Source organism: Ursus maritimus, unplaced genomic scaffold (assembly GCF_017311325.1).
Source record: "Ursus maritimus isolate PB19 unplaced genomic scaffold, ASM1731132v1 scaffold_3, whole genome shotgun sequence".
Taxonomy (NCBI): domain Eukaryota; kingdom Metazoa; phylum Chordata; class Mammalia; order Carnivora; family Ursidae; genus Ursus; species Ursus maritimus.
Genome location: NW_024425563.1, coordinates 50,644,044 through 50,715,959, shown reverse-complemented (window position 1 = coordinate 50,715,959; position 71,916 = coordinate 50,644,044). Strand labels below are relative to the sequence as shown.

At 39.2% G+C, this 71,916-nt stretch overlaps 2 protein-coding genes and 1 long non-coding RNA gene across 8 annotated transcripts in view; all 3 read left to right on the top strand.

The window, feature by feature from the left end:
* CCDC126 (coiled-coil domain containing 126) overlaps positions 1 to 20,329 on the top strand; it is a 46,424-nt gene extending 26,095 nt beyond the window's left edge. For all 3 annotated transcript variants that reach the window (XM_008686396.2, XM_008686393.2, XM_008686391.2), the window contains one exon: positions 18,521 to 20,329. In XM_008686396.2, coding sequence (XP_008684618.1) covers positions 18,521 to 18,705 — 185 coding nt within the window. In that variant the 3' untranslated portion in view covers positions 18,706 to 20,329. The remainder of the gene's footprint in view (positions 1 to 18,520) is intronic.
* Positions 20,330 to 36,598: 16,269 nt separating this feature from the next.
* LOC103658889 lies at positions 36,599 to 45,986 on the top strand. The gene is made up of 5 exons (XR_567324.2): positions 36,599 to 36,661; positions 40,246 to 40,301; positions 40,966 to 41,050; positions 41,674 to 41,743; positions 45,288 to 45,986. It is a non-coding gene; the product is annotated as an uncharacterized LOC103658889 (long non-coding RNA).
* Positions 45,987 to 49,909: 3,923 nt separating this feature from the next.
* Positions 49,910 to 71,492, top strand: FAM221A (family with sequence similarity 221 member A). 4 transcript variants are annotated; one of them, XM_040644189.1, is made up of 7 exons: positions 49,910 to 50,022; positions 52,757 to 52,930; positions 55,841 to 56,031; positions 57,954 to 58,160; positions 61,941 to 62,048; positions 67,576 to 67,658; positions 71,387 to 71,492. In XM_040644189.1, the coding sequence occupies exons 1-7, from the start codon at positions 49,958 to 49,960 to the stop codon at positions 71,453 to 71,455; spliced, it is 897 nt and encodes a 298-aa protein (XP_040500123.1). In that variant the 5' UTR covers positions 49,910 to 49,957; the 3' UTR covers positions 71,456 to 71,492. The 4 variants fall into 4 exon arrangements, with proteins under 4 accessions (XP_040500123.1, XP_008684622.1, XP_008684619.1 ...); XM_008686397.2 differs by lacking the exon at positions 49,910 to 50,022 and adding an exon at positions 50,270 to 50,663; XM_008686400.2 differs by lacking the exons at positions 49,910 to 50,022; positions 52,757 to 52,930 and adding an exon at positions 50,269 to 50,663.
* Positions 71,493 to 71,916: the final 424 nt, after the last annotated feature.

Here is a 71,916-nt window from a genome sequence, read left to right as displayed (position 1 = left end):
AGGGAGAAGGAGAAGCAGAGCACGGAGCTCCACGTGGGGCTCGATCCCAGGACCCTGGGATCATGACCTGAGCCAAAGGCAGATGCCTGCTTAACTGACTGAGCTGCCCAGGCGCCCCTGATTATAGCTTTGTAATATAGCTCGAAGTCCAGGATTGTGATGCCACCAGCTTTGGTTTTCTTTTTCAACATTCCTTTGGCTATTTGGGGTCTTTTCTTTTTTTTTTTTTTTTTTTTTTTTAAAGATTTTATTTATTTATTTGACAGAGATAGAGACAGCCAGCAAGAGAGGGAACACAAGCAGGGGGAGTGGGAGAGGAAGAAGCAGGCTCATAGCAGAGGAGCCTGATGTGGGGCTCGATCCCAGAACGCCGGGATCACGCCCTGAGCCGAAGGCAGACGCTTAACCGCTGTGCCACCCAGGCGCCCCATGGGGTCTTTTCTGGTTCCATACAAATTTTAGGATTATTTGTTCCAGCTCTGTGAAAAAGGTTGATGGTATTTTGATAGGAATTGCATTGAATGTGTAGATTGCTCTAGATAGCATAGACATTTTAACAATATTTTTTCTTCCAATCTGTGAGCATGGAACGTTTTCCCCATTCTTTGTGTCTTTCTCAATTTCGTGAGTGTTCTGTAGTTTTCTGAGTACAGATCCTTTGTCTCTTATTCCTAGATATCTTAGAGTTTTTGGTACAATTGTAAATGGGATCCATTCCTTAATTTCTCTTTCTTCTCTCATTGTTGGTATATAGAAATGCAACTGATTTCTGTGCATTGATTTTATATCCTGCCACTCTACTGAATTCCTGTATGAGTTTTAGCAGTTTTGGGGTGGAGTCTTTTGGGTTTTCCACATAAAGTATCGTATCATCTGCAGAGTGAGAATTTAACTTCTTCTTTGCCGATTTGGATGCATTTTATTTCTTTTTGTTGTCTGATTGCTGAGGCTAGGACTTCTAGGACTATGTTGAACAGTGTTGGTGAGAGTGGACATCCCTGCCACGTTCCTGACCTTAGGGGAAAGCTCTCAATTTTTCCCCATTGAAAATTATATTTGCTGTGTGTTTTTCATAGATGGCTTTTATGATATTGAGGTATGTTCCCTCTGTCCCTGCACTGTGAAGAGTTGTAATCAAGAAAGGATGCTGTACTTTGTCAAATGATTTTTCTGCATCTATTGAGAGGCTCAGATGATTCTTGTCCTTTCTTTTATTAATGTAGTGTATCACATTGATTGATTTGTGGATGTTGAACACCCTGGCAGCCCAAGAATAAATCCCACCTCGTCCTGGTGAATAATCCTTTTAATGTACTGTTGGATCCTATTAGCTAATATCTTGGTGAGAGTTTTTGCATCCGTATTCATCAGAGATGTTGGTTTGTAATTCTCCTTTTTGATGTGGTCTTTGGTTTTGGGATCAAGGTAATGCTGGCCTCATAGAAAGAGTTTGGAAATTTTCCTTCCATTTCTGTTTTTTGAAGTAGCGTCAGAAGAATAGGTATTCATTCCTCTTTAAATGTTTGGTAGAATTCCCCTGGACCTGGGCTCTTGTTTGTTGGGAGATTTTTTTTTTTTTTTAAGATTTTATTTATTTATGTGACAGAGAGACAGCCAGCGAGAGAGGGAACACAGCAGGGGAGAGGGAGAGGAAGAAGCAGGCTCCTAGCTGAGGAGCCCGATGTGGGACTTGATCCCGGAACGCCGGGATCATGCCCTGAGCCGAAGGCAGACGCTTAACGACTGCGCTACCCAGGCACCCCTGTTGGGAGATTTTTGATTACTGCTTCAGTTTCCTTGCTGGTTATGCATCTGTTCTGGTTTTCTGTTTCTTACTGTTCAGTTTTGGTAGTTAATGTGTCTCTAGGAATGCATCCATTTTTTCCAGATTGCCTAACTTGTTGGCATATAGTTGCTCATAATATGTTCTTTTAATTGTTTGTATTTCTTCAGTGTTGGTTGTGATCGCTCCTCTTTCATTCATGATTTTATTTATTTGGGTCCTTTCTCTTTTCTTTTTGATAAGTCTCGTCAAGGGTTTAGTTTCATTGGTGTGTTCTGTTCTTTCGGTTTCTGCTTCATTGATTTCTGCTCTGATCTTTATTCTCTTTTCCTGCTGGTTTAGACTTTATTTGCTGTTCTTTCTCCAGCTCCTTTAGGTGTAAGGTTAGGTTCTATATTTGGGACCTTTCTTGTTTCTTGCAAAAGGCTTGTATTGCTATATACTTTCTTCTTAGGACTGCCTTTGCTGCATCCCAAAGGTTTTGAACAGTCGTGTTTTCATTTTCATTTGTTTCCATGAATTTTTAAAATTCTTCTTTAGTTTCCTAGTTGACTCATTCATTCTTTAGTAGGATGCTCTTTATCCTCCGTGTATTTGAGTTCTTTCCAACTTTCCTCTTGTGATTGAGTTCAAGTTTTAAAGCATTGCGGTCTGAAAATATGCAGAAAATATCCAATCTTTTGGTGCTGGTTGAGACCTTATTTGTGTGTCTATGTATGTGATCTATTCTGAAGAATGCTTCATGTGCACTTGAGAAGAATGTGTATTCTTTTGCTTTAGGATGGAATGCACTGTATGTATCTGTGAAGTCCATCTGGTCCAGTGTGTCATTCAAAGCCCTTATTTTCTTGTTGATCTTCTGCGTAGATGATCTGTCCATTGCAGTGAGTGGGGTGTTAAAGTTTACCCTACTATTATTGTATTACTGTCAATGTGTTTTTTTAATTTGTTATTAATTGGTTTATATAATTGGTTTCTCCCATGTTAGGGGCATAAATATTTATAGTTGTTAGATCTGCTTATTGGGTAGACCCTTTAATTATGATATAGTGTCCTTCCTCATCTTTTATTACAGTCTTTGGTTTAAAATCTAATTCGTCTGATATAAGGATTGCCACCCCAGCTTTCTTTTGATGTTCATTAGCATGATAAATCGTTTTCTACCCCCTCACTTTTAATCTAGAGGTGTCTTTGTGTCTAAAATGAGTTTTTTTTTAAGGTTCTTTATTTATTTATTTGACACAGAGAGAGAGGGAGAGAGCAAGCACAAGCAGGAGGAGCAGCAGCAGGGAACCTGATGTGGGGCTTGATCCCAGGACCCTGGGATCATGACCTGAGCCGAAGGCAGCCACTTAACTGACTGAGCCACCCAGGTGCTCCTAAAATGAGTCTCTTGCAGACAGCATAAAGGGAATTTATAGGTGATTCTAACATTGATAAAACAGGAGTGTTATGTAGATTCTGATTGGTAATTATTTCAGGTTGCAGCTTGAAAAACACCAGCACTTTATCTTTTGTGTCAGCAAAATCAATGTGTTGGAAAAGGAGTTTCCAGTGTTATATTGCTGTACCCTAGGGACCATTTGGTTCCTGTCATCCAAAAAGTTGATTTTAGTACAGCTGTATATCAGTGGCTAGTCCCAGGGTTCTGATACCAGTCCCAAGTGATCCTGGGTAGTAGTGGGAATATAACTAGGAAAGCTAACCTGGGTTTTGTGTCCAGAATTTTAATGGGGTTTTATTGTGTAGGTATGGTTTTGTTTTGTTTTGTTTTGTTTTGTTTTGTTTTGTTTTTTAAGGATTTCATTTAGGGATGCCTGGGTGGCTCAGTTGTTTAAATGTATGTCTTCAGCTCAGGTCATGATCCCAGGGTCCTGGGGTCAAGCCCTGTGTTGGGCTCCCTGCTCAGTGAGGAATGCTTCTCCCTCTCCTTCTGCCCCTCCCCCCCACTCGTACACACACTCTCTCTCAAATAAATTTAAAAAATATAGAGATTTTATTTGTTTATTTCAGAGAGAGAGAGAGAGAGAGAGTGTGTGCAGAGTGAGGGAGAGAGCACAAGCAGGGGGAGGGGCAGAGGGAGAAGAAGACTCCCTGTTGAGCGGGGAGTGGGACGGGCGGCATGATCCCAGAATGATCAGGACCTGAGCCAAAGGCAGACACTTAACCAGCTGAGTCACCCAGGCACCCCTGTGCGGGTGTGATTGATTGGATTATTGGCCAGATGGTTGAATTTGATTTCCAGCCCTTCTCTCTCTGACATTACTGAAAAGTCCTGACTTGTTAATCACATAGTTTGGTCTTTTTGGCATGCCCCGCCCCCATCCTGAGTCTCTCATTAGCACAAACTACCTAGGGGCCCAGTCTCAGTCACCTTGTTAATATAAACTATCAGGTGGGGTCCCAGGGGCCCACTGTGAATAACAGAAGCTCTTATCACTCAAGAATTTCCAAACATTTAGAGGCTACCTTCCAGGTACTAGGGACAAAGACCAGCCAAACTTTCTTATATAATATCAGTGTCTATTTCTTTGTGGTATCCCAAATATCAGTGTATTTCAGCCTTTCCTCTTGATCTGGTCAGATTCCCTAGAGAAGGACTTCTAGTCTCTTGCTGGAGAGTATAGGCCTCCAAGTGTTCTAGGATCTGAATGAGAGGAAAAGGGGTGGGGGAGGAGAGGTAGTCTCAGCCTCACTGAGTGAGTGAAATGTGAATGTAAATTTTCATTTACTCTCTGAGTTTTCAGTGTGGTACCCAGGCCCTCAACTATTTTACTGGCTTCAGAAAATGCATCTCAGGGGCTCCTGGGTGGTGCAGTCATTAAGCGTCTGCCTTCGGCTCAGGGCGTGATCCCAGCGTTCTGGGATCGAGCCCCACATCAGGCTTCTCTGCTAGGAGCCTACTTCTTCCTCTCTCACTCCCCCTGCTTGTGTTCCCTCTCTCGCTGGCTGTCTCTCTCTGTCAAATAAATAAATAAAATCTTAAAAAAAAAATAAAAAGAAAATGCATCTCAGATTTTCTGCAGTGGGTGAGGGGCTATTGCCCAGTGTGGGAGTGTCCTAGATAATTTAGGAATCAAATGTCAAAATACATAAGTTTTCACCCAGTTCTTCTGTTTTAGTCCTTTCTTTACCCCTATTTTCTTTTCTTTTTTAAAGTAGGCTCAATACCCAGTGTGGAGCCTAATGAGGGCCTTGAACTCATGACCCTGAGATTGAGACCTGATGTGAGATCAAGAGTCAGATGCTTAACCGACTGAGCCACCCAAGTGCTCCAACCCCTATTTTTTTTTTTTTTTAAAGATTTTGTTTATTTGACAGAGAGAGACACAGCGAGAGAGGGAACACAAGCAGGGGGAGTGGGAGAGGGAGAAGCAGGCTTCCCGCTGAGCAGGGAGCCCTATGTGGGGCTCAATCCCAGGACCCTGGGATCACGACCTGAGCCAAAGGCAGATGCTTAACGGCTGAGCCACCCAGGTGCACCTCCAACCTCTATTTTCATTGTACCCAGTATAACAATTCCCGGGTCTTTTAAGAACCTCACAGTTCCTCGGAGATAATTGAATTGCTTCTTGGTTTTTCTACTAAGATCCAACATCTTCAGGCCTGCTAAGTCAGCTAACACTCATCCCTCTGCTTTCCAGCTTCTGGAGTTGTCTTGCTATTGTCTCATCTTCTGCTATCTTTGGTCTCGTGGTTTTATGCTTTAAAAAGGAAAGAAAGAAAAGAAGATCAAAAAGCACCCTTACTGTTTTGGTGGAGTATCCATGTAGCCAAGATGCAGGGGTGTGAGAACATCTGGCTTTGGGGGGCTGAAACAGATCAGGTTCTGCCACTTGCCCTGACAAAATGCAGAGGCAGAGATATGAGAAATGGTGAAACAAGAAAGGAATTTATTTCAGTGAGGCCACCACTGGGAGACAGTGGACTACTGTCCCTAAGCCTGTCTTCCAAAATGCCAAAAATACTTCCAGGCTTATATAAAGAAAATGTGGGACATAGGTTGGTGGGTACGTGCAGGTAGGCAGTGAAGGTTCAGTTGATCACTGTCTTGGGGTCAGTCATGCAGGGTCTTGCTGGCTCAGGGCAGTCCTTATACTTGAGGGGGTAGTTTGGGTTCCCATCATGGGACGCTTTGTCCACAAGATCTTTTGCCTGAGTTAAGAGATAAGCTGGAAAGAAGAACTTAATTAGAAAGTACAGACTGAGGTCAAAATGGAGGTGGTTGAAGTCCTCTTTCATTCAGAGTCAACAGAGATTAGATGCCTTTTTTCAGTTTACCCTCTTTATCTGGGAGTGCCCTGGACACTTTCTGTTATTTCTTCTCCCTTTTAAGCCGATTCTTATGAATTGATGAGGGTTAGCCTGCATTTGCTCCTGAGGATCAAATTTAGATGACTTAGAGGTAAGGAGCGGTGTACACTGAGATGGAGGTACTTGGGGCAGATAGAGATGCGGGAATTACATTGTTCTGCATTCGGCTTACTCTGAGGATGCTGATAGAAACAACGAAGAAGCAAATCTTTTAGAACAAGAGAAATACTTGAAAATAAATTCCTTCTACTTGAGCAAAATAACTGTGATATTTTAAAGGGTAGCAGCCATTTGTGCTATGCTCCCCAGCTGTGCATAACGTCTTGGTTTTGAAAGCAACCATCAGACGTATCTATGTATGGTATTTGATAAACTGTGTTTTAAAATTTAATATATGGTGGAAATACTTCTATGTCAGTGAATATATACCTACATCATTGGTATTTAACCAGTCCCCTGAAATATTGCTTTTCTTATTTCTGAATATAAATGTTTATTGTAAACATTCAAATATTGCAGAAATATACAACATAGAGAAGTAGAAGTAGGGCAGAGAGAATGTCAGTTAATTTGGCCCGTATTGGGGTAGTATACTTTTCCTTTGAGGGCTAAATAGTAAATATTTTCAGATTTGTGGGTCATATGGTCTCCATTGCAATAAATGAGCATGGCTGTGTTCCAGCCATGGAACTTATTTACCAAGACAGTCACCCAACCAGCTGTAGTTTGCCTACACATGATCTAGCACATTGTTTGATTTTGAACAAAAATGAGATTGTACTGTGCATACTAGTTTGCAGCTTATCTGTTTTCACTTAATTACTGTGAATATCTTTCCATGTTATTACATATAGGTCTATTATCCTTTACAACGACTTAATATTGTTTCATTTTATAACTGTTCCTTAACCTGCCCCCACCCCTGCCCTTATGATGGATAATTTGTTGGCTGACCTTTTTTGTGTTTAATTCAGTGCTGCAATGTATGTATGTTTGTACAGTATGAAATATATGTGTGAGTGTAAGTGTGTGGGTATTTCATGTTTGTGTGAATGTTTCCAGGGGATAGATTTCCTAGAAGTGGAATTTTTTGGTCAAGGATATGCATGTTAAATTAGACATTTGTGAGATTGTCCTTCAGAATGACTCCACCAGTACATTCCTACTACCACTTTGCCACCAGTGTGAAAGTGCCAGTTTCTCCACACTATACCAACAGTGCTATAAACATTTTCAGGAAAAAAGCTGCTACAGAATATCTTTTTTTTTTTTTTTAAGATTTTATTTATTTGAGAGAGAGAGAGGACGCTTACAAACAGGGGTAGGGGCAGAGGGAGAGGGAGAAGTACAACAGAAAACTCTGGACATTTTATATAAAACAAACATAAGGATCTAGAAGAGAAAAAGTCAGACTGGCTAGGGACCTCAGGACAGAGTGGTATGATCTCAGTTTTTTAATTTTTGTTTTTTTTAAAGATTTTATTTATTTATTAGAGAAACAGAATGAGAGAGCACAAGAACGGGTGGGGGGAGGGGTAAAGGGAGAGGAAGAAGCAGGCTCCCCCCTGAGCAGGTAGCCCTGATGCAGGGTTTGATCCCAGGACCCCAGGATCATGACCTGAGCCAAAGGAAGATGCTTAACCAACTGAGCCACCCAGGTGCTCCTGTTTTGTTTTGTTTTAACCTCATATATTCCAGACTTAGAGCTGAAGAAGCTGGTAACCTCCCCAACAGAAACCTGTTCTTGTAGCCAAGAAAGGGGCAGCCTGGCAAGACAGAAAACTTTTAGACAATAACAATTCTCCAGCCCGACATCACAGAAAAATACCGTGGCTGCACCACCACCTGCATGATCAAAGGCCAAATGGGGAGGCTACATTTCCACCCCGGTGATGCTAGAATGAGGCATCCAACATCCCCCTCCCTCATGGTGCCAGTGAAGACTAGGACTTCATGCCCACCTGGCAGTAATGAGGTGCCCATCCCACACCCTCTGGGGTGATGTCGGAGGAGTCTTAATGGAGAGTCAGGACTTTCACTGTTGCTCAGGAGTAAGGAGGCCATCCCCATCACAGTATCAATGAAGAGTACTTGGGGACTTGAAGCTCCTACCTTCATTCAGCAGTGATGAAGAGCTCACCACCTTCAGGTGACAGTGGAGGCTAAACAGGGAACTTAGCCTTCTCGTTCCACCTGGCAAGAGTAAGGAGGCACTCCTCTGCCCTGCCACAGTGGTATCAGACAAAGCCATCTAACACAGGAGGTTTAAATAAGATCCAGGATCTCATAAACTAATATGTAAGCGTCCAGGTTTCAAATATAAATCACTTGTCATACCAAGAATTGGGAAAATCTCTAACTGAATGAGAGAAGACAATCATTGGCAGGTGCTAGAATTATCTGAAAAAGATTTTAAAGCAGTCATTAAAAATGCTTCAGTGAGGAATTAATGAACACAGAGCAAATGAAAATAATAGCCTCAACAAAGGAATAGAAAGTCTCAGCAGATAAATAGAACATATAAAGAAAAAACAAAACGGGAACTTATTTTTTTTTTAATGTTTTTTTTAGTATATTATGTTAGTCACCATACAGTACATCCCTGGTTTCCGATGTAAAGTTCGATGATTCATTAGTTGCGTATAACACCCAGTGCACCATGCAATACGTGCCCTCCTTACTACCCATCACTGGTCTATCCCATTCCCCCGACCCCTCCCCTCTGAGGCCCTCAGTTTAAAACGGGAGCTTTTTTTTTTTTTTAATGATTTTTTATTATATTATGTTAGTCACCATACAGTACATCCCCGGTTTCCGATGTAAAGTTCGATGATTCATTAGTTGTGTATAACACCCAGTGCACCATGCAACACGTGCCCTCCTTACTACCCATCACCGGTCTATCCCATTCCGCCGCCCCCCTCCCCTCTGAGGCCCTCAGTTTAAAACGGGAGCTTTTGAACTGAAAAGTACAGTAATTGAAATAAAAAGCTCAGCAGATTGACTTAAAAGAATGGAAATGAAAAAATCAGTGAACTGGAATGTAGAACAATATAATTACCCAATCTGAGCAAGAGACAAAATAGATTTAGAAACCCCCCCAGAGATTTAGAAACCTGTGGAACTATAACAAAAGATGTAACATTTGTGTCATTGGAGTTTTGGAAGGAGAGGAGAATAAGGGCAGAGCTGGAAAAGTACTCAAAAAGATAATGGTTGCAAACTTCCTAAATTTGGTGAGACATAGACTTCAGATTTAAGAAGCTGAGTGAACCCTAAGTAGAGTAAGCCCCCTAAAATCCATGTCAAGATTTATCGTAATTAAACTTCTGAAAACTTGAAGAGCAAGTAGAAAAAAAATCTTAAATGCAACTAGAGAAAAAAAAAATGTCACCTTATAGTAGAAAAATAATTCAAATAACAGTGTATTTCTCATTAGAAAGCACTGAGGCCTGAATGAAGTGACAAAATATTCTTCAGGTGCCGAAAGGAAAGAGCTATCAATACAAAATTCTAGGGGCGCCAGGCTGCCTCAGTCAGAAGAACACGCAGCTCTTGATTTTGGGGTCATGAGTTCGAGCCCCATGTTGGGTGTAAGGATTACTTAAATAAATAAATATTTTTTAAAAATACAGAATTTGATACTTAACCAACTGAGCCACCCAGTCCCTAAATATAAATGTTCTAAATATACCAGTTAAAAGACATTGGCAGACTGGATTAGGAAACGTGACCCAACTATGTGCTCTCTGCAAGAAACTCATTTCAAATTTAATATTAGCTGGCTGAAAGTAAAAGGATGGAAAAAGATATATCATGCAAACATTAATCAAAGGAAAGCAGTAGGGGCTCCATTAATATCAGATAAAGCAGACTTCAGAGCAAAGAAAACTAGCAAAGTCAGAGAAGGACATTGTATAATCATAAAAGGGTCAAACCACCAAGAAGAAATAACAATTCTAAATTTGTATCTACAAAGTGATAGAATTAAAAGGAGAAACAGGTAAATCCACAATTATAATTTGAGACCTTAACCACCCCCCTCTCAGGAACTGATAGAACTACTTAGAAAATCTGCAAAGGTATAGGAGAACTGAAGAATACAATCTAACCAATGGGATCTTATTTACACATATAGAAGCTCCATCAACAGCAGCAGAATATACCTGTTTTTTGAGTCCATCGAATAGTTACCAAAATAGATCATACAGGCCATAAAGCAAATCTCAATCCATTTAAAATAATTAAACTCATACAGTGTGTTCTCTGACCACAATGAACTCAAATTAGAAATCAGTAACGGAAAATCTCCAAGTATTTGGAAACTAAACAACACATTTCTAAATAATCTATGGGTCAAAGAAGTCTGAAGGGAAATTTAAAAAACAGTTTGAACTAAATGAAAATACGATATAAAAATTGTGGGAGTTCTATAACTATTAGGACAATTAATTTATAGTTTAAGAACTCCCCGCAAAGAAATCTCTAGGCCCAGATGGCTTCACTGGATAGTTCTCTCAGAAGTTTAAATAGGAATATCAATTCCACACAGTCTTTTCCAGACCATAGGAGAGAACATTTCTCAGTTCATTTTAGGAAGATAGTAATATCTTTATATCATAATCAGACAAAGATAGTTTAAGAACTAAAACTATAGACCAATATCTCTCAAGAATATAGATATGAAAATCCTTAGGAAAATATTAGCAAACAGAATTCAGCAACATATAAGATTTTTTAAGATTTTATTTACTTACTTGAGAGAGAGAGAGAGGAAGTAGGACAAGCAGACTCTGTGCTGAGCACAGAGTCGGATGCAGGGCTTGATCCCAGGACCCTGAGATCATGACCCGAGCTGAAATTAAAGAGGCCATCGCTTAATTGACTGAGCCACCCATGTGCCCAGAATTTAACACCAAGACTAAGTGGTTTTTATTCCAGGATTCAGGGCTGGTTCAGTTTTTACAATCAATCAAAGTAATTTATCATATTAACAGCCTAATGAGAAGGAAGTGGGTATTACTATGAAAGGGTAACAGAGATTTTTGAGGTGATGGAAATATTCTGCGTTTTGTCTGTATTAATGTCAGTATTCTGGTTGTAGTATTGTATATAGTTTATAAGATGTTAGTATTGGGGGAAACTGGGTAAGGGTACAGGAATTTCTGTATTTATTACTTCTTACAACTCTATGTAAATCTACAATTATCTCAAAGTCAGAAAGTTATTTACCATTTTAAAAAAAAGCAAACTAAACTATAAAATGAGTAGGTTTTATATTCTAAATATGTTAAAGGAAAGTTAATTTCAGAATTCCTATTAGAAGTGATTTTGATGTGGCTGTTTAAAATGTAGCTTTTCTTTACTCATTTAAGAAAAATTACGCTTATTTTACGTCCCTAGGCATTTAATTTGTATTTAAAATTTGACAGGAACATATCTGGATCCACTTATGAGGTCTACACAGTATATCTTGCGCTCTGAAGTAAAGAAGTAATAAATTCATTGAATGACACAATTTATTCAGTACTCAGTGGGAGAAGGTGGCTGTATTAGAAATGTAAAAGATTCAACAGTTAATGTACATTTAATTGTAGAGTTTATGAGGTTTTTGAAACCACTTTCACCCAACAATGCTGTCTTTGTTCAATTTAAATTAGTTCGTGTTTCTTAGGAAGCATTCTTTTTTTATTGCTCGCTTCATAATAAAACTTTATAGTAGGTAATTCACTTTGACAATTAAGAAGTGACTTCTAGGGGCGCCTGGGTTACACAGCGGTTGGGCGTCTGCCTTCGGCTCAGGGCGTGATCCCGGCATTGTGGGATCGAGCCCCACGTCAGGCTCCTCCACTGGGAGCCTGCTTCTTCCTCTTCCACTCCCCCTGCTTGTGTTCCCTCTCTCGCTGGCCGTCTCTCTGTCAAATAAATAAATAAAATCTTAAAAAAAAAAAAAAAAAAAAAGTGACTTCTAAGCTTTCTTCCTTGTACCATTAAGCTGATGTTAATGGTGGTAAAAGGTCAATTTGAATTTGAAAAATATTAATAAGGCAAAGTTTTTGACTTATATAATAAATACTTTTCATTAATCATTTTGCATTTTACTACATTTTATTTCTTTTTTTGTTACACCCGTGGTTATCTGTATTTATATCTGCCTCTCTTCTATATAGCAGATTTGAGGCAGCTCATAAGAATACTAACAGCAAAACCTATTGAGGTACAAACAAGAGATAAATCAAAGCAGAGAGACATAAGTACTGGGTTCGCGAAGGCATGTACACTTGCTGTTCATGCTGGTCCTGTGCCTGGTTGCCTTCAGATTTGTTACTTATCCTTTCTCTCTTCTGTTCTGTATCTCAAGGGAGGGTGATTTGAGTAGGTTGTGTTTCCCAAGTTCCCAAATCAGTGAGCTTCTGCCTGGGTTCAGCCAATGGGGAGCATTGTAAGGAGTTTAGAAAGGAGGAGGAAGGGAAAGGCTAGGGTATTTTTCTCCCTCCCTCTCTGCCTCAGGTTTTGTTTTCCCCTGGGTGGCCTTGGACTTGGGCTCTGGTTACATCACTGCTTTTTCCCTGTGTTCCATAGGCCTTAGTGTGATAGTTGCTCCCTGCTGTGCCTCACAGTCCCTGATTATGTTTAGTGTAGTTAAAATCTTTTTATATGCAATATTTTTAGTATATTTAATAGCGTTATATCCTCCTTTTGGTTTTTGTGCATAGCGAAATAATTGGGCTAGGTACAATTTTGACGGTATCTATGTCTTTGTTATAGCTCATGTTTTTTCTTTCTTTTCCTTTTTTCCCCCCTTTAAACTATTTGATTTCTTCCAGAAGAGGGAAGCTTAAAGCAGGAATAGAACAACCTTAAAAGGCTTTATTTCCAGGGTGGCTGGGTGGCTCAGTCGGTTAAGCGTCTGACTTTCAGGTCAATCTCAGGGTCCTGGGATCGAGTCCCACATAGGGCTCCATGCTCAGTGGGGAATCTGCTTCTCCATCGCCCTCTGCCCCTCCACTGCCCATGCTCTCTCTCTCTAATAAATAAATAAAAAGGGCTTTATTTCCTAAATCTGATCCTTTACATCAGTCTCAACAGTGATATCACCTATCAAACACATGAGTCAGACATTCAGCAAATTTTGTTTCTAACATTTGTTGAGTGTTCACTGTGTGGTAACTATCAAAATGGTGAGCTGAGAGTAAAAGGATGGGTAGGATATGGTGTCTGCTTTCAGGTAGCTTTTAGGAGTTCTGAAAAGGGACAGGAAAGGAGTTATTATTGCCAGCGCCTTCAACGATGGGCTTTGTGGAGAAGTACTGTGGGGTACCCATATAATATAAACATGTGATTCCCATAAATATGTAATCCCATTGGATGTAAACATAAAATTATATTGTGAATTTAGAGAAAGGGAATTTTGGTATATTCAAAAGAATCCCAAGTTGAGGAAACAGTAGTTTTATTTTTGTCAACTAACTGATTTTATGTCATGGAGCAAAATGGTTACAATCTGAGTTTTTTGTAATGTTTTATTAAAACAGTTGATTTTAGGGGTGCCTGGGTGGCTCAGTCGGTTAAGCTCTGACTCTTGATTTCAGCTCAGGTTATAATCTCAGGGTTGTGTGATTAAGCCCTGTGTCAGGCTCTGTGCTGGGCCTGGAGCCTGCCTGAGATTCTCCCTCTGACCTCCCTGCTCCCTCACGTGCTCTCTCTCTCTCTCTGTCTCGAACAAAACAAAACCAAACCAAATTGATTTTAGAATATTTGGAAGGGTACATTTAACAATTTAGGACATTATTAAAGTAAAATTACCATATAGTTGTTTCTCATTAGTTCCACCTTTTCCTTTAATTGCTGTTAAACCATAATTCTAATCAATGATTAGCCTGTACCTTTATAATTGGTGTCAAACATCCTAGCTTTAGCTTCATTTTATATTAACTTGCTGGTAGACAAATTCCGGTCTATTCTATCTAGACCTCTCTAGCCTATGTTGCTATGTCTTCAAATATACAGGAGGTAACCCCCAGGGAAAACAGATCCTTTAGTCTTGTTGCTAAAGGATTTTTTAAAAAAGATTGAATTCTCTCCTATTTACCTAATACTATTGTAACTCTTGATGAGAAGATCTTAATAAAGAAATGTCTCCTCTCCCTGATCTTTTATTTTGAAAATTTTCAATCTACAGAAAATTAGGGAAAATTGTATAATAAACATCCTATATCTTTCATGTCTGCTCAACATTTGCTAAAAACTTTTCTGCATTTATTTTTATCTTTCCTTCTCTATACAAATGTATATACTTTTGGGGGTACAATTTGACATTTCATCCCTAAATGCTTCTTGTCGCAGGATTTTTCTTATACTTTTTTTTCTTATACATTTCCACCAAATTAGAATATGTAAGTTCTCATGATGAATGATGCCAGAAGATACATTTCTTGGAAAGTCTCATTCTTCCATGCCTAGTCTTCCTCCAAATAAAGTTTTGCCCTCATTTTATATTACATTGATTTTTTGTTTTATTTTTTAGTATTTTCTAATTTTTTATTTTATTTTTAATAAGCATTTTCTAATTACCCTTTACCACCACCCACTACCACTACTCTCACTACTCCTTTCTGATATTTTTTTTCACTTTTTAAACATTGTGATAAATATATATAACATAAAATTTGCAATTTTAGCCATTTTTAAAGTATCCAGTTCAGTGGCGTTATAGTCACAGTGTTGTATAGCCATTACTATTAACTTTCTAAAACTTGCATCACTCTAAACAAGAAACTAACCATTAAGCAAGAACTTGTCATTTCCCCATTTCCCTGGCCTTTGGTAACCTAATCTACTTTTTGTCTTTATTAATTTGTCTATTCTAGATAGTCCACATAAGTGGAACCATATGATATTCATCCCCTTTTTTGTCTGGCTTATTTTACTTTGTATAATGTCTTTAAATCCATCCATGTTGTAATGTAGCATGTCTCAGAACATCAGCCCTTTTGGGGCACCTGGGTGGCTCAGTCAGTTAAGTGTCCGACTCTTAATTTTGGCTTAGGTCATGATCTCAGGGTCGTGAGATGGAGCCCTGCGTGGGGCTCCAAGCTGGGTTTGGAGCCTGCTTAAGATTCTCCCTCTTCCTCTGACCCCCCACCCTAAAAAAAAAAAAAAAAAAGAACATCATCCCTTTTATGGCTAAGTAATATTCCATTGCATGTATATACCACATTTTGTCAATTTCTTCATCTATTCATGGACACTTGGGTTGCTTCCACCTTGTACACCAGTATTCCACCTTATGAATATTGGTGAGTCTCTTTTCAATTTGGGAGAATATATACAAGCCTAGGAGTGGAATTCCAGGGTCATGTGGTAATTTTATATTTAGCTTTTTGAGGAATTGCCAAACTGGTTTCTACAATGGCTGTACCATTGGGTATTCACACCAGCAGTGTATGAGAGTTCCAGTTTCTTCATATGCTTACCAATGCTTATTTTCTTCTAAAAATTTTTTTTTATTGAAGTATAATTAACATGCAGTGTTATTAGTAGTTTCAAGTGTACGATATAATGAATGATTCAGACTGTATGTTACTTAGCACTCATCAAGATAAGTGTACTCTTAATCCTCTTTTATCTATTTTACCCGTCTCCCCTACACACCTCCCCTCTGGCAACCACCAGTTCTCTGTATTTGCAAATCTGTTTTTTTCTTTGTTTGTTCACTTGTTTTTTTTCTTAAATTCTACATATGAATGAAATCATACAGTATTTGTCTTTTTCCGTTTGACTTATTTCACTTAGCATTATACTCTCTAGCTCCATCCATGTTGTTGCAGATGGCAAGATTTCATTCTTCTTATGGCTGAATAATATTCCATTGTATGTATAATACATCTTCTTTATCCATTCATTTATGGATGGACACTTGAGTTGCTTCCGTATCTTGGCTGTTGTAAATAATGTTGCAGTAAACATAGGGGTGCTTGTATCTTTTCAAATTAATGTTTTTGTTTTCTTTGGATAAATACCCAGTAGTGGAATTACTGAATTATATGGTAATTCTATTTTTAATGTTTTGAGGAATCTCCATACTATTTTCCACAGTGGTTGCACCAATTTGCATTCCCACTAATAGTGTACGAGGGTTCCTTTTTCTCCACATCCTCACTAACACTTGTTATTTCTTATTTTGATTTTAGCTATCCTGATGGCGTAAGGTGATATCTCATTGTGGGTGTTTTTTTAATTTAAATTTAAATTTTTTAAGACTTTATTTATTTGAAGGAAAGAGAGAGAGAGATAGCATGAGCAGTGGGGAGAGGGAGAAGCAGGTTCCCCGCTGAGCAGGGTATCCTGACTTGGGGCTTAATCCCAGTTCCCCAGGATCATGACCTGAGCTGAAGGCAGATGCTAACTGACTGAGCCACCCAGGTACCCCTCTCATTGTGATTTTGATTTGCATTCATTTCCCTGATGATAAGTGATGTTGAGCATCTTTTCATGTATCTGTTGGCTATCTGTGTCTTCTTTGGAAAAAATGTCTATAATGGTCCTCTGCCCATTTTTAATCATATTATTTGTTTTTTTGGTGTTGCGTTGTATAAGTTCTTTATATATTTTGGATATTCACCCCTTCTGGGATAATTTGCACATATCTTTTCCCATTCAGTAGGTTGCCTTTTTTGTTTTGTTGATGGATTCCTTCCCTGTGCAAAAGCTTTTTATTTTGTAGTCCCAATACTTTAATTTTGCTTTTGTTTCCCTTGCCAGAGAAGACCTATCTAGAAAAATGTTTCTATGGCCAATGTCAAAGAAAGTACTGCTTATATTTTCTTGTAGGAATTTAGGTCTCACATTTAGGGTTTTTTTTTTTTTTTAAGATTTTTATTTATTTATTTGAGAGAGAGAGAGCACTGGGGGGGGGGAGCAGAGGGAGAGGGAGAAACAGGCTCCCCGCTGAGCAGGAAGCCTGATTCAGGGCTTGATCCCACGACCCTGGGATCATGACCTGAGCTGAAGACAGATGCTTAACTGGCTGAGCCTCCGAGGTGCCCCTCACATTTAGGTTTTTAATCCATGTTGAGTTTATTTTTGTGTATGATGTTAGAAAATGGTCCAATTTCATTCTTTTGCATGAAGCTGTCCAGTTTTCCTAGCACCGTTTGTTGAAGACACTGTCTTTTTCCTATTGTGTATTCTTGCCTTCTTTGTCATGGATTAATTGACAGTATAAGCACAGGTTTGTTTCTGGAGTCTCCATTCTGTTCCGTTGAGCATGTTTCTATTTTTGTTCCAGTACCCTGTACTGTTTTTCCCTTTCTTTGATTCTAGCCGTCCTAGTAGGTTGAAGTGGTATCGCATTGTGATGTTGGGTATCTCTTCTTGTGCTTATTATCCATTTGCATATCTTATTTGGGGAAATGTCTTTTCAAGTTCTTTGCTCACTTAAAAAATTGGGTTGCTCATCCTTTTGTTGTTTAATTTAGGGGTTCTTTATATGCGTTTGAGATTAAGCCCTTGTCAGATACATAATTTGCAAATATTGTCTTCCATTCTGCTTGTTATTTTCAGTTTCTGGATAATGTTCTTTGATGGCCAAAAGTTTTAAATTTTGATGAAGTCCAATTTATCTGTTTTTTATTTTGCTTGTGCTTTTTCTGATCTCTTTGTTACAGAACCGTCAGCAAACTTAACAATTGTTAGATGTTTGTTAGGGCTTGAGTTGCTTTTTTGGTTTGGGACCAGCAAAAAATAACAATATTAGTTGCCACTTATTGAGTACCTCATATGTACTAGGTATCTTTGGGAAGCTTGAAAAACATAATTCTAAGGAAGAGTCATAATTTCATTCTTTCCAGGTAAATCCTATTGAAACCCCTTAACCTCCCAAAAAGATAGAAACTCCCCTGTCATTTTGGAAGAAATTTAAGTCAGTACCACTGCTAGGATCTCTGTCGCACTAATCAGTTTCCTGGCATCTGCCCTGAATCCTAGGCTCCCGCACTCACACACACACTTCAGCCTCTGGGGGATCCAGGTTTCTTGTTTCGACATTTCATTGAATTTCTTACTTAGCTCACCTGGTTTTTACAGGTGTCTTTACAAACTGCTTCAGAAACTCAAGGTAAATGGGGTTCCTTACAAGGGAATACAGTTTTGAACCAGACTTTAAATGTGTTTTATTGCACTAGAAAAGTGAGTTTCATATTTATAACTCTGAAATTCCTTTGGGAAGCTCTATATGTGATGCTATTGATTAAAATACTTAGGTTTTTTCCTATGTGTAGTATGAGCACTTTGTCTCTAGTATATTTTCTCTCTGATGACTCAGTAATGTTTCACTTTCCCTCCCCTGCTCATACTAGGAAAATACAAATATGAAGTGCTCTATCAGTGTTTAACCCAGTTTATTCTGATTTTTTCCCCTAGCGGATCTAAAAAGAACAATTGCTGTCCTTTTAGATGACATTTTACAACGCTTGGTAAAGCTGGAGAACAAGGTCGACTATATTGTTGTGAACGGTTCGGCAACCAACACTACCAATGGCACTGGTGGAAACCTGGTGCCAGTCACCACAAATAAAAGGATCAACGCGTCGGGCAGCATTAGATAGCAGTTGAAGATCACCTGTGCGGCTACATCCACCGTGGGTCATGTCCTATGGCAGAAAGCTTTTCAGTTGCTGGCTAGGATAGAGTAATACTGTACAATAAAAGCCCCACGCATTTCTGAGGAATATGCTGGATTCACAGAACTCTAATTCTGTACATAATTTTAAAAGTTATTGTTTGCTTTCAGGCAAGTCTCCTCAATGCTGTACTATATCCTTAAAGGGAATTTGGTGACATGGTTGATGGTAGTAAGCAGGTAGGTGATCTTTATAAATCTTTTGTGTTTGAGATCAAGGTGGAACAAAAACACTGAAAGACATGGGTTCATTTCTATAAAATATTTATTTAAATATATCACATGTTTTTTAGACAAGTGGAGGATATTGTTATTGAGTCATTTTGTCATTTGTTCTCAGTAGGTTTAACTGTTAGACTAATGTTGTTAGTAAATGTGCTTACTTCCAGTACTATATTTTGTTACTCAGATTATGAGCAGGGAAAGGAAGTATGATGTTGAAAATAAGGTTTTGAAATCATGACCCAAAGAATGTCTTCATTTGCACTATCCTTCAGAATAACTGGAGGTTAATTATTGTATATTTTGAAAAATTACATTTGTAAGGGTGTAATCTTGAAATGGTTAATAGCCACTGTCCGTAACCTATTCTAAACATCGAGACAATTAAATAACATAAATAATAATCTCTAGTCTCATACATAACATTTTCTTACATATATCCTGAAGAATAGAAGATATTTTTATGATGAGGTTAAAAATAAGTAAAGTATTAATTCATGATTTTTCACATACATGAATATTAATTTGAAAGTTAAATCCTTTGAGTGTGTTAGGTGGAAAGCACATTATTTCCTTATTTGGGTAATTTTTGCTTTTGTTTTGTTGGCAGTGTAAGGGGAGACTAAGATGTTTGTGAGACTGGGTGCTTAAGGTCTTTAGCCAGGTGTATATAATAAAGGTATTTGTGCTGCATTAAATTGCTTGGAAAATATTGACATTGTGTGAGAGTATCTGGCTTTATGGAATTGTGGATTTGTGTAACAGATACATTAGGTATTCATTTTATATAATGACCAGTTAAAAACAATTAAGAACATTTAAAATATAATTTAAGTTATGAAGATTGACTCTCTTTTCAGGAAAACAGCTATTGTGTATAGCACAAGAAATCCTAATCATGGGTAATTCTAGGATAGAGCAAAGTACACCTTTATTTAAATTTCCTTTGTAGCAAATTTAATTGCCGTATGGTGCCCTATATTTCGTAGTATTTATTCTCTATAATAACTGCTGAAGTGCAGCTAGCTTCTAGATTTAGGCTATATTGAATTTAGTTTTGGATATTGTATTGTTCGTTATTATAATATGCTACCACACATAGTAGCAATAATTATAATGCTTTATTAAAATAAGTATGAGAAAATATTGTTTCATGAAAGGTAGCTTTCTAAACTCTTTTCTGTATACTCTATCTTTATGTGAAGAAATTAATTACATACCATTGCCAGGTGAAGTTTGGAATAATTGTTCAGTCTTATTAGATGTGGACATTTTTGTTTTTTGTTTTTGTTTTCAGGGATGAAATAAAATATATTATTTGTACTCACAAAGTGTTATAAGTTTTTCCCTTTAATAGTGGTTGTACATTTAATAAGTGGTAAATGACTGAAAGGAATCTTAGATAATTTGGGGTTTTGTTCTATCAACTGCAGATGCCTTTTTTGAAAGAACACAACGAAGGGATGCCTGGGTGTCTCAGTCTGTTAGGTGGCCAACTCTTGGTTTTGGCTTGGGTCATGATCTTGGGGTCCTGGGATCCTCAGGGTTGTGAAATTGGGCCCTGCATCTGGCTCCACGCTCAGCGTGGAGTCTGCTTGAGATTCTGTCTCTTCCTCTGTGCCTCCTACTTGTGCTGTCTTTCTCTCTAAAATAAATAAATAAATCTTTAAAAAGATAAAAAACTCAACAGTAAACTTCAACTTGAGGGTGTAAACGTGAGAACCACCTCTGATCATAATCCCCAGTCTTGGTTCCATCAATTCCTGAACTCAGACTCTCTTGTCATGAGCAAGGCAATTTTCCTTTTTTTTTTTTTTTTAAGATTTATTTGTTTATTTGAGGAGGGGAGGGGCAGAGGGAGAGGGGGAGAGCGAACCCTCAAGCAGACTCCCCACTGAGTACGGAGGCTGACGTGGGGCATGATCTCAGGACAAGAGTCAGACACTTAACCTGCTGAGCCACCCAGGTGCCCCTAATGTTGAGTTTTTAAGAGTCATATCATAGTATTTATATTTTCAGTTAATCTTAATTAATCAGGACCTCAGCACAGAGGGCATCACTAAACATACTAAAAACTTTCAAATTTATTTCAGAGTTCCTTTGGGTTATTTCAGAATATCTTTAAGCAGTATACTGGCAAAAAAAAAAAGTAATTTAAATATTATTTCACATAGTTAACGGTAACTTGAGTCTCATTTATCTTCAAGAAATAACTTAGGACCTTGACTGTGGAGTTGGGTAGAGTATAGAGGCTCAGGTCTGCCTTTTCTTTAAAAAGATTTATTTATTTATTTGAGAGAGAGAGAGAGAAAGAGAGAGTGTACATACATGCACGTGGGGAGGGAGAGGGGTGTGAGATAATGACCTGAGCCTAAACCAAGAGTTGGGCGCTCAGTGGTCTGCATCACCTAAGCGCCCCTCGGATCTGCCTTTTTAGTGACACCACGTTCTTCCTTCTTTTGAATTTATAGAATCTGCCTCATCTTACTTAATTCTGTCTCAAAAGGCTAAAGTGTTAATAGCTTACATAGGAACCTCTGACTTGTATGTTTGGTTTAATTACAAACAGTGTTATGTTTTTAACCGAACACTTTCAGCTGAATAGCTATTGATACAGTTATATTCCCCCCCCCCTTTTTTAGAGAAGTGTTTACTTGAAAAGGGACATGATGTAATGAAAGAGACATGAATGAATGAATGAATGAATGAGTGAATTGAAACCATTTTTTAAAAAAGATTTTATTTATTTATTTGACAGAGAGAGAGAGAGCACAGGCAGGAGGAGAGGTAGGCAGAGGCAGAGGGAGAAGCAGGCTCCCTGCCAAGCAGGGAGCCCTATGCAGGACTCGATCCAGGATCCTGAGATCATGACCTGAGCCGAAGGCAGATGCCTAACTGACTGAGCCACCCAGGCGCCCCAAGCCACCCAGGTGCCCCTGAAACCATTTTTTAAATAATGGAAGTCCCTGAATGATTCTTAACTTTTGGTTGGGGTAATGGTAGAGTTCATCTTTTGAGAGAGCTAATGAGCTAGAGAGGAGAGAAAGAAATGAATATGAAAATGAGAATAAATACAGAAAACCAAAGTGGGGGGACAAATCTGAAATTTTTCTGTCTACAGATAACTGCTGTTGACATTTTCGTATATAAATGTGAATCTCCTCTCTCCTGCCCACACTCTCTATTGTCTTACCATTTCTACTTAAAATAAAATCGAGCATTTTCACTGTGGCCTGAAAAACCCTAATTTGCTCCTGTCTGCCTCCTAACTTCATCTCTAACTACCCTCCTCCTTAATTCCTCTTCAGCCATATTGACTTTCTCTTCTCAGGACATACACACATGCTTTTGCCTCAGCAACTTGAAACTTGATATTCCTCTATTTGCAACTCTCATTCTCAGACATTTTCATGCCCCCCCCCCATATTCAGGTGTTACTTTTTAAGGGAAGTTGTCTCTGACCATCTACCTAAATTAGCATGTCTTTAGCACTCTTATTACTGTTGTACTTTTCTTCATAGTTGTGATATACCTAACATTAAATCGTATATTACTGTATTGTGTTTTTTCCGATGCGTCTTAGAATCTAGGCTGTGAAGATGGGGACTTCATTTTGTTCACTGATACAGTCTGGGCGTGTGCAACGGTGTCTGGCACATACTAAGTGCCTGAGAAGTATTTGTTAAAAGTAGTTACTAAGCCATTCTACACCTTTTGCTTTGTGCATCTATACCTTTATTTATATTTTTAAAAATTATACCAGACATTCTTTCTGTATAATGTAAGAACTTCTTTCCAAGTTAGTAAGTATATAACTTTCATGGCTCTTCTGCTGTGTGGCTCTATCACAGCTGATGCGTCTTTCCCTTAATTATTAGACATTTTGCTTGCAAGCGAAGGATTGAGACCTAGGTATGGGACACATCTAGAGGTTGTTCTCTTGCCATTATTCCATGCTGTCATTGTTTTAGGTGGTAGTGGGGGATCCAGTAAAGTGTGATTAATAGCCATTTGGGGGAGACAAAATAAAGTGGTGAAATAGCTCCACTTGTATAGAATTACAAGGATGGAAAACTAAAATGGCTGATCATCCTCAGACCTTGTTTTAGATCATACACAGCAGGCTAGAAGCGTTTTGCAGAGTAGGGAAAAGACGGGGAATAAAATGTAGAGTCACCAATCCATAATTTGGTAAGAGAGCTGGGAGGCGATTGGTCCGTTGACAGACTTGTGCTTAATCAGATCAAGTTTGTCATTTTGCACCTTTGGCTCAGTAATATTAGTCTGTATTTAAGTAAGGAAGATAGGCTATGAAGATTTTTCTAAAAATTAATGGTTTTTAGGTCTTACCAATGTCTGTATCTTCCAAATGTACTTCCAGAATGACTTTAGGACCTCCTTTGAGTCCTTCCTTAGGTCAAGGATAACTTCACATTGCTTCTAATTGTTGATAAGCAGCATTGTTCATTTGAGTAAATCGTTTTTCGTTTCACTTTCTCAGGTGCTTAATTCATCCACCTACCCACCCTTTCTTTACTATTTACCAATTTTTCAGGCAAAGAAATAAACTAAGGTTCTGAGGAGTCTTTTTAGGTGGGAGAGTATCATGGTAGAGATGGTATCAAGGCTTCAGGGAACAAAACATTTCGAGCCACTGGTGTTTGGGAATTTATACATAACATTAGGTTATGTTCAGTTTTGACATAAATGTTTTTGTTTGTTGGCTTATTTGTTTCTCATCTTCATGACTTTGAAAAGGAGAGAAAAAATTCCCTTTTACTCTTTTCTTTGAATCTCAATTGGGAGTTTCAGTCCAAAAGACTTGAGTGGATGATTGAAGCAGGAGAGCATAGAAAGGGGACCTCTGCCAGGTAAGGGGCCACTGGTCTGCCTCCTGGTGGAAGCTCTACACCTCTTATATTAAAACTATTCAAGGGGCGTCTGGGTGGCTCAGCCGGTTAAGTGTCTGCCTTCAGCTCAGATCATGATCCCAGGGTCCTGGGATCGAGCCCCATGTCCGGCTCCCTGCTCAGTGGGGAGCCTGCTTCTCCCTCTCTCTGTGCTTCTCCTGCCAGCTCATGCTCTCTCTCTCAAATAAATAAATAAAATCTTAAAAAAAAAAAAAGAAAACTATTCAAAACTGGAATGTGCTCTGGGAGGAAAGCTTTATAGCAGGAAGGATTTGGAGATCTGTTTTTAATAATGCCCCCATTTAATGGGATCATTATGGTCATAATTATTGAGCATCTACCAAGGACTGTGCCCTGTACAGTGCTTTTCATGTACAGTATCATGTTTGATCTTCAAAACAACTTTGTGAGGTTCTATTACCCTCGTTTTCTAGATAAGGGACTATGGTGCAGAGAAACTGGATATGGGGGCTCTGGTCACAGATCTTACAGACCATACAACAGAGATTCAAACCCAAAAGGGTCTGTCTCCAGAGATTGTGCTCTTGACCACCATGTCTTACCCTCTGTTCTTCTAATCTTGGCTTAAGTACACTCCATCTTGTTCCTAGCACGTAGGAATTCCTCTTCTTTGATTCAAAAGAGAGATCTGCTTCTCTCGCCACTCCTTACTTTGCTCCTAAAGGTCTGGGTGAGCAGCGAGCGCAGAGTCTGCAGGGCATCACACAATATGCATTTGGCGCCCTGGCCTTGATGGTAGCCCACCACCCAGGATCCTGATGCCCAGGTTGGCCAGGGCTTGGAATTCATAGGTGAATCCATTCCTGGGGAACTGGCTGGGAGTACCAGGCTATTGTATTTGGGAGTTTATAAATGAGCCTGCCACGATAGTGTCTCTCACATCCAATCTTGCAATAAAGGGAAGGGAAAGATTGGCTTATGCAGATTTTTCCAGGGCGAACAGAATCTTCTCAGTCTGCCCTCAGGGCCATTTCTTGAGCCCAGCGTGGGATTCAGGGCACCATCAACTCACCTACAGCAGTTCTCTGTCACCGTAAAATCTAGCGCTAAGATTTTATTCACAAGGCTTAGGTTAGGGATTTTTGTGGGGCCAAAATATTTCTATCATTTTCCAGTTCCTTAGAGGCCAGACAGAGTGGGATTCAACACCACTCTCTTGGTCTGTTTTCCTCTTTGTAAACTCCTTAGGTTTACAGATGGACCATTTGATGACTCTGGAGGAAGCCCAAGATTGTCTCAATAATGATAGTGTCTGATTTAAGAGTTTCACATAGTATCTCTTGAGTTTTCTAAAATATTAACAAAGCCTTAAAAACATCTGGCCATTTCTCCGAAGCTTGCCTGTTGCTTTGAGAGCATTTTATTTTATTTTAAAAATATTTATTTATTTATTTGGTGGGAATGGGGTCAAGGAAGAGGGAGAGAGAATCTTAAGCAAACTCGGTGCTGAGCACGGAGCCCACCGTGAAGCTTGATCTCAAGACCCTGAGGTCATGACCTGAGCCGAAACCAAGAGTCGGACACTCAATCTATTGCACACCCAGGCACCCCAAGATTTGAGAGCATTTTATTTTATTTTTTTTTTTATTTTTAAAGATTTTATTTATTTATTAGAGATAGAGACAGCCAGCGAGAGAGGGAACACAAGCAGGGGGAGTGGGAGAGGAAGAAGCAGGCTCATAGTGGAGGAGCCTGATGTGGGGCTCGATCCCGCAATGCCGGGATCACGCCCTGAGCCGAAGGCAGACGCTTAACCGCTGTGCCACCCAGGCGCCCCTTGAGAGCATTTTAAATTGCAGAAGCTCTGGATCCACCTCTTTTCTTTCTGGTCCACTCCACACACTGGTCATCAGACTGGAAACGACCTCTCTATAGACCAGTGAGGTAAAAAGTGACCTGGAAATCCTTGTTTTTAGCATTTACTTGCTCCATATAATAAAAGGGCAGCTGCTTGGTCTTCCCCGGAACCTGATGTATTTAAAAACGTAAAGAATGTAAAGACTGCTTATTGCTACCTGTTAAGAGTGCCTTTTAGCTACAAATATCCTTCTCCTTTTAGCTTCCAGGCAAAGAAACAGTTGCAGGAGGAAGGCAGGTATAAGTTGGCAGGGGGTGGGGGTGGGGGTGGTGGTGGGGTTGGGGAGGTGGTTTTGATATATTAATGTGGTTTGTTCTCTTTTTCTCCTCAGACAGGCTGCTGTCATTTTCTGCTTTGGAAAATAACTAAGTGGCATTTGGAATTAAAGTCTCCTAGGGAAAGTGGTATGATTCTTGAGAATTTTAAGATAAAATCACTTTCTGTCTCTCTGCATGACTTAGTTCTTTTTATCTTCTTCCCTAAAATCACGTACTAAAAACAATATTGGGTTTCAATACAGTGCTAAATAACCATGGTGAAGAGCAGATGAAAGGCAGCTCTTTCTCTGATTCAAATGAGTGACTTTTCTGACACAGTCTCAGCTCAGGGGCTGAGAGACCACAGGAGTAGCGGCTCTGCCCTGTTTCTAGAATGATAAAGTTTTCCTGAGGCTAAAAAGGAAGCCGAGGCCACAACTCTAAAAGGAGGCAATTGTTCTTATTGTTGATTAGGGCTCAGTTAACTTCACCAGGGAAATGACGGCCTTGGATCCTTCTTTTACCCCCAGGAAGATTTAAGCTACACCTTCCACCCCTGTCTTCCGGGAGTCTACGCTTGTGCCACTGGTGCCAAAGTGGGGAGAATTCGTTTCTTCACAACTCAGGCCAGAAGGAAAGTATTTTGCTTTGCTTCTGCAAAGCCAAAATAACTAGTATTTCTTGCCTGAGTGCTGGCCACATGGGAACGGTGTTCCCACTCTACGCGCAGCTGGAGCGCTCTTGCCATCTTAGAAGGTAATGTTGGAATTCCAAACTGATGAAGCCCAGCCCAGAACTGTTCACGGCCATGAAACAGTCCTATTGTTTCCTCTTGTCAGGTGTGACTGCCCTGTTTTCCATCACACAGTCCAGATTTGTTCCTTTCCATTTCCTTGCCTGGAATGCCTGGTCCTTTTCTCTGATGTGCTCTCTCGTTTTACCTCCTTAGGATTCCAGGTTTCTGGTTCCCAACCTCAAAGGATTGATCCTTCTTCTGTGGGATCTCATATCACCTGTGGGCTCTGTTTCAGCATTCGGTCAGTCATTTATGCTCTTGCCTCTGTCTGGAATGCTCGTCTCTCAGCTCTTTGCATGAGTGGCTGTCTTTAAGTCTAAGCTGAAACACCACCTCCACAGAAGCCTTCCCTCACCACTCCTTCTAAAGCAGGAGGCTTTTCTCTACGTTCAGAGACTGTCAGGTCCCCAGCACCTGGCTGCTCTGCCCCCTATTTCTAGAATGATAAGTTTTCATCTTCATGAGTTTGAAAAGGGGGGGAAACCTCCCTTTTTGCTCTTTTCTTCAAATCCGAACTGGGAGGTTCAGTCTAAAAGTGTTGAGTGGACAGTATCTGGCATGTAGTAAATATACAATATATTGTGATAGATGGGCGTAATTTAAGTAGGATGTTATCAAACCTTTTATCCTAGTTATTTCTGTGTAGAGAATCATTATGTATTTTAATAAAGAAAATATTATTTTGAAGTTGACTGTTTTAAAATACTTTAGACTTTTTTTTTAAAGATTTTATTTATTTATCTGACAGAGAGAGACAACACACGCAGGGGGAGTGGGAGAGGAAGAAGCAGGCTCCTAGCAGAGAAGCCTGATGTGGGGCTCGATCCCATAACGCCGGGATCATGCCCTGAGCCGAAGGCAGACGCTTAGCGACTGAGCCACCCAGGCGCCCCAAAATACTTTAGATTTTTTAAAGTCGAAGTTGAAAAAACTTGCTTCTTATCTTCCATTGCTTTGACAGTATGACTTTTGGCAAATATGTAATTTCTGATTCAGTGCATCTAACTCCAAAACATCGATGATGCTGTCCTATGTGACCCCATGGGCTTTGGTACAATAAATAGAGTGTGTCTCAAACCCTGTGAGTTCTTAAGAAGAAAATATATAAAAGCATGATTAGGTGGTTCATCTCAAGTTACTAGCCTGAGGCCTTGTACAAAATGGTGTTCAGTATGTATTTGTTAATTTAACATGAGAAGAGGAGTAGGTGGACTAGCACCCAGTAAGCAATAAAAAGATATTTCATATTTCTACAATTCCTAGGCTATATCACAATGCAGTCTCTATCCAGGACTTACTTTCCAAAAAACTGTAAGGACTACGTAGTGCAATGTTTCAAATGATAGGTTATGATTCATTAGGAAGATATGATATCAAATCAGTGGGTTGTGACCAGCATTTTGAAGTAATGGAATAAAAAAATTGAAATATCAGATTCTATAATAAGTAATAAGGGTAAATGTTCGTTGAAACTTTTGATTCGGATTTTTGTGAGTGTGTGTTTCCTGAATCAAGCTGTAAAATGTATTTCTTTTTTTTTTTTTTTTAAAGATTTTTATTTATTTATTCGACAGAGATAGAGACAGCCAGCGAGAGAGGAAACACAAGCAGGGGGAGTGGGAAAGGAAGAAGCAGGCTCATAGCGGAGGAGCCTGATGTGGGGCTCGATCCCACAACACCGGGATCACGCCCTGAGCCGAAGGCAGACGCTTACCCGCTGTGCCACCCAGGCGCCCCTGTAAAATGTATTTCTTAGGTAAGTTGAGGTTAAAAAAAATTTTAAAGCCACCAAAACAGCATAATCATGCAGATTATAATTTAAATGGTGCTGTTCTCATTTTGCTTGATTTAATAAGAAAAATAGTTAGTACAGAATTCTATGTTTGTTGCTAAGCAAGGAAAAATAAAACGCTATACTGGAAAAGCCATATAGGATTTTTTTTTTACCCCAGCTTAGAGAGATAATTAGAAGAAACTAAAATACACCTGCTTTACTGATAAATTCAAGTCATGTTCTAGGAGATCCTCCAAATTTCTCTTTATAGACCAGCTACTATGAAACTAATGATTTTCTCATTTTTATAGAAAACAAATGGCACTATCAAATTATGACTATCAACCAATGTTTTAAGCCATGCTAAGAACCGTACACATTATCCTGAGTTCTAATTATACGTACGCTTAAAAGGAATGAAACTTTATGTTAATTTCCTGTGACAGTCCCTTTCTTTCTACAAATGTTGCTTGCTTGCTCCTTAATATATGTACTTGGAGAAAGTGTCCTCACTGGACCTGCTTCAAAAAAGCAACAGAGTTTTAACTTTGTTTTTAACATTTTATTGTGAACATTTCAAACCTGCAGAAAGGTTGAAATAATATGTCCAGCGTCTAGATTTTATCATTTTTTGTTATACTTTACCACATCTGTTCATGAATCCATGTAGTTTATGCTTTTTGAAACGAATTACAGTTATCAGCACACTTCCCCGAGGTACTTTAACATGCATATCATTAGCTAGAGTTCAATATTTAAAGTTTTTCATTGGGTAAGATTTATATATAATATAATGCACAGATGTTAGGTGTACATTAGCTGAGTTTCAACAAATGCATTAACCGCCACCCAAACTCCTATTTTTTTAAAAGATTTTATTTGTTTAAGAGAGAGGGAGAGAGAGAGCATGAGCAGGGTTGGGGGGAGGAGCAGAGGGAGAGGGACAAGCAGACTCCCTGCTGAGTGGGGAGCCCAACGTGGGGCTCAATCCCAGGACCCTGAGATCATGTCCTGAGCCGAAGGCAGATGCTTAATTGACTGAGCCATCCAGGCGTTCCCCCCCCCCCAAAACTCCTATTAGAACATTATCATCACACCAAAGTCCTCACATACCTTTCCTTGTCAAATCTTCCCATATTGCTCCACCCCCAAGGGAAATTTTTCCACCATAGATTAATTTCACCTATTTGAGAATTTCATATAAATGATATGATGCGTTATGTACTCTTGTGTCTATCTGCTTTCGCTCATCATTTTGTTTTTGATTTTTATTTATGCTGTTGCATGTGTCAGTAATTTATTGTTGAGTAATATTTCATTGTGTGAATGTAACACAGTTTGTATATTCTTTCTCCTATTGATGAACATCTGGGATGTTTCTAGCTATTATAAATAAAGCTGCTATGAATGTTGTTTTTTTTTTTTTTTTTTTTTTGAACTTCCTTAATAGAAGTCTTTTTGTGAACATAAGTTTTCATTTCTTTTGGATATATACCTAGGAGTGAAATTACTGGATCATATGGTAAGTATATTAAGATACATTTTTTTTCCCCCAAAGTGGTTGTGCCATTTTACATGCTCACTGGTGATGGAGGTTTGATTGGATGTCTCCACATTGCCTCATGCTCAGGGTAGGTAATAGCTAATAGAAGGGTCATAGTACTTCATTCCTTTGAAACATTCATCCCATTGTGCTCCCCCCATTGTGCTCCTGGGAGAGCTTAACTGTAGATTGTGAGCAAACTTGTCAAAGAATACGAGTCCTGAACTGTTCATGCGTACACTATCTCAAAAGCGGAGGGGTGTAAAAGCATTGTCTTTGAGACAGAGAATAAAGAGACTCCTAGAATGATCCTTGACCAGTAGTCTCTGTCATTTGATGTCCCAAAAGTCATTTCATTGCTGCTTCTAAAGAAAGTAAGGCCTACTAGCCCAGAGGAGAGAGTTGTTCCTTGGCAGTATTCTAAACCAAGTTGCTAACTGGTTCCTTGGGAATAATTGTGTATTTTTTTGCTTGTATTGTGGATTTATTATACAACTCTCAGCCACCTGGTTAGAACTCGTTTTTAATTTCTTTTTCTTTTTTTTTTTTTTTAAAGATTTTATTTATTTATTTGACAGAGATAGAGACAGCCAGTGAGAGAGGGAACACAAGCAGGGGGAGTGGGAGAGGAAGAAGCAGGCTCATAGCAGAGGAGCCTGATGCGGGGCTCGATCCCACAACGCCAGGATCACGCCCTGAGCCGAAGGCAGACGCTTAACCGCTGTGCCACCCAGGCGCCCCATCGTTTTTAATTTCTACTTCATGTTCCTGTCTGTTTGTATGGTTTCCTTTTATTCTGTTAATGTGGTGAATTGCACTGACTGATTTTCAAATATTAACCAATTTTGCTTTCAAAGTTGTAATGTATTATTCTTTTTATGTGTTATTAGATTCAGTTTGCTACTATTTTGATTTAACGTTTTTTAAAACAATAGATTTATGAGATTTATGAGAAAAATTGGTCTGTAATTTTCCTCCTTTAGTTTTGGTATTGAGTTTATTCTGGTGTCATAAAATAAATTGAGACGTATTCTCTATAAGAGTGTGTAAGATTGATGTTATTTCTTTGTTAATTTTGAAGAAGTTGTTAGTGAAGGGTGTGGCCTTGAGATTTCTTTTGGGGAGGGTCTTTAAATATGGGTTCATTTTCTTTAATAGGTATAGAACTATTTAGATTTTATTTACTTTATTTAATTAATTTATTTTTTAAAAGATTTTATTTTTGAGTAATCTCTATGCCCAGTGTGGGGCTTGAACTTACAACCCACATGCTCTACCAACTGAGCCAGCCAGGTGCCCTATTTAGATTTTATTTTTGTGTTAGTTTTAGTAAGTTGGTCTTTCCTTTAATTTTTCTTGTTCATTTAAATTTTAAGTTTATTGACATAAAGTTGTTAATATCTTATTTTTTTTAATATCTACAGTATGATTTGTAATGATGTTGCCTTTTATTTTTGTTTTTGCTTTGCTCTTTTTTAATGCTTTGTTCTTTGATTATTTCTTAGTTAAAAGGTAGGATTCTATACACATTGTGACATTATTTATGCTTTTTTAAAAAAAGATTCTATTTAATTATTTGGCAGAGAGAGCACATACAAGCAGGCGGAGGGGCAGAGGGAGAAACAGACTCAACTGCTGAGCTGGGACCCTGACGCGGGGCTCGTTTCCAGGACCCTGGAATCATGACCTGAGCCAAAGGCAGACGCTTAACCTACTAAGCCACCCAGGTGCCCCTGATTTATGCATTTTAATGATATATTCTGATGACTTCATAGCAGTATTTAAGAGATTTTCCTAATTTTTTTCTTACTCTTTCTTTTCTTTTCTTCTTTCTTTCTTTCTTTCTTTCTTTCCTGCTACATAGGACTTCATAATATGGCTGTTCATGCAACTAGTCCCCTGTAGATGGATGTTTGGTTTGTTTCCAGTCTTTCTGCTGTAACAAGTAGTGCTGAAGGGAATAACTTTGTACATATGTATTAAAATTTTGTTGTTTTTGTTGGTTATGATCTCATTCACATGTGTAATTTAAAAAGCAAAACAAACAAAGAAAAAAACCACAAAACCAAGCTCATAAATATAGAGAACAGACTAGTGGTTGCCAGAGGCAGGGTTTAGGGGTGGGCAAAATGGGTAAAGGGAATCAAAAAGTACAAACTTCCAGTGATAGGGTAAATAAGTCATGGTGACTATAGTTAATGATACTATATTGCAGATATGAAAGTTGCTAAGAGAGTAAATCACAAGAAAAAAATTCTGTGACTATGAATGGTGATGGATGTTAACTAGACCTATTGTGATTATTTCAAAATATATACAAATATGGAATCATTTCATAATATATACAAATATGAAATCTTGAAACTAGTATAATGTATGTCAATTATACTTCAATTAAATAAATTAAGAACATTTTGCTGGTGTTATCTTTGGGGTAGATTCTTAGAAATGGGATTTCTTAAAAATGGAGGAGAGGTAATAGCTATAGATTAAAAGAAATTTAAGAGATATAACAATCAAATACAATAAACAATTTTGATTGAATCCTGCTATGAAAAAATGAGCTATGTGTAACATTTTGAGGACATTGGTAAACTTAAATATAGAATAGGTGTGGGATGAGTTTAGGGAATTATTTTTGTGTTATTGTGATAATACCTTTGTAGCTAGATAGAAGAATGTCTTTTTTTTTAGATGTGTAAAGTATTTTGGCATGACATGTCAGTGCGTGACACTTGGAAACAGTTCAACCATAATAATAAAAAATATAGATAGATAAAGCAATAAAGTTAATATGACAAAATGTAAATATTAACAATGGTTGAATCTAAGTAATGGATTTATAGGTGTTCGTTGTACCATTTTTTTCTACCTTTGTATATGTTTGAAAATTTCATAATAAAAAGTTAAAAATTAAAAAATTACGGGGGCACCTGGGTGGCTCAGTTGGTTGAGCATGCAACTCTTGATTTTGGCTCAGGTCAGTGTCTCATGGGGCATGAGATCAAGGCAGGAAGTCTGCTTGAAGATTCTCTCCCTCTGCCCCTCTGCCTACTCATGCATGTGTACACATGCACTCTCTCTCTCTCAAATAAAAGAAATCTTTAAAAAATATATATATAAAATTGTCTTACCTTTCTAATGAATTGTTGTTTTTATTCTTATGTTGTGACTTTCCTTATCCATAGTAAGAATTTTTTCTTGAAAGTGTATTTTGTCTGATACTAATGTAATTATCTCATTATACTAATATACTATCTCAGAATACTAGTATAATTTCTTTAGGTTAATATTTGTTTGGGAGTCGGTTCAGAGGCTGCAACTGGAGAGGAACCATCTAAGGAGAGCTCTAAAGATGCTATCTGGGGGTATGTGGCTGACTCAGTTGGAAGTCCAGGTGACTCTTGATCTTGGGGTTGTGAGCTTTAGCCCCACTAAAAAAAATAAACTTTAAGAAAAAAAAGATGTCTGTGCACGTGACCTTGGGCTGTGGCTTTCATCCTCTCTCAGAAGGCTGGTCTGTTCTCCAAAAATGCTTGGCAATCATCCTTTTTTTTTTTTTTTTTTTAAATGATTTTTTATTATATTATGTTAGTCACCATACAGTACATCCCCGGTTTCCGATGTAAGGCTCGATGATTCATTAGTTGTGTATAACACCCAGTGCACCATGCAATACGTGCCCTCCTTACTACCCATCACCGGTCTATCCCATTCCCCCACCCTCCTCCCCTCTGAAGTCCTCAGTTTGTTTCTCATAGTCCATAGTCTCTCATGTTTCATTCCCCCTTCTGATTACCCCCCCTTTCTTTATCCCTTTCTTCCCCTACCGATCATCCTAGTTCTTATGTTCCATAGATGAGAGAAATCATATGATAGTTGTCTTTCTCTGTTTGACTTATTTCACTTAGCATTATCTCCTCCAGTGCTGTCCATGTTGTAGCAAATGTTGAGAACTCGTTCTTTCTGATAGCTGAGTAATATTCCATTGTATATATGGACCACAACTTCTTAATCCAGTCATCTGTTGAAGGGCATCTCGGCTCCTTCCACGATTTAGCTATTGTGGACATTTGGCAATCATCCTTAATTGTCACAAGGAACCTCCATGCCTTTAGCACCTGTCCTCAGAGGACTGGCACTGCTGGGGTGTCCTCTGTTTTTGAAGAGTGTATTCTTGGAGCTAATACCTCTGCTGACCTTGAAGAGACTGGACGTGTCTTAAGTATTGGTGATGGTATTGCTCAAGTACATGGGCTGAGGAATGTTCAAGCAGAAGAAATGGTAGAATTTTCTTCCAAGCTTGAAGCATATGTGTCTGAACTTGGAACCTGATAATGCTGGTGGTGTTGTGTTTGGAAATGAAAACTAATTAAAGAAGGAGACATTGTGAAGAGGACAGGAGCCATTGTGGACATTTTAGTTGGTGAGAACCTGTTGTGTCATGTAGTAGGTGTCATTGGTAATTGGTTCCGAAACCATAGCCAAGTTGGCCTGAAAGCGCTTGGGATCATTCCTCCAATCTCTGTGCAGGAACCAATGCAGACTGGCATTAAGGCTAGTGGATAGCTTGGTGCCGATTGGTCCTGACCAACCCGAGCTGATTATTGGTAGCCAGTGGACTGGCAAAACATGATACTTTATCCTGATTACTTCATGATGCTTTAAAAGACAAAAAATGTTCTTATATAACCATAAAGCCATTTTTACATCTATCAAAACAAAATACCCATTTCTTAAGTTATAGTACAAGCTATTCAGATATACCTATCACCTCAAAAAATGTCTTTTTACAATTATTTTTTCAAGCCAGAATCCAAACAAGGTCCACATTTGATTCTTACAGTTTCATTTGCAGAAGTGCTCCATTTCCCCCTCCCTTATTTGATTTACTTCTTGAAGAAACTGGGTCAGTAGTCCTGTAAAATGTTTCTGTTGTATCCTGTGGTGTTTAATTTGCTTTTCCATCCTCTGTATTTCCTGCAGTCTAGAAGTCAGATCTAAAGACTTGATTAAATTGTATTTTAGATTCTTGACAAGAACAAGCTATAGGTGATGTTACAGACTCCATATTATTTCATCACCTGAAGAGCCACATAGGTCAGATGGCTTCACTCTTAGTAATGTCTAAGTTGGGGCACCTGGGTGGCTCAGTCAGTTGAATGTCTGCCTTCCGCTTGGGTCATGATCCCTGGGTCTTAGGATCGAGTCCTGCATTGGGCTCTCTGCTCAGCAGAGAATCTGCTTTTCCTCCCTCTGCTGCTCCCCCCTGCTTGTGCTCTCTCTCTCTCTCTCTCAAATAAATAAATAAATCTTAAAAAAAAAAAAAAGGTAATGCTTAAATTGTTTATGTGGTGACAGCCTGATTCCCTCACTAAAATTTTCCAACAATCTTTCACTTCATGATTTTGGTATCTATTGATGAACACTGTTTGATTCACTTAAAGGGGTTGCAAGATGGTGATTTTCTAATTCAATTCAATTAGCTAGAATTCTTCTGTATGAAGAACTTTCTTACATCCACAAGGGTTGTTTGGTTATCCTGAAATACTGTCATACCAGAAAGGCAGGACAGATCTTTAATCATTTCCTTTTAATTATCCAATTTTATAGTAATGTGTTGGTTACCTAGCAACCTCCATGAGGTCCACAGTCTTTCTCTTTTTCCTTTTTTGACTAGCAGTCTGGACTCCTGGCTTTACACATTCCGTGTGTTTCTGTCCATTGCAGTTGTGACACGCAAATTGTTCTATTTTGGGTACAAGCGGGAAACTTTTGAGGCTTCTGTGTTTGTTTGATATGACAATATTAGCTCTTGATAGCCTCTTTGTTTTCTGGTGAAATAAGATATTGTAAGCTCAGCTGGCATATTTCTTGGAAGTGACTGTCTGGAAAATCCCGAGTCCTTTGAGTGTGAAATGGTGTTTTGAGACCACAATACGGGATTCTTTTTGCTACTGAATTATTGTTGCTTCTTGGCTTTTTTCGGTGGACAGAATAAGTAACTATAGAAAATTTTTAAAAGTATGAGTTTATACTGATATTTATAACTGTAACTTAAAATTACAAGTTTTTTAAAAAAAGACTTTATTTGAGAGAGAGAGTGAGCGGGGTGGGGAGAGAGGGAGAGAGAATCTGAAGTGGACTCTGCACTGAGCGCAGAGCCCGATGTGGGGCTTGATTCCATGACGGGGAGGGGAGATCATGACTGAGCCAGAACCAAGAGTTGGATGCTTAACCGACTGAGCCACCCAGCTGCCCCAGGTTTTTTTTTTGTTTGTTTTGTTTTTGTTTTTAAAGATTTATTTGTTTACTTGAGAGAGAGACAGGGAGTACAGGGAGGAGGGGCAGAGGAAGAGGGAGATAAAGAATCTCAAGCAGACTTCTGGCTGAGCACAGAGCCCGAGGCGGGGCTGGATCCCAGGACCCTGAGATCATGGCCTGAGCCAAAAATCAAGATCTGGGCACTCAACTGACTGAGCCACCCAGGCGCCCAACAAGGTTCGTTTGTTTGTTTTGTTTGTTTTTTTCAACCGACCTTTCAATGCTGAACAGCTTTAGCATAAGTTTCTTAGTAGTAGTATATTAAAATATGCATATGTTGGCTTCCAAATAATAATATAATTGTTGCTATTAACAATAAAACTACTAAATGAAACTAGATAATTTAAGATTGTTTGCCTTTTTAATTTTTTTGCCCTAAGAATATATCCCACTCAGAGCTGTATAGTCAAACTATTTTGTTCAAAGGTCAGTTGGAATAATTCTTTTCTCTGTGTGATTTTTCACCAAACGGATACACCAGTAGGTTCATTTGCTTCCGTTTATTTTCGAATCCTCGGTATTGGTTTTTATTTTCTTTTTCAATTTAGTTTTGTGTTTTGCTTCCTACCTCCTTCTTGAAATACTTCTTTTACTTGTCTTTTTTTTTTTTTTTTTTAAAGATTTTATTTATTTATTTGACAGAGATAGCGACAGCCAGCGAGAGAGGGAACACAAGCAGGGGGAGTGGGAGAGGAAGAAACAGGCTCATAGCAGAGGAGCCTGATGTGGGGCTCGATCCCAGAACGCCGGGATCACGCCCTGAGCCGAAGGCAGACGCTCAACCACTGTGCCACCCAGGCGCCCCTTCTTTTACTTGTCTTCTGGGACAGTACTTTTTCTTTGGTTTTATTTATTTTTCCGACTCATTTGGGGCTTCTATGCAGGCTCCTTTCCTGGTTCGTCCTCCCCTTCCTGCTTTAAACCTTGGCGTGTACTAGGCCCTCTCCTCTACGTATATTCACTTCCTTGTGAACACATCTTTTAACATCATTTGTTCTCCGATCACTCTCAAATTTGTATCTCCTGCCTCGTCTTCTTTCCTGAGTTGCAGATCTAGACCTCCAGCTTCTCATTCACCATCTGTACTTGCAGGTCTAACAGGTAGTTTACATTTCACATGTCCAAAAATGAACTCTCGATATCCACCCAGCTGTTCCTCTGACAGCCTCCCATATTTCAGGAACTGACCGCTCTATCATGTTGGTCAGGCCAAATACCTAGAAGTCATCCTGACCCCTCTCTCTCATATTCCGTAACTGTTCTGTCCATAACTGTTCCATCACTATATCCTGTCGGCTTCTACCCTTGAAATATAGTAAGGGTCCAATCAATGCTCCATTCCTCACCATCTCCCCTGCCACCATCACCCCGACTCAGCTGCTATAAATTCACCAGGTTTATTATAATACTCTCATAACAGGTCTTCCCATTTCCACCCATGCCTCTCCTTCACGAACTCGTCTCAACTTGGCAGTCAGAGTGAGCTGTTAAAAGTCATCCCTGTGTTCAAAACTCTGCAATATATTCCTTCAAAAATACCTGGATTTGGGTACCAAAACATCTACTTAACTTGTTTCATTTGTACCATTCCTTCAAATAAAGTAACTTGGTATTCCTGTCCCCCCCTCTCCCCCGACCCCTCCCTGAATATCTGCGTTTGGGGAAAGTGGATGGACATTAGTGAAACAAGGCTGGCCATGTATTGCTAATTACTGAAAGTGGGTGATAACGACGTGAAATTCATTATACTCTTCTCTTTATTTCTGTATATATTTGATAAATAAAATTTGGTAGCCACTAGCCACGTGTGACTATTGAGCACTTGGAATGTGCTGGTCTGAATTTAGATGTGCTGTGAGTATACAATACACACTGGATTTTAAAAACTTAGAAAGAAAGAAAAAAAGTGTAAAATAACTCATGAGTATTTTCTTATATTAGTTACATGTTGAGATGGCAATATTTTGCATATATTGAGTCAAATAAAATATATTACTAAAATTAATTTTATTTGTTTCTTTTGCCTCTTAAAATATGGCTACTAGAAAATTTAAAATTACAGTTGTTGGTCATGTCATCTTTCCATTGAATCCATAAAGCCCTCTAAGATCTGGGTCCTATTTTCTCTATGATCTCATCTCCTGCTTTTTCTCCCTCTTCCTTGCTTGCACCACTCCACCCATATTGATCTCTTTGCTAAGAACAAGCAGAATACATTCTGCCCCAGGACATTTGCACTTGCTAATCTGTCTGCCTGGAGCACTCTTTCTCAGTTTCTCTGTGGCTCACTTTCTTATTTTTTTCAGGATTCTGATCAAGTCACCTAAGTTTTCAGAGATACTTATTTGCTCTATATAACATCTTATCCCCTTCACTCTATTCCTCTTAATCTGCTTGCTTTTTCTTTATAATACTTACCATTACTTACTTTTTGGGTTTTGTTCATTTGTCTTCCTGTATCCTGAGCATCCAGCATAATGCTTATACAGCATAGGTATTTGGTAGCATTTTCTGGAAGGAATGTCTATAGATTGTGCAAATAATTATGTCAAGTTCAATACTGTTTTCTGCAGTTCTGCAAAAACAAGGTTCAGGTTTCCTAAATGTATGAAGAATAAAAATTATTAAAATAAACTTTAATTATAACTACAAGATATTCCCTGCAAAAGAAAACAGATGCTTTATAAAATGATATATAAGATGGCTGTTTTATTCCTTTCAAAAGAATTAAGATAAAATAAATTACCTTATATGAATTAATTTTTTAAAATGTGGACATAAAATATTATATTCGTTTCAGGTGTATAGCATAGTGATTGGATATTGTATTCATTACTAAATACTACTGTAAGTGTGGTTACTATTTGTCACCATACAACATTATTACAATGTTATTGACTATATTCCCTGTGCTGTACTTTTCATCCCCATGACTTTTTATTTTATTTTATTTTTTAATTTTTATTTTTTTTAGAGAAGGGGGAGGGGCAGAGGGAAGGTGAGAGAAGGAATTTTAATCAGGCTCCATGCCCTGCACAAAGCCCCACTCGGGACTCAATCTCACAACTTTGGGATGATGACCTGAGCTGAAATCAAGTCGGACACTTAACTGACCGAGCCACCCAGGCGTCCTGACTTATTTTATTTTACAACTGGAAGTTTGTACCTCTTAATCCCCTTTACCTTTTTTGCCCATCCCCCCAACTCCCTCCCCTCTGTCAATCACCAGTTTGTTCTCAGAGCCAATACTAATCAATTTCTCTATATTTGTGTGATTAGTAACATAGGGATTTTAGAGATAGTTATGATGAATTCAATAAAGTAAATAAAAGACAGACCAAAACTTACCTAGTGTCAGAAATGGTTTTTATCCACTAGAGATCCCATTTCTCAAAGGCATTTTCCAAATTATTTTATTAGTCTGGAATTTTTACTGAATTAATGGTAATCCAATAAAGTAGGTCATGCCAAGGAGCTTAGAAATTTTTTTGGGTACATTGAAATTTTGTTGTGCTAGTAATTATAACAAAACTTGATCTGTTTATAAGATAACTTGAAGGCAGTCATTGTTCTTTATTTAAAGCTAAAACTATGTAGCAGAGAAAGGAACCAAAAAAGGAAAAATGCAAAAGGACTATTTTTAGCCTATTGTCTTTATCTTAAAATGTACGATGACTAAGTGTAGTAATGAAATAATTTAAAAGCAAGGGGATCTTTTCCTTATCTGAATATATTTGCTTCTCTATTTTAATTTCAAACAGTCTTGGTCACAGCATCCCTTCAACTATAACTGAAAAAGTGAAATGACACCAACAAGGTATATGACAATTTGGATTGTGAAATTTTCATAGGCAAAACTGGCAAATCAGGGCTAGCACTCTATTAAAGACCTTTAACTAAGACTTTAAAAGTATATCCTTAGTGATTTTTTGGATTGTTTTGTACTTGTTTAGCAAACATCTACTAAGGGTATATTGTGTGTCAACACTGTGCCAACTACCCAAGGTTACAAAACTGTATTTTCATAGTGGCTATCTTCCACTGAGAACTGCATGTCAAGTAAGTGCTTTGCAGAGATTATTTTAGTTAATTCCCATGGAGGGGGTGGTGGTTAATATTATACTCTCAGTATAAATGGGGAAATGGAGGCTTTCCAAAGAGTTCTGCTTTCAAAGAATTCACCATCTAGAGAGATGAGAATAAGGGTGGCCATAGTATGAAGTGCTGTCTGCTGCCATAATCAGCACAGGGGGGCTGTCTTGGTGGGGGGGTGGCAGTGTGGAAGGCCTTGTAGGGAACAGGGAGCTTGTTCTGAATTTGAGAGGCAGGGAGGAGCATGCATGGTGAGGAAGAGTGGGAAGTATTGCTAGTGTATTGAAAGACTCAAATCAGAAATGATTTGAGCATCAGTGAAAAATTTCTAATAAGCCTTTGATGCATTCATCATGTACCTCACATCCTGTATTTCCTTATTGAAACAGAGATCGGGCTTGGACAATGCAGGATCATCTGAGTTGTTATGAAGGCCTGGGAGTGGTGGCAGGGTTTGTCAGGACCAGCATGTTGGTGAGAACTCCACGTCCTCGGCTGGGGCTTTACTGTTGCCGGTGTCTCAGGGGCTCATTCCGCAGTGAATAGCAGAGTGGCTAAGAGAACTTCCAAGCTTTGTGCAAGACTGCCTGGGTTCAAATCTCAGCTCTGCCACTTCTTACCAACAGATCTGACCTTGGATCAGTTAGCTAACATTTTAATGCCTTGGTATCTTCATTCAGAAAATGAGAACAACAGCAATAAAACTTCATCATAGGATTGTCGTAAGGGTAAAAGGCGTTAATACATATAAAGGTCCAGTGCCTGGCACACAGAAAGGTATATGTAAGTATTATACTAGCATTACCTGAGACTGGTACTTACCCGGAAATGCTACTTTGTTCATTTAGAATAAACTCTGTTCCTATCTAATGAGGGTAGAGCTTCCTAGCTCCTACTTTTTCAGTGTTAAGATACTTGGGAAGCTAAATTTTGAATCAGAAGGTTGTTTGGTGGGAATTGGTATAGAGTTTTTATCCTAGGCACTGGTAAAGGCCAGTGAGATATGCCCACACCATAACCAAGAAAAATTCTCTATTCATTGGATTTCTTCTGTCTCCCTGAATCATTATCCTCCTCCTGTGTTTCTGTCTGCCCAGCCAGATACAGCTAGTGGGTTCAGAGTGGAATGGAAATAGAATTTGGAAGGAATCCCAGAAGTGCTAGATGGTAAGTGGGATCTTTTTGATTTTTTAAAAAGTAATCTCTACACCCAATGTGGGGCTCAGACTCACAACCCTGAGATCAAGAGTTGCACGCTTTACTGACTGCGCCAGCCAGGCACCCCAAGCCAGGATTTTTTTATTAAGACACCCCTGTTGACCTCTTTGAGGCATTCCTCTCTATTTTACCTCGTCCTCTGGGTAGAATATGGCTGGGGTTTCCTAACTTGGAAGAACTCCATAACAGTCAAGGAATTATAGGAAATGATATGTCCCTGATAGACTGGAGAGAGGAAAGCCTTTACTATAGAACTTAGAACCCTCAGCCGAGTAGAAGTGGCTCAGGAACTTTACTTGGAGCTCTCAAAGACATGTTTCTCCATAGTTGGTTTGGAAGTGATGCTGCCTTAGGCCAACAGAGACTCATGACATATCAGGTTGAAAACAGTGTAGTGTTCGGGTACCCAGTAACCATGTCAGTATGAAGTTCTCCAAATTGCAGGCCATAAAATGCTTAAAGTGAAGGTACTCTACAACCCAAATAACATTCCAATATGTTCATATTGATTGAAGCTTGTCTGGAGGCTATTTTCCACTTGTCTCCTTCCAGAATGAAGGTGAAGTTATAGGCACCCAGGAGTTTGTTTTTGTTTTTGTTTTTGTTTTTTTTTATTTTTTTGACTAGGTACCACACCCAATGTGGAGCCCAATGTGGGACTTGAACTCACAACCCTGATATCAAGACCTGAGCTGAGACCAAGAGTTGGACACTTAACTGACTAAGCCACCCAGGCACCCCACGGAGTTCTTTTTTTTTTTTTTTTTAAAGATTTTATTTATTTATTTGAGAGAGAGAGAATGCCTGTGAGCAGAGGGGAGGGGCAGACAGAGAAAGAATCTCAAACAGGTTCCATGCCATGCGCAGAGCCCAACATGGGGCTTGATCCCAGAACCCTGAGATCATGACCCGAGCAGAAACCAAGAGTTGGTCACTCAACCAACTGAGCCACCCAGGTGCCCCTGCAGTTCTTAGTTAGTAAAGACTCCTTGCTCCAGGGAGCTGGATCAGAAGATCCGACATCAGTGAGATCCAGTAACTCATGGGTGGACCAGTCTGAGACTTCTACTGTGGCCATGGATACAAAGCTCACCTTCTTGTGTTCTCATGAAGAACACCGGGGCTACCTATGAGATTCTGAAGGACTTTATCTGTCATCTAGAGGGAAGAGACAAGTCATACAGTTTAAGTGCTAAGTTCTGTAATAGAAAGTTCACAGAAAGGACAGTCTTTGGGAAGTGGGGGAATCAATGAAGACCTCATAGAAGACTAGATGCTCATCCTGAGTTTTAAAGGTGAGGAGTTTGCATAGCAGATAAGGGAGGTTATCAGTGGGTATTCCAGAAATATTGCCATCATAAGCAATAAGACCCAGAAATCTGAAATTATCTGAATATTCATGAAAAGTTTTCATACTATTAGCTATTTCAATGCTTTTAAAGGGTCTAATACTGTAGGGCTGGGAAACAGAGTTCCCTCCTTTTCAGAGCTGGGGAAATTTGAGCTGAGTTTTGGGGGCAGGAGTTTGATAACTAGAAATGTCCGGGAGGAGGGCTGATGCCGTGTAAGCCATTTTGTGAAGGCCAAGAACGCGGCAGAGATGTCAGCCATGACGTCATTTAGCTGCTGAACCAGCTAGATTTTGTTTAAGCCACTTAACTTTTCTATTATTTTTGGAAAAATGCATTCCTATCTCCAGAGAATTCAGTTCCATAAGTGGGGTGCTTAAAGTAAGAGATTCTAAAATACAGACTTGGCTGAGTAGAGGGGTTAGGACAGCAGGCAGTGAGGACCGAGGCTGGTGATAACAGTGGGAGGTTGGTCAAATTATTATCAGCTATGTCTTGGGACCAAGAATAATAACAATAACAAGGAGGAGAAATGTTTGGACAAATCTCAGCTTTTTGATATGTGTTGTCTGATTGTTACTGTCAAAAATAAGAGGATTGAAAAGATACACATTAATATAAAGTTGGTATAGTTTTATTAATTTCAAGTAAAATAGACTTTAAACCAAAAACAACACTAGAAATGGATTACTTCATATTGATATGTAGTTCAGTGCACCAAGAACATGTTACAGTGGTAGCAATTCCAATTCTAAACTTATATTGCCTAAGACAGGCTTAGTATTCAAAATGTATAAAACAAAAAGTGAAGGAAGTGATTTGATGGAAGTGGAAAGGGTACATTATGATCAGGCTGCCAACAACAGAACCCAGTGATCAATCTTAGCATTATGAAAAGAAACTAGCAAACCTTACATGTATATTCCTTATATGTATGGAAGTATCAACACCACCTATGACGTATTCTTGCCAAGAATTTGGACCTTAAACTGATCAAGGCTCTAGATAGTTCACAGGAAATACAGAGTACAGAGGAACAGATAAAGCATAACCAAAGGATTATAATCAGTGAAACTTTAAAAAAAAGATTTTATTTACTTGACAGAGTGAGAGAGCACAGCAGGAGAAGGAGAGGGAGAAGCAGGCTCCCCACTGAGTGGGGAGCCCCACTCAGGGCTCAATCCCAGGACCTCAGGATCGTAACCTGAGCTGAAGGCAGATGCTTAATCAACTGAGCCACCCAGGCTCCCCTTAGTGAAACTTAAGAAAGTGGGAACCGCTATAGGAAAACAGGCCTAGTGTCCTCATTTAAAGTGGGGAATTGGGGGGAAGGATAAATCTATAGATTCAAATAGATTGAGGACACTGTCTTAGCCTGGGTTCCCCTGAAAGTGCAACTATTTTATGTGAGATTGTGAATCCAGAGATACAGGATGTAAAACAGAGAAGGAAAAAGAGTGTAGGGCAGGTTATGGATCAGGAAACTGCTCGCTTCTGTGGGATTCTCCGAGAAGCCATAGGAAACGCATCTCGGAAACATCCATAGGGGAGAAAGAGAGACATATTTATTGGCTCACATTCCCCATGGGTCGAAGTTTGCCCCCAGGGCATTTACAAGACCATCTGGGTTTTTGCACATGTGTGAAGAGTAAGCAGTTTCCTGCGCTGTGAGCAGAGAACCCCAGGGACAGGCAGAGACAGGCATGAAGTGTGGGCTGAGGGCTGGCATGTTGTACTTATGTGAAGCAGGCTGAAGGCCCCACACAACTGGCCAGTGCAGCACTGTCTAAAATAACAAGATCTGAAACGGTACACAAGAGGTATCCAAAACAGGGACATGTATCAAAGTGTAATGTGTGGACCTTGTTTGGATTCTGATTGTAACCAATTATGAAACAATGTATTTGAGACAACTAGGGAAATTTAACACAGGATACTTGAGGACATTAGGCATTATTTTATTTTTTAAAATATTATAATGTTATAGTGGAATTTTAAGGAAGTATCTTTATTTTTTAGAGGTACATACTGAAGTATTATAAAAAACACAAATATTAAATATTAATGGAAAAAATTGATACAACTACAAGGAGAAATTGCCCAAATCATCAGAATGAAAGCTTTTAATATTTCTCTTTCAACAGCTGCTGAATCCGACAATCAGTGACACAGGAGATTTGAACCAGTAATCAGCTTATTTTAATGGACATATAAAAATACTTCCTAAACGACTTGAAGGACATGTATTCTTCTCAAGCACATATTGAACATATCCAAAAACTGACTATGTACTAAGCTCTGATGCATATCTCAACACATTTCAAACAGGAATCATTCAGACCACATTCTCTGACCACAGTGCAATTAAGTCAGTAACAAAAGATAAGTTTAAAAATATATATATTCGGAAAATTCCAAAACATCTACATAACTCATACATCAAAAAAATTCATAATGGGGGGCGCCTGGGTAGCGCAGTCGTTAAGCGTCTGCCTTCGGCTCAGGGCGTGATCCCGGCGCTTCGGGATCGAGTCCCACATCGGGCTACTCCCCTGGGAGCCTGCTTCTTCCACTCCCCTGCTGTGTTCCCTCTCTCGCTGGCTGTCTCTCTGTCACATTAAAAAAAAAAAAAAATCTTAAAAAAAAATTCATAATGGAAAGTACAAGTCAGAAATATATGATAATGGAAGTACTAGGTAACAAAACTTGTGAGATACGGATGAAACAATAATCATTTTTTAAACAGAAGCAGATATGAGAATCCATCTGTCTTCTTTTTTTCTTAAAGATTTATTTTGGGGGGAAGAGGCAAAGGGAGAGGGAGACAGAGTCTTAAGCAGACTCTGCACTGAGCACAGAGCCCAACATGAGGCTTGATCTCATGACACTGAGATCACAACCCTGAAGGGAAACCAAGAGTTGGACACTTAACCGACTGCAGCACCCAGGCATCCCCAGATGAAACGATAATTAGGTGGAAACTTGTAGCCTTCAGTGTATATATTGGACAAGAATCAATGCTGGAAACTATTGAGCTTAGCATTCAATGTAAGAGGTAAGAGAACAACAGAAAATCAAAATAAAAGAAACGTTCCATTTCTGGTAGTATGGCAGGTTGGTTATTTGGGGCAATCTTCCCACTTAAAAGAACAAAATGTTGGCTAAAATATTTTTAACAAATGAAACCACCTTCCCCAACGTGGGGCTCAATCCCGGGACTCCAGGATCATGACCTGAGCCGAAGGCAACCACTTAACCGATTGAGCCACCCACGTGTGCCATGGTATTGGTTATTTCTTAAGCTGAATGATGGCTATGTGGATCTTCATATTATTATCGAAAACTTAAACTGTGCATATATGTTGTATATGTGCTTTCGTATGTATAATAGAGTTCAAATAAAAAGGAGAAAAATTGATTTTGTCTAAGCAGTTATTTGGCTGTGGTCACTCATACATACCGTTGATCAAAAGAAAGAAAAACCGGGTGTCTGGGTGGCAAGTTGGTTGAGTGTCGGATTTGATTTCTGCTCAGGTTGTGATCTCCTAGTCACGGGATCGAGACCCGCTCTGGGCTCTGTGTGCGCAGTGCAGAGTCTGCTTGAGTCTCTCTCTCCCTCTGCCCCTACCCACCTGCTCTCTCTCTGTCTCTAAAATAAACAAATCTTAAAAAAAGAAAGAAAGAAAAATACTTGAAGCCTGCTTATTTTTGAGGAAACTATGTAGCCCTGAAAATCTCAAGCTTGTTTGGAAAACTCACGATTCTTCCACCTTTACCATACTCTGGATCCTGCATTTGCACCAGTGGGGAGTAGACTGTGAAAGTTCCCCTAGAAAAGTCACTTTCCCCAGTGCCCACATCAGATGCTGCCATAGATGGCTGTAGAATAAAAATATCTTCCAAAGAGGTACACTGGGGTTTGGGAGGGGATGGATAAGGGAAATCCTTCCAGAGAGCATAATCAGTCTGCCCGATCTGATGGGTCATGCAGGGAACTTTCTTCATTGCTGAACTTGGAGTCATTACTATTGCTGCCTGGTAGGATTTGGTATTTGCCATGGACTAGTGTTTTCTGTGTATTTCCCATTCTCCCCTTATCTGAGTGAGAGTTTTTATTGTAATTATCCTAGTCTACCCTTATTACTGTAATATTGGGTATTTGGGGAAGGTGAGGGGACAAACGGCTGTCTTGTCTTTCAGCTATCAATTGCCAAACCATTTAAGAGTGAATGGCAGAGCAGACTGCAGAGACTCCAAACTTCAAGGTGGATGTAATCGGTGGCTGAAACTTCGGGTTGCTTTCTTTTAGGGTCTGGTGAATGCATTCACTGCAAAATGCCTGCATGGGAAGAAAGGCGTGCTTGGATATGAAGCAATTCAAAGGGCGAGCTATGACAGATCTTATGGTCTGACTAACCAATACTTATGTTTTTAACGCTCTCCTTGACCTCCTCTCTCCTAAAGCCTGGGAAACTGAAGTACTGTACTCATTTTCCCAGCCTCTTTTGTATAACTAGGAGTGGCCATGTGACATAGTTCTGGTCAATGACACGTAAGTGAAAAGGCTTTGGAGGGGCTTCTAGGAAAACTCTTTCTTACTTGATAAAAAGGAATAGCTGGTGTTGGTTGCCCCCTTCTTTCTTTCTTGAATTTGGGTATGATTTCAGGATCTCTTGTAACCACGGGGAAAATGCCCTGAACCAATGCCTTCAACGGCCTATACCCAACATTTCTTTAGAGTAACAACAGCAAGAACGACAAAACCCCTGTTTAATTAGGCCACTGTCAGTTGGTTTATTTTATTATTTGCAGAAGAAAACATCCTTAACTTACACAGCACTGCAAAATGCTGATAATTCCTCTCTTATTTTATGAGGACTATATATGTAAAATATCTAATACTTACCAAGGCAATTGTCCCTATTTCATGTCCCTCTGTCCATTCCTATTTCCTAGATCAATTAAGACAGGGAGGAAATTATAGTCCTATGATACTTTTTTTTTTTTTTAAGCAGAGGTCAAAACCATCTATATTATTTTAATTAGCAAAGGTGTCAATTTCATAAAAGGTTAGAATAACATTTTCTATTTTGTTCCATAGTCTTATTTGTCGTGTCTCATATTTTCATTGACTTCTTTGGTCAGAGTTTACTGCTCCAGCATCTTCCTGGAAGAGTCCACAGGTGCACTAAGTCTATTTTAACGATTTCCCTCTGGACTCATTAACTTGTACTTGCCTACATAGACACTCCCTGCCACTTCTCTATAAGCTCACACAGTGTGGCACTTTCTGCTGTTTATATATGTTAGCTTAGCTGCTGCTTAAAAGCAGGGACTGCTGGGGTGCCTGGCTGGCTCAGTTGACAGAGCATGTGACTCTTCGTTTCCTGGTTGTGAGTTCCAGCCCCAGCTGGGGTAGAAAGATTACTTAAGTAAAGGGGGGGAAGCAGGGGTAGGAGCTCATAAAGAGAGAAAACTGGCAGCAGCAGCCCGCAAGATGTGATGGGAGAGTATGGCTCCTTCCCCTAAAATAACCCTACTTTAGGATCACTCCTTTATCCGACTGCTGAAAGCTCTTTGTCTCTATAAAATGCTAACGTGTTTGGGAGGCTTCAGTTTATTGGTTAAGCCAAGTTATGAGATAATATTCTGGCGGAGAGTAACAAAAAGTAGTGAGGATGTCAAAGTGGGACTGGGACCTCCTTGAGAAGGAGGACCGACTTTAGGAAGGAAAAAAAAAACACTGAAAAGAAAGAGGGGGCATGTAAACACTTTGTCTACATAATATCTTGTCTTTGGGACCTAAAGAACAGTGTTCAGGAAAGTACTTTTTGAAATTAAGTATTGTAGTTCAACGAATTATTTTTCTTACTGTTCGCCAATTATTACTCAGAGATAATTTGTAGAGAGCCCTCAAGGTGACCTGTAGGGAGCCTCAGAGTTTAAGGACTCCTTGAGTAGTGAGGGATTTCCTACTCCTTTTCCGGGTTGCTAAGCCAATCGCATAGTAATTCAGCTTTAAAAAAGATTTTATGTTGGGACACCTGGTTGGTACAGTCGGTTAAGCCTGCACTGTTGGTTTCGGGTCAAGTCCTGATCTCAGGGTCCTGAGATCCAGCGGGATGGGACTCCGCCTTTCAGCGCGGACCCTGCTTGAGACTCTCTCTCTCTCCTTCTGCCCCTTCCCCAGCACTATCTCTAAAATAAATAAATAAATCTTTTAAAAAAGATTTTGTGGCGAATACTTTCAAAGGTGTAAAAAAAAGAAATTGTTTCTTCTTGTTTCCTCTTAAACCCCCTGTTCACTTCCTTGGAAGAACACGGTGCTTCCATGCCACCCAAACTGGACGCAGACACCCCGGGCTATTGATTTTACATCGCAGTCTTTTAAACGCCGATACTGAAAACACTTCTGGGGAATTCGGGGAGTCCGGCCACAAAATCAGCGAAAAGCTCTGTACGAAGAAATAATCCATGTTCTGTGCGTCCGTGATATTCAAGGCATTGCACTCCCTTGTCACTTGTTACCTTTCAAGGAGACCTGCGAGGCCCGGGAAAGGCAAGAGGCATCAGGTTTGCGCCCGCGGTAAACAGCAACCGGAGTGGGGTGGGCTGCGCTGGGAGACGGAAGGTTTCTCCCGCCCAGAGCAGGTGGCCAGGTGGCAAAGCGCGCCCCGCGCCCCCGCCGCCGTCCCCGGGCCGGCCAATCGGGAGGCGGGCGGGAGGGGGCGCGGCCGGCCGCGGCGGGGCGGGTCTCGCTCCTCCGAGGTCGGGAGCCCCCGCGCGGGGCGGGCTCCTCTCGCCTCCCGCGGCCATGGAGCGGCTGACCTTGCCTTCCGGCGGCGCCGCGGCCGTGGACGAGTACCTGGAGTACCGGAGGTGAGGCTGCGGCTCGGCGGGGCCCGGAGAACCCAGGCCGGCCCCGTTCCCCTCGCCGGAGGAACGCGGGGGCGGGGGGGGGGGGCGCGGACAGGGGCCCGGCGCCCTCCCCCCGCGGCTCCCGGAATCCGTTCCCCGGCTGCTGAGGGAGGCTTACTTATCTTGATTTAAGTTTCGTCTTTTTGTAATTAAATATTGTAATGACGTGTAGTTCTAATACGTCTCTTCCGAGGCTGTTTAAGAGCTCTCCCAGTTCGACCCCTTCCAAGACGGATTATTAACTCTTAGATTTATGCAGAGGTCCAACTGTTTTTTCTAAATGGCCATTGAAGAGTTACACCTGGAGTCCTCGGGCCTTATAAGAAATAGCAGACGTCGTTTGCATGTTAGTTTAGTAATAGGGTGTGTCCTGAACTTCCAAACGTGCTCCAACCCCGAGGTGCTGGTTTTAGGAGAAAGACAGACTGATGTAGTTTCGGTGGTTCCGGAGAAAATCCTCTCACGGAAGTGGAAACATAGCTGCGCCTTTGGCTTGAGGACGCGGCTCGCTGCCCTGGGCCCTGACAAAGGCTGATGCACCTGCGAAGACGTGTTATTTCTTCCGGTCTCCCAGGAAAGGTTTTTGGCAGTTGGGAGATTGGGTGAGTGGGAATTGTTGAAGAGATTATAGTAGGAGGATGTGGGGTTGAGGGCGCCAAGGGTGGCGGGGTCCGGGAGGAGGTGGGGGGCCGGTTTGGCCGGAGGGAGGGGGCGGAGGGGGGGGGGGAAGAATGTGTGTATATCCACTGGAAGTGAGGCAGTCACTGCTTCGCCTGGGAAATCCCAGTGGCTTTGAGAGGGACCGCTCTGCTTAAAGGTGGTCGCCCCAAATCACCCGTTGTTAGGGCAAGCGGATTCCATCACTGACCTTCACTCCTTCTGATTGTCTCGGTGGTATAATTTTGGGTAACACCTAGAAATGGTTAGTAATTCTGAGCCAGACAAGTAAGAATGAGGAGCTTGATGGGTCGAGCCTCATCCCCGGGTCAGGTGGGTCCAGGTAAGGCCATGAGTCGTGGGCCTAGAACAGTTTCCACCCAGCGCTCACCAAGGGCTGGGCCGGCTTCTTTAGCCTACAGGTCCCCAGGGCTTTTCCCTGGGAGCAAGTTGCTGGGCCTTGGTGTTGATCGATAACTTAGATATTTAGATGTTAGATATGTGGATTGTGGGCCTCCAGCTGTGGTCTCTTGCCTGGTACAGAAAATGTTAGGATCTGGTGGAAAATTATTTTTGCGAACATAAATAACCTGGAACGGTTCACTGTAAAAGAGCCTTGCTACTCAAATTGTAGTAATCATGGACCTGCCGTGCAGGCATCACCTGGGATCTTGTTAGAAATGCAGGCTCTCAGTCCCACTCCAGACCTATTAACCTGAATCTGCATTTGAACTAGATCCCTTGCGGATTCTGTAACTACTGTAACTCTGAGCTGTACTGGTTTAGCAGTCAAATACAAATGATCGCTATCTTTAAAGATCTGTATTGATCTTCCCCCCCAGTACATGGTAGCTGTTATAATGTCATACAATGTGAAATGATCCAAAACTTTTCCCAGAATAAAATGCCCTTTGGGGGCGCCTGGGTGGCACAGCGGTTGAGCGTCTGCCTTCGGCTCAGGGCGTGATCCCGGCGTTGTGGGATCGAGCCCCGGCGTTGTGGGATCGAGCCCCATGTCAGGCTCCTCCACTGGGAGCCTGATTCTTCCTCTTCCACTCCCCCTGCTTGTGTTCCCTCTCTCGCTGGCTGTCTCTATCTCTGTCGAATAAATAAATAAAAAAATAAAATATTTAAAAAAAAAATGAATAAAATGCCCTTTGTTTTTTGTTTTCTTTTTTCTTTTTTTTACTATTGTGTATCTAAATTATTTAAGTAAGGAAGACAGTTGTGATAGTTTCATAGCTCCTCAGTTGGTTTTATTTATCTACCTCAGCTAAAGACTTGAAAGTGTGGAAAAAGGTATGGATTGCACAAAAAATTAAATAGCATTCTACAAACAACATCTTTCATGACTTTTAAGGGGCAATATTTTCAAGGAGAAATTTCTTAAATTCTGAACAAATTCTTTTACTTGTGTTTCCTTTTTCTCTAGGGAGGCTAACTCTTAATTTCTTCAGAAATTAAGAAATAGTGGTGGCTTAATTCTTCCCATAAAACTTTGAAGTCGAAGTTTTGGAATTGAATGATGAGTACTCAAGATAGATGTGGGTTTGAGCTTGTGCAGATCCAAGGGTATTTGTGGGTTTAAACTCCTGGCCAGGGTTGGGTTCGCATTACCCATGTTGTCTTCTGTGATGATGTTTTTTGTATTATTGTTTTTTGGGGGGAGTACTATTTTTAAAGGAGGAAAATATTAGAATTTTTAGCAGTTTAGACTCTTTTAAAGAATGAACATGTGTGCTTCAGAATCAGAGGTGAAACCGAGATTGAATTTGTGGTGATTGTCCGGTGGTAAACCTGGATCAGTAAAGTCAGATGTCATGCGTTCATTGACTTTTATTTATCATCCTCTTTTACTTGGGAAGCAAAAGCTTTATTGCTGTTGTGTGTAATTTTGCTATTAACGTAAGCCTGAGGGAAAAAATCAAATCTGAAGCAGCATTTCTTTTGGCTATGCAAGTATAGTTTAATTTTAGAGTTTAGTATTTTTGACCTGGAAAATAAATATTCAAGGCTTAAGAGAAGTTTTTTGTTGTAGAATTGTCGGTGAGGACGATGGAGGGAAACTTTTTACTCCTGAAGAATATGAAGAATACAAAAAAAAAGTATTACCTATGCGCTTACAGAACAGATTATTTGTGAGTTGGCGATCACCAGCTGGAATGGATTGTAAGCTTGTGGGTCCAGAGACACTGTGTTTTTGTACACATAGGTAAGATATTGCTAAGTTTTCTGGTGATTAGAAAATATAAAACTGTAGCAGAGCGTATCTTCCTTTTATAAAGAACATTTCTTGTGATAATTGAGAAATATTTAAAAGTGGGCTTTTATATAATACCCTAGAAATTGTCTAAAGTGGTTTTTTTTTTATTTTTTTGCTATAATTAAAAATGTCTCTTATATCCTATTAGAACTCATTATGGAGTCCATCACCCTAAGCATCTCTTCTTTTGCAGTTGGTAAAAAAGATGGGTGCCCCTGCCGCTTTGCCAGGGGTCTACTTCTCCCATGACTGGATAAGTTAGTAAAGGATGGGTCATCAGAATGCAAAATTGCTTTAAGAGTTGCTTGAGTTGACCCACACTGAACAGGTTACCGACCTACAAGTAGAAGCATTTCTCCTTCAATTTCCTAATGTCCCTTTGTACTTTAAGAAACGTGTTGTGTTGATACCTTTCTTTAGACACACAAAAATACAAGCACACAGCTTTTTATTACAAATGGTCCTTTTCCAAGTAAGGCACACGGAGGAAGGAAAATGCAGGAGGCTCCAGTCACTGGTGTGTATTGCCTGTACCCGAGGGGTGCATTTGGCTGTGTCTGTTGTGTTCTACTTTACATTTTACTGCTGTCACAGGTCACAGTTGTAAAGCTCAAAAGGACAAAGCTGCTTCTTGGAAAAATCACTGAACCTATTATGTGTTTTCAGGTAACAAACTTTTTAACTTTCTGTTCCAAGCAAAGCATGGAAGGAGAACTGGCCTGTTCTCATAGTTTCTGGGGGCTCTCGCACGAGAGACTTTGTATGGTTGCTATTTACATACAGACTTGCCATCTGCCAAAGGTTGTTAAGCAGTTGCTAGGATGAGTAATGTCGTGTATAGATTGACTTGAAACTTATTTAGCAATCCGAGCTGAAAACACTGTGGAGGAATGGAGGGTGAGGGTTATGTTGCTATCTTTCAGAGTTCAAGAGGAGTTTGGTAAATTTGTGTTGGTTTTATCATTTATTCTTGTACAACTTTAATGCCAGTCTCATATATGTGTAATTATGTAGCATGGAATTAACCTTCAAAATGAACCCAACGCATCTTCCGTGGAAAAGTTCTTCAGTACTGGTCATTCAGTGAGATCTCTGTCTGAACTATTATTTTTCCCTATTATAAATATTATAATTATTATTAAGGTAAGTGAAGAATATAGAGAAAAATAGAAAACTCACCCCCCCCAAAGCCAGCTGCTATCAATACATTTTTCTACATTCATGTATTTTTTCTTTACATAGTTCATTTGGTTGTTAATGATGTGTGCATATAAATATTGAACAAGGTTTTGACAGAGTCACAGAAATATGTTTCCACATTGTTATGTAGTTATCACAAATAAGATTTTTTAAAAAGATTTTATTTATTTGAGAGAGAGACAGAGCTAGAGAGAGAGAGAGAGAGAGAAAGCAAGTGTAAGCTGGGAGGAGAGGGAGGAGCAGGCTTCCTGCTGGGCAGGGAGCTGATGAAGGGCTCGGTCTTAGACTCTGGGATCATGACCTGAACCAGAGGCAGACACTCAACCGACTGAGCCACCCAGGCGCCCCCACAAATAAGATTTTTAAATATCTGTTCAATATTCTACCTAGTCCAGTGGTGCTCATTGTGTGTTCCCCAGAGCTGTGAGTGAGTCTCAGCATATCACGTGGAAGGGCAGGTTAGAGGAAGGACAGACTTTAATTCTGGCTCTTTCCCTTGCTTTAACCAATTCTGCTTTTATCTATTTTATATATTATGGTTCTGTAAGAGATTTTATTTAGAGGAGGGGTTTCACTGCTAAAAATTTTAAAAACTGTTGTCTACTGATTTACTTATTCATTCCCTTATTAGTATGTTGTGTATGTGTGTATGTGTGTGTATTGCTATTGTAAGTACTGTTGCTGGTACTATCTTTATGCACACGACTCTTTCTATACACAGAATTATTTTCTTGAGGTGTATCTTTGAACAATGAACTCTGACTTAAAGGATGGTTTTTTAAAAATATTAAATTTGATGATTTTATTTTTATTTTATTGAAGTATAGTTGATATATAATGTTAGTTTCAGGTGTGTAACAGTGATTTGACAATTAAATACATTAGGAAATGCTGTATGTGAAATTATACAAACCATGGAAAGGATAGATCTTTTTAAGTTTCTTGACACATTAAATGAAAAAGGTTCTCCTATAATACTCTTGACAGCATTGTGAATTATGTATAGTTTAAAAAAACATTGGTTCTCTTTGCTAAGTGAAAAATGGTATCTCATTGCTATTTTAACTTGTACTACCTAGATTAACATTAAGAATAATAAATTTAATATTATTTTATTGGGTAGAGCAGGAAGTGAGTGGCCTATTTAAGAAAATTACAGTGTTTTAACAAAGAGCTTTGGCTTTAAAAATGTTGACAATTTATTTTGAAGTTAAAAGTTAAATATATTAAAATAAATTACATTCATATGTTTATTGAACTCATTTCAATTTTAAATAGCAAACCTCTGAAAATAAATTTAAGTAATGTGCTTTGATAAAAAGAATTTTTATAAAGAACTTTTTCCACACTCTCAGGTTGTTCGTCTATATTAAAGAATCTTTAGTGGTATTTTAAGGGAATTATATTTCTTTGTATATTGCTGTGAAAATTCTTCTTAAATAACTAAAAATAACAATCTAAAAGAATGAAGGTTTTTTTCCTACAAAGCAATTTGTGGGCCGGCTGACAGAAATACTGTAAGGGAGTTTATTTTTGCCTTACTAAGAAGAGCAGAAAAATAATACAAAAGAAGAATTTTGCGTTTAACAGAATAGAGATTGTAATTTCCAGCAATCCCTGCATTGTTTTTATTTCTTCCCTTTTTATTTTATTTTTTAGGTATAAACAACATAAAACTGACTTTGAAACGATTCCCCAGCAGCGCCCCATTAGTCTCCCTTGCCAAGTGAGCGGCTGCCGGTGCAGGGCTTACCTTTACGTCCCTCTGAGCGGCGCGCGGCCCGTTCGCTGCAGGTGCAAGCACTTTGCCGATCAGCACAGCACTGCGCCCGGCTTTCTATGCAATGCCTGTGAGTTACATTATTATAAACACACCGACAGAATGTTCGTCTTTCTCTATTGAATATTTAATGCGTCTTTGTGCCAGTTTTATTCAGCTGCATAGTTAATATTAAACAACTCAGAAAAGTTTGATGGACAATTACTCTAAAATGTTATTTTATGGAATAACTTTGAGTTATTTGTATGTTTTGCAATCATAAGCCCTAATCTCATGGAATTCAAATAAGTTAAATGATAGTTACAGATTTTAAAGAATACCTAGATGTGATTTGATTTAAATTTTAGTTTATTTATTTTTTAAATAGGCTCTATGCCCAACAGGGGGCTGGAACTCACAACCCTGAGATTTAGAGTTGTGTGCGCTACTGAGGGAGCCAGCCAGGTGCCCCAGATTTAAATTTTTTTTTTATAATGATTTTTTATTATATTATGTTAGTCACCATACAGTACATCCCCGGTTTCCGATGTAAGGCTCGATGATTCATTAGTTGTGTATAACACCCAGTGCACCATGCAATACATGCCCTCCTTACTACCCATCACCGGCCTATCCCATTCCCCCCCCCCCAGATTTAAATTTTTGAATGGGAATTTTATCAACTGAATTCTTTGGAGAGGTTAAAAAAGGATCTGATAAGTTGAAAAAAATTTTTATAATTTGCTGGTAGGTTATGTATGTTATTGCCTAAAACATAGGCTGATGGGACAAGCAAAAGGTGACATAACAATTTTAACTTTCTATGTGACAGCACCCCTTACCTCAATACCTGTACCCAAATCCCAGCCCCCATCCTATATTCCCTTTCACTTGACCGTCCTTTTAAAAACCCCTTGACATAGGTAGGACATTAGTTCAGTATTTTCTTCAGGAGATAGTTATTCTAATTTTCATAGTAATTGGAATTGAAATATGTTATAAAATATTTTTAATGACAGTGGCAGGAATAAATGTATTTCACTGGTTTAGTGTGGAAGTAGTTGGATAAAACTTATTTATTATGTGCCTTGGTTCCCATACACATTTTTTTAGAAGTGTGAGTGTAAAATTTTGTTAATGGTGTATTCTGGCCTCCTCTTCAATGTTTTTTTTTTTTTTTTTAATATATAACACTTTTATTAAGATAGAATTCACATACCGTAGAACTTATCCATTCCAAGGGTTCAGTTTAGTGGTTTTTAATATACTCATAGAATTGTACAGCCATCACCACAATTTTAGAACATTTTCATCACGCCCGAAAGAAACTCCATATCCATTAGTAGTCATTCCTTATTCCTTCTTCCCCCCCAGCCCTAGGTAACCAATAATTACTTCCTATCTATATGGACTTGCCTATTCTAGACATTTCATATAAATGGAATCATAGAATATGTAACCTTTTGTAACTGGCTTCTTTCACTGTGCATAATGTTTATGAGTGATTCATGTTGTAGCATGTATCAGTACTTCTTTGCTCTTTATTGTTAAACAATATTCCATTGTGTCCTTTCTGTGTCATGGGTTGGCTTTCCTATAAGGCTTTTATGGGGCATTAATCCACAGGGAGGCCTCCACTTTATCTCTTCACCTGGTCCTACCACTGGGCTGTCCACGCCTGCTTTTAACTCCGTATTTGAGGAGAGGGCCTACATTTCCTGGCTTTCCAGCCTTAACCCAATTTCTTTCAGTCCTTGTTGGTTTTTCCAATACTTTTTTCCTGGTACATACCTTACCTTACCTTCACTTACCTTACACTTCAGCATTTTCTAGAAGTAAGAGCAGTGGCTGGGAGGGAGTTCAGGGGCTGGAGGCTAGAGTTTTAGAGGCCAGAGGACAGCATATAAGGAGGGATCCAGATTCAGGTGATTGTGGCCAAGCTGAGCATTTTTAGGGCAGACAGTTTAGTGCCTATATTTAAAGACCTTTAACTCCCTTTACATCTTGATTCAGGTTCCAAGTGTTCAGGATTCCATAGCTGCTTCACTTGTGCTTGTGGTCAGCCTGCATATGCTCATGACACAGTCGTGGAAACTAAGCAAGAAAGACTGGCTCAGGGAAAGCCAGTGGGACAGGATGTTCCCTGTGCAGCAATGGGAGGCTTAACAGGCTTCAGCTCACTGGCGGAAGGCTACATGCGATTAGATGACAGTGGGATTGGTAAGTGATGATCTATGCAATGCGAGCTTGTCATGCTGTTTTTATGTGTGCTGATGATAGTGAAACCCTATATTTGTTTCACACTATATATTCTTTAGTTTTTTCCAGAAAACATTCTCTCATTTGATTTTTATTTTTTTATAAAGGTTTCATTGCCACTATACAATATATGGTCATTCTAGAAAACATAAGGAAAAAGATCATTCCTACCCCAATACTTGCACCCAAATCCCAACCCACAACCTTGTAGTTTGTAATAACTGAGTATTTCTTTGATTTGATATGATACACTTTACCTGTTGCCCTATTGTATGTAATTTTTTTTTGCCATTATAGCCATCTCATTTTAGAAACAGGCTTATGTCTGTGTGTGCACATGTATACGTGTTATCACATTTATAACAATGTATGCACACACTGCCTGCATACATGAAAGTTTTAAGTAATATAGGAAAAAGTTCAGTTGGATGTATCTTGAACTATTGAAGGTAGCTGGATTCTTTTTTTTTTTTTCTTTTTGGGTTCTTCTGAAGTTGAATAGGATTGGGGAAAATAATATGGTTCCTATCCACTTTAAATACTTCTATGTGTATGTATTTTTTTGTATTCAATTTTTTTCAGTACAAAAATTACATACATATAAATGAATATTTTCTTGTAAAAGGTTCAAACAATAGAAATGAAGTATTGTAAGGCCCCTTGAACACTTCTCTTTACCCCAGATTCTTTCCCAGAGGGTAATTTGCTGTCATCAATTGATGATTCATTTTTCTTTTTTAGCTTATATTTGTATAGTTTTTAACTTGGAAAAAATTTGAAGTCCTGTCATACCAGATCAGAACACACAAATCTATTTAATTCTTTTAAACCCCTGCATAATATTCCACGCTGTCAATTTATCAGGTTTTTTGAGCTATTCTGTCAGTTTTTCTAAACCTCGTTCATGGCATTTAGATTGTTTCCAATTTTTTTTTTTTTTTTTTTTTTGCCTTTACAACTAGTCCTGCCAAAAACATCCTTGAACTTGCTTCCTTATATGCTACAGAAATCTGACCCTAAGGTAGATACAGAGAAGTAGGATTGTTGGGTTGAAGTGTGTGAAATTTTGTTAATACATTCTATCATAATTGCCTTCCAAAAATGCTGTACTTGTTCATACTTCCTGTAGATTTCTTAGCTTCCCTGTTTCTCACATTTATGCTGATCATTGATATCGTCAAACCCAATTTTTTGTCAGTTTGACCTGTGAAAGTGTTATTGTTTCAGTCTGATTTCCCTGTTATTAGTGAGATGAGAGTCTTCTCGTATTTATTGGCTGTTTTACTTTCGGTGACTTGTCTGTTATAGACTTTGTTCACTTTCATGTTTTTGTCTTTTCTCATTTATTTGTAGGAGGTCTTATATATTCTGTATACTAACCTTTTGGTAAATGCCTCCTGTTTGTGGTTTTTTTTTTTCCCCCCAAGATTCCTCTGGTATATCTATGTATTTTCTCTTCTAGGTTATTTTACAGCTAGCTTGTTAAATTCCATAAATAGATCATTTTTCAATTTTTATGGCTGCATGATTGTGTTAAGCCCATGGAACAGTTTCAGAAAATCCAGTTCCCAATGGCAAAAAATAATGATAATAATGATGTTGATGGTGATTGCAGCTTTGTGCTTCCACGAGTCTTTCCAGCCTGTTTACATCTGTTAACTCATTTAGCCCTCACAATAACTGAGTTAGGTGCTCTTACTCTTATTTTACAGATAAGGAAACTCAGCACAGAGAAGTACAACATCTTGTTCTTTGTTATTCAGCTAGTAAGTGATAGGGTTGGGCTCTCTCCTGAAATTGTCCCCGGCCAATTGGTCTGCCTCACTGTTGTCCATTTCTGTGCAGCTACCATGCTGTTTTCAATACTACAACCTTATAATAAATTAATAATTATGACTTCATTTCATTACTTAAGAATTTTCCTGACTTAGTCTTACTCTCTGATTTTTTCAGAACTTTGGCATTAGTTTTTGACAACATTCTATCATTACAAAACCTTCTATTTTTATAAAAACATTCTCTTATTTAGTTGATATCATATTGAATGTATAGATTAATGTAGGAAGAATTGATATTTTAAAATGTTAAGTCTCTGCTTTTGTCTTCTGTGTAGCTTAGTGGAATTCTGAAGCTATCTTCATGAAAGTCCTCAATCCATTTCTTAATTTTCTTAATTTTTTTCTGGGTATTTCATTTTTCTTAATTTTCTTAATTTGTGCATATTTCATTTTTTATAGCTATCATACATAGATAGGGTTTTTTCCTTTTATATTTTCTAGCTCATTATTATTTGTTTGTAAAAAAAAGCTAATGTCTTATGTTGCTCTTGTTACCAGTCATTTATTTCTCAATCTTAGAGTTTAAAATAAATGTTTGGTTGATGTTGTAAATCGTGGTATTTTTGCCTTTTCCAGTATTTCTGGCTCTTACTCTTGACTAATTACAAGGGCTCGTACTTACAGAACAGTGCTAAGTAACAGTGGGAATAGCTCGCATCTTTGCCTTCTAGTGCCTTCTAGTATTTTACCACTTTATAACAGAAAGAGAGAAAACCTCCCTCTTTTGGCCCCTGAGGGAAGGTGGGGTGAGGAAAGGTGAGCATGAGGAGAGGAAACAAGATGTCTTTGTCTTGATTTCAGATGTAGGGGAGCCTGGGGCCGAGGGACATCTGCTCTACTAGCCATGTAGAGTCCTGGACAGAGATGACAATTTGCTGATTTGGTTCCTTTATGATGCAGAAGGAGTCCATAATGCCCAGCTCTTAGTGGGTGGGTTGGAAGGCAACTGAGCGGTAAGGCAGTAGACCTGCCATGACATTTGTCATAGCAAGGGGATCCTGAGCAGAGCTAGAGGTGGGTCCTCTGAGCTCTGGGGGATTCAGTAGCGGAAGTGGCAGGCATCGAGGGGTCTGTACTTCCAGTGAGAGCAAGTGTCAGGCCCTACCAAACTGCGAGATGAAATCACCACTTACCAGCCTTGAGCATTTGAGAGCACAGCACAAGGACCTCAGTGGACCTGAGCTCCTTCTCTTATATTCCCTACAGCCCCAGGAGAGAGGAGCTGGGAAGGAGTGGGCAGGAAGCTGAAAGAATGAGCAATTGTCCCACACTGTTTAGGTTATAAGAAAGGACTCATTTTAAAAACCAAATAAGATTAAAAGTTTATTTCCTTCCTCTATCCGCTGTATGGGAGAGGGATGTAGGAGAGGTGGTGGTTTGTGAAGAAGACAGAGCACTTATAAATTTTCTCCGCAGCTTCCTTCCTTTTGGTCCAAAAGTCAATGTATTTAGCAGCTGGTCTTTGTAACTTTGTGGTGTGGGGATGTGGATGTTTCCTCATTTCATTGAATTTTTCATACTTTGTTTTGAGATGGTTTCCCAGTGAGGAACAGAGTAAAAATACAGTTATTCTGCCCTATTCAACTACAGGTTCTTTGTCATGAATGTCTTGCTTTTGAATGTTTTTGTGACTATATTAAGGTTTTGTACCTCTTTGTCATAGTTACATTCATGCATAATTTTTTTTCTGTGAAAAAAGATCTCTGAGAAGCACAAACATACTTTTTACCTAATTCCCTTTACTTTATATGACAGATAAAAATCTAAATAAAAATTTCTTTTTTATAGAAAGTTTTTTTCTAATTATTCTGCTGAGGTTCTAATTTATTTTGCATTAAAATAGCTGTTTTGTATCCTAACAAATGGAGATTTAATTTTCATTCTTCATATATTTTTTTCTTAGGTGCACCTTCAATTGAATTTTTAGACTCTCCAGTTACAGCCATGGACCACCCATTTCTAAAAGCATTTCAGGCATCATCTAGTTCTTCTCCAGAAACACTGACAGATGGTAATGAAATTAAACTGACAGATATTTTTGGATGTAGTAAATAAGAATGTAGATTGATTCATTTTTCTAGATTTTTTCCCTCAACATTACCACAATTTGGTTATCCTTTTATTTTTATATTGGCCTTGTACTGAGAAAAAGCAAGAAACATCTTTTTTTTGAAAATTGCTAAATCTGAGTATTATGAGGATTCTAGTAACATAATAATTTAAAGTTTTAAAACCTTACACGTTATTGCTTTGATGGCTGAATAAGAGAGTCCTCTAGTGGCTCTCCCAAGCAGGATGTAATCTGGTGATAAGTATAGGTTAGCAAGGTTTTGTCATTTATAAATTATACATATACTTATAAATTATAAATATGCATTATACATATATATGAATTATATTCATTTTTAAGCACTAGTATTCTATTTCCTGTATTAAAACAAGAAAAAAACATTGAAGAAGGATTTTTTATGATGCATTAGGTATTTAATATTTACAAATATTCTTAAATGAGAATTTTCTTTTTATTTGTATTTTCATACAACCTTTTCACATACCCTGACTTTCTCCACAAGGGATTTTAGGGCTGCTTACACAAACAACACTCAACAAAGTAATGTTCAAATATAGATAGAAGAAATCAAAACCAAGAAAAAGGACACCGTTGTGTCAACTTTCAAGGTGGTTGTAATTGCTGCTCACGTAATTAAGCTTCAGTTTTGACTGAGCGTAGTGGCAGCCAAGGCACAGGGGAAGGTGTGATCAGTTAAACACTTTCCATTATTAGAAAGATACTCATTGTATTATTACAGTTTCCTCAGTGCTAATGAAAGTTATACCAGTGCTGGATTTTAAAGATGTCTCTATAGTTTGACACTCAATGATGCAGTGACGCAAGGTCCTTAAGAACTTTTTTTCAGAAGACGCAGGCGCAGTGGTCTGCCCGCGGTCCTGAAAAACCGGTTACCCAGGCCTTCTCGGTATGGGGGAGGGGACGGAGACGGAGACGGAGACGGTTCCCCGTCCCAAGGCTCAGGGTGTAGACCTTTCAAGATGGTGGTGATGAAGTCTGAGGCTGGCAGGGCTTTTTTCGCCTGCTTCCGTCCAGCCAGACGTTTGCTCTCTCTCGTCACCGTCCTGGTGCTGGACTATTTCGTGTGGGTTGTCTTCTGGCCTCAGAGTATCCCTTGTCAGAGCCTTGGGCCACGGGGCCTCTTCACTCAGGACCTGGTGGACCATCATCAGACCGTCCTACATGGTGGCCACTGACTTGCGTGGCTGACTCACGCGGGAGAGTCCTTGTAGCCACGATTTCGTGCGAGTCTAAAGGCATCAGGGATGGTCGGGCTCAACTACTCTGGTTCCTACAAACTTTCCCCTTTGGGATAGCATCTCTCTCCATCTCGATCGCTTACGGACCAAAAGGCCAAAAACACAGTTAAAGAAGATATCCAAAACTTTCTCTGTGCTTCTGACATTCAACTTCAGTGTTTTAGTGGTGGGGGAGGGGGCTGCTGGGGGCTGCTGAGTTTACTTGATCTTTCTACTTTCCAGAAATTGAAGACCTTCTAGTTATTCATTATTTTTTCATACGCTCTGGTTGAACTTGACTAGATAATAGGAAAGGATTTGAGCTTCCCGATTCTGCAGACTAACCTACGTGGCCGACGGCCTCCAGCTCCCTTCTCGAGGTCCTTGGCAGTGTTGGTACTCTTCTTATCATCTGGATTAAGCTGCGTACTAAAACTGCTTGTTGGTATAACTTCGCTCCCACCTTCTGACTAAGACACCATACCCTTACCACCCCATCTTAGCTCTCCTTTCCCCCAATTTTTTCCACCTTTCTGGAAACCAAGACAGAGTGACATTTCCACAGCACAATTCCACACACACTAGGCACCTGTGAGACAGGATCTTATCCTCTCAAACTTCCATTCCTCACACCATGAAGAAAGGTAAGGAAGATGAGCAAGTGCCTGGAATGGGCCAGGCCGAGCAGTAACCTAGAGGCACAGAGGACACGCTGAGTACCAAGAGGAGAGATGGAGGAATGCCTTCCCTGACGGTGCCAGCCAGAAGCCGTCCTTCCCTCTGCGTGGCCCGGAGGACACAGCACTCCATGGTGTGCAGGGGTCTGGTGGCCACTGCTAGATGGCTCCTTCCGGTCAGGGTCACATCTTAGCTTGACTGTTTTTCAGCACCTGTCGCCTTGCCTTGCACACAGGTGTTCTGTGTTTTCTGAACCATGGACGGAAACTGAATTAACTTTCTACTTGTTCAGTATCATTTCAGTTGTTACCTGAAAACTGCAGAACCCACACAGTGTATTCTCTTCTCAAAGAAAAGCGCAGGACTGCCCTTGACTGGCGGTGCCCCCTTTCTGTGGGTCCCCCGGGAGGAAACCTGTATCTTTTTCACACTTGCCTATTTTTTTTTTAAAGATTTTATTTATTTATTCGACAGAGATAAGAGACAGCCAGCGAGAGAGGGAACACAAGCAGGGGGAGTGGGTTAGGAAGAAGCAGGCTCCCAGCGGAGGAGCCTGATGTGGGGCTCGATCCCAGAACGCCAGGATCATGCCCTGAGCCGAAGGCAGACGCTCAACAACTGAGCCACCCAGGTGCCCCCACACACTTGCCTATTCTTAGTCGCTTTCTCCAGACTCTGTAACATCTCCCTCCAGCTCCAGCGTACTCAAACACAGACCACAGACGTTTCTGAGCTAGGGAGTCTAACTGGAAGCTAGTTACTACCTCTCCCACCCACCTGGTTAGGCCTTTTTACTACAGACTGGTCAGGGCGGGAGGGTCACTGACTCTGTCCCCCGACCTTGGCAGAATGACTATTACCTAGTAGCCATTAGGGTTCCTTTCCTGGAGGACCACCTGCCTGTTTTCTAGGGACTAGACCTGATTTTCCTTCTATGAGACAATAGGGAATATTCTCTGTTTTAAGCAAACATCTATGAGAAATAACTCCTCCCCCCAAAAAGAGGCCCCAAGTAAAAGTACAACCCTGAAAGATTATGGACTATGAACTGTTTCTGGTGGAAATCACTTTCTACAACTAAATCTCAGTTTTCCTGTTTCTCTTGTGATGAAGGGGTTGCCTTTTAGCAAGGAAAACGATTTTTAATCATAGAGTTAAACATCATGGAAATCCAACCCAAATTTTTTTAAAAGCATGGTCCTCTCGAAAAAGAAATAGTAATAGCAGTAGTATTAACAGTGACTGCAACAATATGGCAGATTATTGAATGAAATGAATTAACTTGAATAAATGCTATGAATTGTCTTCTCTATTAAAAAAAAGGAACTTTTTTTCCCAGCAAATGCAGCCTGTGGTTGCTCATTTCTGATAGTCACTTTGATGAAAGTGGTAAAATGCCATTTTACCAGATACATGGTAACATACCAGTAACATGCAACTCAGTGAAGGTGATTCTACAAGCCACTTAGCTCAAATGATCCAGCATGATTCACAAAAAGAACCAGAGTTTTGAGATGAATGGATAGACAACACATAAGTATTTTTTTCTTTTTCTTTTTTTTTTTTTTTTAAAGATTTTATTTATTTATTCGACAGAGATAGAGACAGCCAGCGAGAGAGGGAACACAAGCAGGGGGAGTGGGAGAGGAAGAAGCAGGCTCATAGTGGAGGAGCCTGATGTGGGGCTCGATCCCGGCCCTGAGCCGAAGGCAGACGCTTAACCGCTTTGCCACCCAGGCGCCCCCTAAGTATTTTTTTCTTATTTTTCTCAACAAGGCTTTTGTTAGATAGTTGACAGAGTGTGGTTATACTCTGTGGTGATTGTCTGGAGTTACATGATTTTTGTGTTGCTGGTTGAGGGCAAATTTATATGCTTTAAAAACTAGAACATGTGTTCAGGTTGATATTCTGTTTTGGATACGAAGGCACTCAACAAACACATTCACCTGAAATGAAGGTGAACTTTTCCATGGAACTGGGCTCTTAGTGCACCTACAAAGAAAACTGGGTTTTCTTTCCTGAATCAATTTTAAATTCCTTTCACAACTCAAACTAAACAGTTTTAAAAAGTGAATACCATGGAAAATGGCTAAAATAATTTTAGTTTTGAAAAATTTCAAAGGAGGTAGTATTTTGGAGGTGCTATAACGAAATACCATAGACCGAGTAGCTTATACACAACAGAAATTCATTTCTCACAGTTCTAGAGGCTGGAAGTCCAAGATCAGGGCGCCAGCGTGGTTGGGTTCTGGTGAAGGCCCTCTTCCTTTTTTTTTTTTTTTTTTTTTTTTTAATGATTTTTTATTATATTATGTTAGTCACCATACAGTACATCCCCGGTTTCCGATGTAAGGCTCGATGATTCATTAGTTGTGTATAACACCCAGTGCACCATGCAATACGTGCCCTCCTTACTACCCATCACCGGTCTATCCCATTCCCCCACCCCCCTCCCCTCTGAAGTCCTCAGTTTGTTTCTCATAGTCCATAGTCTCTCATGTTTCATTCCCCCTTCTGATTACCCCCCCTTTCTTTATCCCTTTCTTCCCCTACTGATCATCCTAGTTCTTATGTTCCATAGATGAGAGAAATCATATGATAGTTGTCTTTCTCTGCTTGACTTATTTCACTTAGCATTATCTCCTCCAGTGCCGTCCATGTTGTAGCAAATGTTGAGAACTCATTCTTTCTGATAGCTGAGTAATATTCCATTGTATATATGGACCACAACTTCTTAATCCAGTCATCTGTTGAAGGGCATCTCGGCTGAAGGCCCTCTTCCTAATCCGCAGCTGGCCCCTTCTCATTATGTCCTCATAGAGTGGAAGAGTTGAGGGATCTTTGTGGGGTCTCTTTTATAAGAGCACGAATACCATTCATGAGGACTCCACCCTCATAACCTAAGCGCCTCCCAAAGACCTCACCTCCTAACACCATCACATCGGGCATTGGGATTTCAACATATGAATTTGAGGGGAACACAAACATTCAGACCATGGCACAAATCTTCTGTAATTACTTTTGTGCATTATCTGTTACGGTGTTACACGAATTTCTAGTTTTGCTATAAAATTTAAAATGTAGTCGGACAAAGCTAAGTGTGCTCTTGTGTGAAATAGCTATATGTTGTTATTTAATACAAACCAGTTGCACATTAGGAAAATGTTTGCCAAAATAATTACTTTGTCTTGCAGTGCTCTGCTTTCTAAAGAATTAGGTAGGGGTGCCTGGGTGGCTCAGTCAGTTAAGCCTCTGACTCTTGATTTTTGGCTCAGGTCATGATCTCAGGGTCCTGGGATTGAAGCCCGTGTCAGGCTCCATGCTCAGTGCAGAATCTGCTTGAGATTCTCTCTCTTCCCGTCCCTTTGCCCCTTCATCCCTCTAAAAAAAAAGAGGTAGTAGGATCAACTACCATTTAGACCATTCTGGTTTGAAAAATAAAAAAAAATTAATCACCAGTAAGAGGAAAGTTTTCTTTCTGTTTTTTTTCTAATTTCAGCAGAATTTATGATTCCATAAATATATTACTTAGAAATTTTTTTCCATATTAGTAGGTACAAGTAGTCAAGTTTCTTCCTTAAAGAGACCTGAAGAGGATGATATGGCTTTCTTTGAAAGACGATACCAAGAAAGGGTAAGTCTGTGGTGATACCTGCTTATATTAAGCATGTAATTTGTGACAAAGACACAGTAGAATTACATATTGATTGTGGATCATCATTAAAAATAACTTATAAAGTCTTTACTTATAGCTGGTGTTAGACCTTGAGACATATTTAGAATGATTCAGAGAGAAATAGGATGAATGAATAATATGATATACAATAGTTAATTTATGAAGGTCATAAAGATTGACTAATTATATGGATAAAATTGTGAATAATATAAACATCAGCTATCAGCAGATTTGTAAATTATATGTACTTTGAATTCTCTTTTTTAAAAAAGATTTATTTATTTTAGAGAGAAAGAGTGCGCGCACACACAAGTTGGGGGAGGGGCAAAAGGACAGGGAGAGAATCTCAAACAGAGGCCCCGCTGAGTGAGGAACCCAATGTGGGGCTAGATCTCAAGACCTCGAGATCATGACCCCAGCCGAAATCAAGAGTTGGACACTCAACTGACTGAGCCACCTAGGTGCCCCCGTATCTTGAATTCTTAATATGTAATATTTCTTCTCAGTGCATTTAGGGTATATCTAAACTCAAGTTAAAATTACCCACTAGCCTTTAAGAAACTGAACACTAAATATAAATGTATTTAAGGAATTCCCAGAGCTCAACAACTATAGTATTGATGTGTTCCCAGCTTCCAGTAATGATAATTTGCATCAGTTCTCTACCACACTATAAACTCCTAGGGGATAAACAGTATTTTATTCTTCTTTATATTTTCCCCAGAACAAACTACAGTGCCTTGTACATAAGTTTTCAATAAATATTTGTGGAGACTTGAAAAAGGAAACATGTATTAATTGATATTCACTCTCATACATGTCATATAGTTAGACATTTGATGTTTATCATGGCAGTGTTCGTATTCGAGAGTTTTGTTTTTGTTTGTTGCCAGATGAAAGTATGTTGGTTTGATGAGGTGTGGGGGATGGTATCCAGCCCCACGGTACATTCCCAAAGTGTTTTCCTTAGGATTATTTTATAGTTGTTATGTGGGTGTTTATTATCTCTCCAGCTAGGTAATAAGTGCCAGGAAAGTAATGACACTCTTGTCACTTTTTGTTGTAGCTTGTCGAGTAACTGAAGGTGCGGACAAAGGAGACCATTAAATGAATTCACCTTCCAAGGGGAGAAGAAGGGGGTAGGGGACAAAGAGCTCAGCTTGGTTTTCCTGGTGAAGAATTTTGAAGTAGAGGGGGAGAGTCCTGGATATGATTTAAGGCAGAGCTAGAAATAGAACTCCTTGCAGTGATGAAAATGTTCTATACCTGTATTGCAGCTGTTCGTCATGTGTGGCTAGAGAAGTCTGGTTTCAGCCAAAGTAAAACTTAAAATTATTTCCCTCAGTCTGACACCAGCCACATTTCAAGAGCTCAGCAGGCCACATGTGGCTAGTGGCTACCTTACTGGAGAGCTCTCATCTAAGAGAAAGAGGAGGTAGTAGGATCTCAGGGGAGGAAGATGAAATGGCCAGAGTGAGGAAAAAGAAGGCTCTTTTTACAGCATCATTACGGCTAGACTTTTAATCGCATTGATCTCCATTCCTGGAATACATGAGTTCACACTGAATTTTAGTTTTTCCTTCATAGGCTTATGAGGGACAGGGTTCTAGAACTCCTTCCTTCCCTCCTTCAGAAGCCTGGGTTGTGCTGACTGCCTTGAAAACATGCCAGTGGTATTTGCTTGTGGGAAGATAATGGAGGGAGTGATTGTTTTAGAGGATATACCTCGCCAATCCAGACTGCTTATTATAAATAGACCTAGAGTTTATGGATTTACAAGATGTCGTTTATAACTCTCCAGCTTGTGTGACTTACGGATTTGTGAGACACAGCTTGTAAACTTTCCAGCCTGTATGATTAATGACGTATAAAAACTAAGAAGCTCAAACCTAAACAACTTCCTCTGAGCTCCCTGTACTCTATGCATTGTGAGTACTTGAGTTTTACTCCAAAAAACCAAGATGTGCACTGTTGAGGGAAAAGGGATGATTAGGAAGCTAAATCTGATGGGTCACAGCCCCTTTAGAAAGCAAGGCGATGTCTGTATCTGGTTTTGCTTGTATCTGGGTACAATGGTCACATTTAGTGTGGAGAAGAATCAAAAGTGTGAGTTGGCTTTGATAATTGAAGCCTTTGTGGTAATGTAGTTTACTAATTACTTTTAGGTATTATTAAAGGATTGCTTCATTTTGTCTTTTACATATTAGGTCAAGTTATTTTCTTCCTTGTGGATGACCGTTGGTCTCTTATCTCTAAGAAAGGAGAATTTTATTAAGGAAACAATTATCAAGTGTGAACTAGGTGAGAGGTGCTATTGCTGTTAGTGTCAGGAGATTGAAAAAGAAACAAAGGAACAGGAGGAGGTATCTTTGCTTTTCAGACACTAGATTAGATGGATGTATTTGCTAAGTACTATTTCAACTGAGGAAGCCCTGCTTTTTCTTTGTTTGGTTGCTTAGCATCTTGTCTCTTTTTTGATGTCACTATAAATATAACACTTGGCCCTAAATGAGAGAGGAAAAGGGACTAGCATTTGGTGATTGCTTATTAAGTACCTGGATTATATATATATGATCTCATTTATACTTTTAGAATAACCCTGAGAAGTACATATTACTGTGACTTTTTTTTTTTTTTTTTTTTTACAAATGAGAAAACTGTTGGTGGTTAAAAAACTTTCCTCAAATAGTTAATAAATGGTTGGGTTGGGATTCAAATACTCTTCCATGTGACGTCAAAGCCTATAATCGTTGCCTAAGTATAAGTTATTCCTTTGGGGGTCCTTCAGATGACCTGTTGACTAACATAGTATACAAGAGTGATATGAATGTATGGTTTTTGAGTGAGGCACCCAACCAATCAGAGGAGAGAGAGGGGAAAAAAGTGGGGATGAGACAGGTGAGATATATAAATTTTATTATTGGGAAATTGTTATTTACAGTTTGAGGAGATTGGGTAGACTGGTTTTACCAAGTCGCCTCTGGTTTCTTGATATTATTCCTATCACCTTAGAAGGTAAGAGGCCCTCCACCTACCATGCCCCATACTTGCTTTCCGTTTCTCTTACACAGAGAGGGCAGTGGGTGCTGCCTCTGGGAATTGTAAGAAGCAAGTAGGCTTTGTGTTCTCGGGGTCTTTTTTTTCCCGTAGAAAGGCTTTAAATGTTTCTAAAGGTCAGAAGGCCACAACTTAGGGTATGTAAGCTGCTTCTTTGCTTCAGTTACACTAGAGGACAACCTTCAGGGGGGGTAACTGTGGAAATGTAAAAACCAGAATTCTAGGAAATTATCCTTAAAGCAGCCCATGTTCCAGAGATAATCCAGCTGTATTAGGTGTGTTCTTCAGGGAATGTGCATAGAGTGGAAGTAAGATTAGGTATTTAAGCTTTTATAAAACAATTTTTTTAGTGGCAGTTAGAGTTAACTTATTTTCTCCAAAGCAATATTCACTGTACGTTATTTTTATTAAACTGCTTCGGCAAAGTTGAAATCATAGCATATTTTAAAAATGTAATTAGGTCCCTTTGTTAGATTTTGGCTTTAGAATTTAGCAGCTTAATCACTGCTAAATAACTGGATGAAATGGCTGTGATAAATGAGACATGAATCCAAATAAGGTGTGTACAACCTTTTTGTCTTTAGAGTGTTTTACAAATTATTTTATCAACAAATATTTTAACTTTACAGATAAAAATGGAAAAGGCTGCTAAGCAGAAAGGAAAAGCACCATTGCCATCAAGTACAAAACCTTCATGAAGACTACTGGGAAAATTAAAACCATCATTCAAATAGGTCTTGTTTGTGTTTATTTAAATATAATAATACAGTTTATTTTCTTTCAAATTATTTACTTCTTTTACTAAGTAAAAATGTCATTTTGGTTGTTTCTTTAACTTATTTAAACAAGTGAAAATACTTTATATTACTTTTATCGAAATTTATGATTTAATATTTTGTATATACTTTTTATCTCTCCTACAAATGAGGTTATTTTCATATTAGTCAAAACCTGAAAATACAATAACTGTTTTCAGTCTGTCACAATTTAACTTTTTGAGGCTATTTTTAAAAATTAAGTATGTTATTTTGGGTTTTGAACAAATATATACGAAGCACTCTTTAAAAATATAGTTAAAATCCCTATTTTTTAGTTTTCAAACTTCGTAATCTTGATTTATGTTTTTAAATAAAAAACTTTATTTAAAAGTATATAATCG

Bases quoted from the DNA above. Each gene is read 5' to 3' on its own strand.
- FAM221A (XM_008686397.2), top strand. From the start codon at position 50,596: ATGCACCTGCGAAGACGTGTTATTTCTTCCGGTCTCCCAGGAAAGGTT. The intron at 52,931-55,840 runs GTAAGATATTGC...TTTATTTTTTAG, and splicing joins CTGTGTTTTTGTACACATAG to GTATAAACAACATAAAACTG. The intron at 56,032-57,953 runs GTGAGTTACATT...ATCTTGATTCAG, and splicing joins CGGCTTTCTATGCAATGCCT to GTTCCAAGTGTTCAGGATTC.